The 72089-nt window shown below is 39.7% G+C and overlaps 1 pseudogene; it reads right to left on the reverse strand.

The window, feature by feature from the left end:
- Positions 1 to 32525: 32525 nt before the first annotated feature.
- LOC131280108 (E3 ubiquitin-protein ligase ZFP91 pseudogene) lies at positions 32526 to 37487 on the reverse strand (annotated as a pseudogene).
- Positions 37488 to 72089: the final 34602 nt, after the last annotated feature.

The raw sequence follows: 72089 nt of genomic DNA on the forward strand, positions 1-72089 counted from the left end.
CAGAGTTTTAAATTTTATTTCATGGAATGCAAAACCAACCTGAGGGCATAGTATAAAAAAAACCACTATATTTGTGCCTTAGTTTCCTAAGGCAGTGCTAATAAAGTACCATATGTTATATGGCTTAAAATGACTGAAATTTATTGCCTTGAGTTCAAGAGACTCAATGTTTGAAACGAACGTGTAGGCAGGGCCACACTTCCTCTGACTTTGTATGGAAGACTATGTCCCATGCTGTGTTAGTCAGCCAAAGGGGTGCTGATGCAAAATACCAGAAATGGGTTGCTTTTTATAAAGGGTGTTTATTTGGGGTAGGAGCTTATAGATACCACAAAGCATAGGTTACTTCCCTCACCAAAGTCTATTTCCACGTGTTGGAGCAAGATGGCTGCCAACAGCTGTGAGGGTTCAGGCTTCCTGGGTTCCTCCCTTCCAGGGTCTTGCTTCTCCCCAGGTTCAAGGTTCCTTTCTTCCCAGGGTTTGCTTCTCCCTGGGGCTGGCTTCTCTTTCCTCTGTGAGCTTACTTCCCAGGGCTCCAGCTTAAGGTTTCAGCATCAAACTCCAACATCAAAACTCCAACATCAAAAACCCTCATCTCTGTCCTTTGCCATGCCTTTTATCTGTGAGTCCCCATCCACCAAGAGGTGGGGAGGCAATACCCTAATGACGTGGTACAATCAAAGCCCTACTCATAACTTAATCATACCCAGGTACAGACCAGATTACAAGCATAAACCAATATCTATTTTTGGAATTCATAACCATATCAAACTGCTACACTCCACCCTCTGAATTCCAAAAACATTACAATATTCAAAAAAACCTTAAATCAGTAACAATGCAAGTACTAAATCATATCACAATCAATTTAAAGAAATACAGTTTGTCTTGGGGCAAAGTCCTGTCTGCTATAGATCTCTGAAACTTACAGAAAAATTTATCCATTTCCAGTACATAAATGGACAAAGGATAAACATTTTCATTACAAGAAGGAGAAATTGGGAGGGAAATATTAGTCACGGTTTCTCTACATTCAGTAGACCTGTAAGGAATCCTCTGTTCAATTTCAAAGTCTGGGAGTCATTCTTAAGAGGATTTCTTTTCTCAGGGCACCATTTCCACCTGCTTGCCCAATGGCCAATGTCTTGGTTCCACCCTCATCAAGCATCTGGGTGTTACCAAGCTCCAGACCTCTCCCTCCAACAGTGTTGGGGTGATTGCCACACTTTACCCGTTAAAGTCTTAAACCCCCTAGTACAGTGACACGAAGACAACATTCCCCCTAACCTTTGGCATACAGGTTCAATCCTCTCAGAGCAATGAGTTGACCACCTGGTCTTCCTTAACCTTTGGGGGACAGGTCCACCCCACTCAGACCTATGGGGGGCTGACCTCAGCCACCCTAATCCTTGGGAAATGTTCTTCACCCTCTCTGTACCCTGAGGCAGCAAAACTCTCCCAGAACATCAGACATGAACATATACCCTCTTCCAGTGCTGGGGCAAACTTACCCTCTCTGTACACATGCATGTGATTCCTCTCTTGGCCCAAGGTGATGTCCTAATTCCAGGTCTCACCTTCCATGGTTTTCCTCTTAAAACTGTTTCTCCTTTAATCTCTTCTTTCCATGTCCTTTTTATTCCAGGCTGACAGTAGTTTTGTTCATACAGCTCTCTCAAAAATGTTGTTGATTTAGCATGCAGGAAGCAGGGGTCTAAGCCATCAGACAGTAAGACTTTCCACAAGTCTTTCTGACATAATTCATCTTTAATCTTGATTTTCCAGTTCCAAGTTTAGTTAAATCCTCCAATGAGGTGCTTTCATCTGGGAGCTTAATTTCCAGAGGCTTGGAATTTGCAGATTCAGTTTCTGTTTTCTTTGTGCCCGACAGTTCAGTCCTTAGCATATCTCTCTCATCTAGCATTTTGCTATAAGCTGCAAGCAGAAGCCAAGCTGCATTCTCTGTGTTTACTTTGGAGATTTCTTCAGCTAAATGCCCAGGCTCACCATTTTCAAATTCTGCCTTCCATAAAACACCAAGCATTAATCTTGCTAAATTCTCTGCAACTTTAAAACATGGATTGCCTTTCCTCCAGTTTTCAATAATAGCTTCATCATTTACTTCTAAGGCATCATAAAAAGACTCTTTAGCATCCATATTGCCAACAGTCTCTGCAAAGCCCTGTAGGTCTTTTCTTCCAAGCATCTCACAATTCCTCCAAAAAATACCCCTTACCCATTTATAAAACTGTTTCAAAATTTTGGTAATTGCAAAAGCACTTCCCCACTCCTCGGTACCAAATTCTGTATTGGTCAGTCAAAGGGGTTCTGATGCAAAATACCAGAAATGGGTTGCTTTTATAAAAGGTATTTACTTGGGGTAGGAGCTTACAGATACCAGCCCATAAAGCATAAGTTACTTCCCTCACCAAAGTCTATTTTCACGTGTTGGAGCAAGATGGCTGCCAATGGCTGCAAGGTCTCAGGCTTCTTGGGTTCCTCCCTTCTACGGTCTTGCTTTTCTCCCGGTTCAAGGTTCCTTTCTTCCCAGGGCTTGCTTCTTCCTGGGGCTGGCTTCTCTTTCCTCTGTGAGCTAATCCCAGGGCTCCAGCTTAAGGCTTCAGCATCAAACTCTAACATCAAAAGTCCAACATCAGAAACCCTCATCTCTGTCCTTTACCATGCCTTTTATTTATTTATTTTAAATTTTTTTAAAGATTTATTTAGTTAGTTAGTTATCTCCCCTCCCCCTGCCCCAGTTATCTGTTCTCTGTGTCTATTTGCTGCGTGTTCCTTTTTGTCCACTTCTGTTGTTGTCAGTGGCATGGGAATCTATGTCTCTTTTTGTTGAGTCATCTTGCTATGTCAGTTCTCCTTGTGTGCGGTGCCATTCCTGGGCAGGCTGCACTTTCTTTCGCACTGGGTGGCTCTCCTTACAGGCGCACTCCTTGCGCATGGGGCTCCCCTACGAGGGGGACACCCCTGCATGGCAGGGCGTTCTTTGAGCGCATCAGCACTGCACATGGGCCAGCTGCACATGGGTCAAGGAGGTCTGGGGTTTGAACCGTGGACCTCCCATGTGGTAGATGTACGCCCTAACCACTGGGCCAAGTCCACTTCCCCATGCCTTTTATCTCTCTAATGATGTGGCCTAATCAAAGCCCTAATCATAAATCAATCATGCCCAGGTACAGACCAGATTACAAACATAAACCAATATCTATTTTTGGAATTCATAACCATATCAAACTGCTACACATGCCTTCTCCTAGCTTTTGGCTGTGACCTGCCAGCTTCCATGGCATTTTCTGCCTCCATCATCATGTGGAATTCTCACCAGTGTCTGTGCCTGTGCCCAGTTGTCCCCTTTCTAGAAGGACACCAGTCCTATTGGATTAAAGTCCACTCTAATCCAGTTTGGCTTCATCTTAACAATAAAATCTTCAAAGATGCTATTTCCAAATAAGGTAAGGATTTGGACATGTAATTTGAGGGGTCATAATTCAATCAGTCATCATTTGCTAGCATCCAACACCCTGAATTTGGGCTCAGGCTTCACCATTGCAAAACTTTACAAAAGTCATATACGCTCGTGGGCCTTGTATTGCTCATCTGTAATCTGGGTATTTTAGGAGCTGCTATAGACTTCACAATGTTTGGGCTATCGTTAACATGGATTACTTGGCAGTGTTCTAATCCCTTTCAGGCCTTTTCCAAATCACCTGGGAGTCCAATGTGGGCTGAAGCAAGGGGCATGGCTCACTCCATAGCTGTAAGAAGAGGGGAAGAGGTCTAGAAGCAAGGTAAAATCTGCCCTGGGCCATGGATAACAGGCCACCTCTTTTTGCATTTCGGAGTCACGTCCTGAGTTGATTTCTGTTCCCCTTGACATTGCCATTGCCAATGGCACAGATGGAGTTAATGGACCAAGAGGCAGCTCACAGAGGCATGGAGGTGACCGAGTTTATCCACAGCGTGGCTGGCTGTGAGGCGTCTGGCTTCCTCCTGAGATGGTGGCCCAGGATGGCCACCACAGCTGCACACTTCACAGGACGTTAGCTTTGAAGTCACATTTGAGGACATATAGCCCATCTTTCAAAACACCAAACTGTAGAGGCTGGCTCCACAGTTCCCCACATGTAAGCCCAGAGAGCACCTGCTACCATCCCCACTTGGGCAGCAGCTCTTCAACCGTCAATAGAGACCTGCAGGACCAGGTGTAAGTTTGACAGTAAGCATTGAATGAAAGTGTCCTTGTCTTAACCTTACTTGTTTGTCAGCTCCTTTCCTCTCATTCTGATTTTCACTCTCAGGCTTGTTGATTTCCTGTTATTTGAGGCACTACGTATAATCTTCTCTTGTCCTCTCCATCATTTTCAATGCTGAAAACTATAACAAATCCTCTCCTATACATTGCATGAGATAAGTCAAACATGGGGCACCTGAGGCATGGAGAGTTAAAGGAAATAACTCATAAATGCTCTGGAGATAAAACATATAGGCTAATATTCCTATTAAAATAATCAACGGAACACAGTTATGTATGTTAGAGCCCAGTTGTGGAGAAGTTTCCTTGACATGTGATTTATTATTGAGAGTTACTATCTCCTCTACTCTTCCTTCAAGAGCTGGTGATGAACAGCAGATTTAACTTAAAAATAAAATTGGCAAAGGCTACATTTTCGTAGTTAATAAATACATCTACAGCCCCACCATCATACAGGTGTCAAGAATTTGGGTATCATTATGGCATAGGCCAGCCCACTATGGTCTGTGGGCAAAATCTAATCTCAGATCTCCTCTTATAAAGTTTTATTGAAACAGCCATGTTCATTCATTTACACAGTGTTTGCAGCTGCTCTTGCTCTACAATGCAGTTGAGTAATTGCCCTGGAGACCATATGCTTCGGAAAACCAAACTATCCGGCCTAATATTGACAAAGTTTGTCGGCCCTGCATTATGGTGAAGAGACATCGTAGAACCTAAACCAGGGGTTCTTGAACCCCTGAGGCAGGCTAGTTGAGGGAATAAAAAGGCCAGTCTGGGGCCTGACAGAAAACCAGGGCTGTGAGACACGTGGCCGTGGGAACCATCCTGAGGGAAGGACCCCGCAAGATGGCTGCTGGAGAATGTCCTGAGCAGGATTTCATCTGGGATCAGGGAAATGCCCTGGGTATTCTCAAGGGTTTTGCCACTGAGCTTCTCGGGGGTAACTGTTGGGGGGGGGGGGGGGTAACCGATCAAATAGCAAACAGCTGCGACTCCTCCCCTGAACATAAACACGGGGCGGGGTGATGAATGGTTTGAAAAGCAAGTGCAGAGACTGTTGTCTTTTTTACCCTGTTAAGCCCTTTCTCTCCCTGGCTGGACTAGCAGGCAAGGAGACCTGGGGATTTGTAATCTGTATTGGGGACTTGTAGTCTGTAAATCAGCCTTTTTGACCCATTTTTCCCTTTTTTGCTCTCTGCCTAGACTAGCCTGCACATATACCTGGGACCTGTAATCTGTTATTCTCTCCACTTCTCTCATTTTCTTAAACTACTAGCTAACAAATCTGGCATGTTTTTTAATTCTTTTTTGGAACATAGCCAAAAACCTAGAGAAAACCCGGCAGCATAGGGAAGCCTTGTTGTCTGTGAGCTTGAATTGAAAATTCAAAAAAAAAAATTTATTCTTCTGGGGACGTGTTGGTGCAGGCATGGTATATTAATTAAATAACAAACAGTATAATGTGGACTTAATAAGGGGCCCATGGTTTTCACCTAAGTGGCAAAGGGGTCCGTGGAACAAAAATGGTTAAGAATTCCTGTTCTAAACTATGGCAGTGAACCCAATTGTGATCTGTTAATACAACTGTTTCCTGTTAATTGTCTTAGAAATAAAGGATCTCAGTGTGTTTATCTGAAAAAAACATGAGGATTTTTAAAATCTGATTTAACCATCTCTAAAGATACACAAAAAAAGCAAAAAAAAACTACCCAAAACCCATAAACCTCAGTCCTGAAACAGAAGAGAATCTTTGTTTATTCAGAAACCATTTCAAGGTCATCAGGATCAAGATAGATTATCACTCTCCTGCTAATCTAGAGGAAGAACCTTGTTTACACCAAAATGACCTTTGAAAGGGGTTCATCTGGATTTTGGAATTGTGGACCTGCAAATATGTATATCATTGGAGTGTAATTATTTGTTTATTTCTGTCTCATGCAACTTAGTTCCTCAAGAAGAGGAATCATATATTTTTTGTTTGTTTTTGGTTTTTATGTTATTCTCCGATGCCTCAACACCTAGCACAAGGTCTGACACTTTGTAAGTCTTCAGCTGATATTTTATTGAACTGAACAAGTAATATTTACTAAATGTAGCTCACACTGTTTATTGGCTAAACTCACATGCATTCTCAACCCCGTTATCACTTACTTGCTTCTGCTTCTAATCCAGAGGCTGAAAAAGCCAACTAGTCCTTTATCAACACCTCCTGCAGTAGGGTGGGCAAAGTGACAAAATTTCATTAATGTGACATAAGCAAATATCAATTAGGAAGTTTCTGGAAATGTTCTGCTTACCTGATAGAAGAGACAGAGATGCCAGTGTCCCTTTCTGTCTGCCTTTGCATTGAGCATGGCTGTGAGCCTGTTGCCAGGGAGGCTAACTTGTGAAAACATGAGACAATTAGCTCATGTTATGAATAATGGAGTAAAAAGATGACAGGAGTTTGGGACTTTAATGCAGCCCCTGCACTAGCCCCAGTTGAACAATATCTAGATTTCCAGCAACATTAGAAAAATAGATCTCTGTTTGTTTCACCCATCAATAGTTTGGATATCTGTTACTTGCAGCCAAAGCATACCTGTCTCAACCATCTTGGTGGCAAAATCATCAGCCAGGAAATCAACTAAGTTTATAATCCTCAAAAACTATTCCCATAAAAAATCTTGGGTTGGCAAATATCAAAGCTAAGTTGTCACAGCCAATCAGCCAGGGAAGTCTCATTCCTACAGTTCCTCCTTTGAAGGAATGTAAAGGAGAAAAAGAAATAATGGTTTTGTATGTCTACTACCTGGCAGACATGCTACTTGGTCATTTATTTTCTTATTAAATCTTCACAATGATATTTTAAGGTGGGTATCATTAGCTCATATTATAGATGAGGAACTTGAGTTCAGAAAGGTCAACAGATTTGTGTAAAGTCATATAGCCAGGAAGAAACACAGGTACAATTCAAAAGAAATTCTGTATGACTCTAAAATCCATATTGTTTCCAAAATAGTACTCTGCTTTTCAAAGTAATGAGCCTTTGTTTGCTCCTAGACTGTCTATATAGTATTAGAAAAGCAAGCTCAAATAAAACATTCTTTGTGAGAAAAATAACAATGGCCTCTCCAGAATTCAGATATCTGCTTCTCAATCCAAGACATACAATCTTCAAACGATGAACCTCCCAGCTTCAATGAATCTCATTAAATTGGGACATTATTATATTTGCGGGTTTTTAAAAAAAAGTTTGTTTTTTGTTTTGCTTTTCTTTTTTCTAATATTTCTCCCATCACCCAGTAACTCCTCAGGACAAGTCAAAAATCAATAGACATCTTATAATTCTAGCAGTAGAATGCCTCTATCATTGATATAAAGGCAGTGGCCACCAGAGGTTCTGAGGGATGGGAGAGGGAAGAATAGGTGCAATATGGGGACATTTTCAGGACGTTGGAATTGTCCCGCATGACACTGCAGTGGTGGATACAGGCCATTGTATATTTTGTCATAACCTACAAAACTGTGTGGGACAGAGTGTAGACTATAATGTAAACAGTGGTCCATAGTTAGTAGCAATGCGTCAATATGTGTTCATCAACTCTAATAAATGTACCACACTAATGTGGAATGTTGTTTATGTGGAAAAGTGTGGGAGGGGGAGGGAGTAGGGCAGATGGGAATCCCTTATATTTTTTATGTAACATTTATGTAATCTAAAGCTTCTTTAAAAATAAAAAATAATAATTTTTAAAAATCAGCCAAGCCTTGATACACAATATAGAATAAGGTATAAAAGACAGAAAACCATTTGTACCTTGTTTCCTTGACATATACAAAGAAAGTTATGCCTTGAGTCTTCAAATTCAGCAATGAGGCCCGCCCCATGAGATTGACAGATACGTCTTTTCTACTTCCCTGTTTTAGCCAACAGAACAGGGGGAGAGCGAGCAGAATCACAACATGTGTTCTCAACCCTGCTACACTCGTTTTTAAAAGGCCTGTTTGAATCCACCTTTCAAAGGGTGATTTAGAAAAAGAAAGCAAACCAAACAAAGCATTGTGGATATATTGACTAGTACAACCTTTCCCCAGAAGCAGTGAGCATTTTCCTGGTGTTTGTTTATTGTCACCTTTATCTCCTCACTTCAGCTTGTCAGTGAGTGGTGCACCAGGATTTATCTTGCTGGGGCGCAAGGCTTTAGTGGTGGTGTCATTCACTGACAGCCCTGGGTTCCCCTCAGCACCCAGGAGGAAATCTCTTTTAATTGTAAAATACAGCCTGGTTAACTCTCACGAAAATAAAGATGGTGGTGGGATGGCATAAAAAGATGTGTCTTTTCATTTTAAAAATGAAACCTAGCATTTGTGATGGAATGTCAGATATAGATATTTTTCCCAATGTCTGTTTTCCTCCCTTTAAATTTCTAAAGAAACACACAGTCACAAAAAGTGGTTAAATTGTAATTGACAAAGGGCAATGGAACAATCTTTAGCCTTCAAAAAGATAGTATGGGTCTGCTTGCTAGTAACTAACAAATCTAAGGTTTGCAAATGCTAGCTGTGGTTGTCTGAAGTCATATGTTACTTTAGAAAAACATGTACTTAAATCTAATCCACCCCTGTGGATCTGGTAAGTAGTATCTTTCCATGAGGTTACTTCAATTAAGGTGTGTCCCACCTCAATCAAGGTGGGCCTAAATCCTATTACTGGAGTCCTTTTTAAGAGAAAAAAAGGTAGACATAGAGAGAAAGCCACAGAAAGCTAGAAGCTGAAACAGAGAAGGAAGAGGCCCGAGATGCAGCCATGTGCCTTGCCATGTGACGAGTTAAAAGCCCAGGGGAGCCAGCAGCCAGCCCCAGAACAGCAGTCTAGAGGAGAAAGTGTCGCCTTCCTGATGCCTTGACTTGGATATTTTCTCAGCCTCAAAACTGTAAGCTAAGAAATTCCCATTGTTTAAGCCAAACCACTTCAAGGTATTTGCTTCAGCCGCCTAGGAAACTGAAACACCAGCTGCATTGAATGATAAGGGATAATAATTAAAACTCAACTGGATTTTCCTTACAATGGTAAAAATGCCTTCAAATGAGACTCTGGACTCCTACCTTTAACATGGTCAGGGAGGTACCATTGTTTCCCACATTTTATAAATAAAAGTGAAGCCACAGAAGTTTGTTCATTGGCTGTGGCTGCATCCCTAGCACCGGACAGAGCCAAGGACTTCAGCATCCAATTCTGGTGCTTTGTTTCAAATTTCTGCACTGCCTTGGTGATGGCAATTTTGCTGATGACAGTAGTGGCAGCAGTGGTAATGACAATTCATATATGAGGCACCTATACTATGTAGACAGTAGGGGCATACAGAAGGAATGAAGACAGCTCTGTCCCAGTTGATTATGGTCAGGTCGAAAGTATATGCATCCATATATATATATATATATATATATATATATATATTTAATAAAAACTAAAGCTCCTGATTATGATTCAGTCCAGTCCTACTTTTGAATACCTTTTTTGGCAAACTTGGTTTACTCTTGGAGCAGCCCATATTGATGGAAACCTCTCAGGATCAAAGAGTGCCCAAAGTGATCTTCCTTATATATCCTCTTTCAGCACCCATGTGCCCTCCACCAGGTTTTCCACCTCGACTCTACCTGATAATGTTTAGGGGCAGAGAACTCCTTTTTGGTTCAAGAAGCCTTGGTCAACTCTAAATGGAATATTGCTTTTAATTAGTATGGATCCTGCAGTCAGATTAACTGGGGTGAAATTGTGGCCCCGTCAATTACTAATTATGCTACTTGAGGAAAAATTACTTAACCTCTTTCTTCCTCAGTTTCCTCATTTGGGGCAATGGAGATAATAATAGTAGTTAACTTACAGTATTGTTTTGTGGGTTAGATGAAGAAATACATGAATAGAACTTAGAGCAGCCTGTTATATAATAAAGGTCCAGTAAAAGCTAAAATGCAGATAATCCTTACTATCATAACAATTGGCCAGCAGTAGTAGTAACAGCAGCAGCAATAGTAGTAATACTTGTAGCACCTCTATTACTATCATTCTGGTTATTGTCAGTCCTATTCTACTGGATTTACACAAAGCAAGTTTAATTGATCTTTCATTTGACAGATTTTCAGATATTTGATCCTAGAAGCCAGGTTTTCTTCTATTAGAGGTCAATACCTCCCCCCACTTCCAATCACCCTCTTAATGTCACATTCAAGATTAGTCTCAATGTGGAAATAAAAACACACCCTGGCTCCCAGCTCAGGATTTCTCCCTGCACACCTGGTTTCTTAAACTTTAAAAATTGCACCTTGCTAATATTTTTTTCAGATTATCAAATCACATTTCTTCCTGGGTGAGGTCTTTAATACTCCCCCAAAACACAATTAAAATGAACCTTTTTGTAGAGCTAGACCCCAAATTGGGTACTTTCTTCATATTATGAGACCTTTTCACTTTAACCTAAGAATATTCATTTCAAAGTTGGCCAAGGAAAGGAAAAAACTCTATTAAAGATCACCTGCCATATTTTCTATAATTTAGATAACTAGGAAAATTTACTTATTTTAATTTACTAATAATACCATTGCCATGTTAACACGAGCAAACGAACTGTTTTTTTTCCCTTGTGAACAAGGCAAATTGATGGCAATGCTGTCACAAAATCTGAGGATAAACAGGATATCTAATTATCCTTTCCACAGCCATAAATAAACAGAACATTTGGCAGTGATTGAAAAAAAGGAGGGGGCATTCCACTTTGCAGAGATAAATTTATAGCCCATCCCGAGCCATCTCCTGTGTACTGAGCTGCCTTCTGTGGGCAGCACGTGAGATGCTGCACAGATAAGATGCTTAGTGCATGTCAGCCTCCATGAGCCCAGGGGCTTGAGCTGTCTGATTCACTGCCATATGCCCAGGATCTAGAACAGTAAGTAGTTGGAACATGACAGGTGGGTCAGTGAATATGTTCAATCAATCAATCAATAGAATGTTAATTCCTTTATTCTCCCATAGAACTCTCTTCTTTTAGGTGTTCTATTTTTCCAGATCAATTTAATTCTTCAAGTGCTTTTTAGTTTTCTTCCTGTAGCCCTTTATAGAAACTTGCTCACAGAGTGTTCATTCACAATGAAGTAGAAAAAGAGGATAACAGCTTAAAGCATCGCCCGCTTATTTGATGATCCAATGATCATTTCTGGCACTGAGTCCAAAGATGAATGAGGCCTGTATTATTTTGCCACCCCTTATTTCTCTATGTATATTTTCTCTTCTCTGCTTTGCACAATTTATTTTAGTGAACCCAAAGTTACTTCAGCTCCTGTAATGTGTTATGCTCTCTCTCATCCCCAGGACTGTGGGCTCCCCTAGGCCTTCTCTTTGCCTCTCCTCCTCTCCTCCTCTCCCCTACTTTTAAAAGGATGTCTTCCCTGATAGCCCAAGATAGGTTTGATGCTTCTCTCCTGTACATTCAAGTTCACAGAGATAGTGTGTCCTCAAGGTCTCAAAGTCATCTGGAGGCAGAACTAGAATGACTGCTCAGTGTCATAACTGCCCATTGAGTGCTGATCTTTCTATACCACATTACTCCTTACCCATCAGAGCTCTATTTTTTTAAGGGTCAAATCCTTGTAACAAATGTTAAAGCTCTAATGGTAACAGAACTTCAAGCATCAGCCAACAGATAGAAACCACAGGTCTTTGCCAGGGCCCTCCTCTGAAAGGCCATCATTTATGGTTTTTGCCTGGATTCTATTTGTACTTGAATTTATTTCTGTGCATGTACTTAAACTATTAATTATTGAGAAACTGCTACATACTCTTTCCCGTTAAGTACTTTCTGTGCCTTAATGTACATGATTATCACAACCTCTTAGAAATTATTATTCTCATTTTATAGATGAGGAAACTGAGATTAAGCTAAGCAATTTACCCAACGTCTTTGATGAAGCAAATGCTTTCATCTGTTTTTTCCTTTCATTTATGTTAACATAAGTCTGAAATAGCCAAAACAAAACAGTGGCCTTCATGATTCCGTTGAATGATCACTCTCAGTGTAGGGGCTGAGCTTCATTGACCCCTTTGACTTTTTAAAGGGTGGTAAGCAAAAGGGAAGGCACAAGTAGGATTCTTTATTCAAATTTGCTCTAGGGCCCATTATAAGAAAACAAAGTGACCCTCCTACCTTGAAGCCATGAATTTGGCCATCCTTTAATACGATTCCCTTAATTTCCTTGTATATACACAGGAGAGGAAAGCATGTCTCAATATACAAAGTTAAAAGCCACTCAGCCTGGATATCAGCAGAAGCCCCTAACATTTTTGAAGACTAAATTCATGTTTCCTAAGAGCAAAGCTTGGAGGCATAGTAAATCCTCTAGAGAAGGATAACTAAGACCACACCCATATCTGGGGACAAAAAATGTTGCCAATCCTCAGATCATCTCTCTCTTGTTCTTAAGAGGATATGAGCACACTACCCCAGTGGTTTAAAAAGGTTATGATACATCTTCTCGAAACATCTTAGATTTTCCCAATGTGCTATCCAAGAATACCAATCTAACATTCAAACAGTACACACACACTTCTCTACCCTCACACACACCTACATGTCCTGCTTGCTTTAACTTTTATCTCCGCACCCATCCTGGAGCCAGGCACATGTCAGAAGCCTTAGTTCCAGTTCCCTGAGAGAAAGAAATTCTGAGATGAAGTTTTTTGGGGAGTGACCAATTATCTGAGGGTGAATGAAGGGAGTAGTACTGGGCTGAGGGAAGAGTTCAGCTGTGATGTAGTTGCAATAAAGTCTATTCTCCCAGGAGGTCTGCAGCAGGGAGTTGTCCTCCCTGCAGGCAGGTAGAGGTACTTTCACCCACCCTTGGTCAGCAATTGAGGGGTTGTCTGCTGGGAATGGGTGTGTCCTTGAACAAGCCTGCTCTTTTCAGCTGGACAATTTCCAAAGTGTCTTTCAGTTAAGAGCCATCAGCTGCCCTCCCTCCCGGCACCTGGGGTTGAGTGTCTCCATCCTGAAGGGAGGATATAGTTAGCAAATCACAGCACCCACGGAAGTATCAAGTATTTATGGTAGGAATGAGAAATGCCAGGATTGAAAAAGGAGTCAGAGCCAAGGCATTCAGTAGCAAGCTTTTCTAGTCATTTTGGAGGACCATTTTCATATTCCCTAGGCAAAACAAAACAAGAAAAAAAAGATGGGCCCTGAATTTTAGCCAGTAAAAAAAAAAAAAAAAAAAAAATCAAATGTGCCTTAAGCCATCATAAGATAATGTATGATTTTGCAAGCACTGCTGAAGAAGATTGTCCAAACAAGCAATGCACATTTAACCAAAGTTAGAATCCAAGAAGTTGAAAGAAAAACAAGATAATCTTTGTAAAGCCTTGGGGAAGGACACTCTTCTCTTTCACACTGATAGGAAACTGGAGATTGGCAATTTTTCTCCAGCCCTAGCATAGAAGCTGCCCACTTGGCCTGCTCCTCATTAAGTCTGAAAATCCCCACCGGGCTCTCTCCTGGGCTGGCCTCCTCATCATTTCCAGCTGGGACTACTTCAATCTCCTCACCAGCCTCCCTGCTTCCCATTGGACCTTACCTTCCTCATTCCCAAGCCATCCTTCACATTGTGGCCAGAGCGATCTATCATTCAAATCCAAATTTGTCCTTCCGCTACTTAAACCTTCTATTAATATGTCCCTAAAATATTTTGCACAGCAATCAAGACTTTAAAAGCAGCTCCTTTCTGCCTCCCCAACCTTATTCCCCACCTCCTCCAACTTTCTCACAGGCACACATCCACGCTTTATATTCCAGCAATCTAAATAGGCTCACTTATTCATTTAACAATTTTTAGTGTTCATAAGCATATCGTGCTTTCAGAGATATAGAAAGAGTGAGGTGCAGAAATATACAAAAATGTTTATAGGGCAGGAGCATCTTTTCTTCTGCCTGGAATGCCCTTTCCCTCTGAAAGAGGTAAATATTTATACATTTTGCAAAAACCAGCTCAGATAACACACTCTTAAGTATTTCTGTCTGCAAGTCTCATCCTCCTTACAGCCAACCAAAATAAGTAATTTTAATTTCTTCTCTTGGACCATTGTATCCCATGTGTATATACTTTATAGGGCAATATATAACATAGAAAAGAATATGTGTTATATTTACAGATATATGTATTTTTGTACTTATGTATTTCTATCTATATACTAAAACATTATAATAAAATAATTATGAATCCACCACTATTAATGGATCTACCTATATTTCCCTTTTCATCTCAAAGATTACTACCCTGATCTCTGAGTTTATAATTCCCTTCATTTTGTTTTTGTAGTTAAGCATATTTGCTTTTATTCTTGAGCAATATGTTACTTATTTTGTATTACTTTTGGGAATAAAAATTATAATATATTCACGTGATGTCTAATTAATCAGTGGTAAAAACGAATAAACTTTAATTACATACAACCTCGTGGGTAAATTTTAAAGACATAATGTTGAATGAAAAAAACAAGGAGTAGAAGACCATATAGAGCATGGTGCCATTTTTATTGCAATGTAATTTAATCGTTTTACATGTTTCTCTCCTCACTAGAGTATGAGTTCTTTGAGGGTAAATTCATTCCAAATTTGTCTATGTAATCTTTATATTTCCCTGCACCTAGCACGTTGTTAAGCACATCAGAGGTAGTCAATCCATATTAGTGGAATTGAATTGAACTCCTCAACCCATGTCCATTCTGTTTCTGATCCTCCCTTGGCTCCTGGGTCATCTGATATCTCCTCGATTGATTTGACTCCTGGTTTCAGTCCCCTTCCAAAGCTGAAGCTGCTCTATGTGATAAACTCCAACATTCCACCTTCATGCTTCCATCTGTCTGCCTTCAGATTGGTTTATTTATAGCTTTGATACTTCAGAATGAGAACCAGCAGACAGAGGGAATTCCTGACCACTCTGTCTTTAGAAAAGAATGCTCACCTCTCCGTTCTACTAATCTCGTAGGATGTATAAAACTAATATCATGAATAATTGCAATTCTGAAGAATTACATTGGTTCAGCAACAATGATCTGTGCAATGAAACCCTTCATTTGCTGCTTATTCATCACCTTAATTCCAGGAACAGTAACACAGATCTCTTTAAAAAGGGCACACTATGTATCACCTTTCCAAATAATTCATAGATTCCTAGAGCAGTTCCATAGCATTGGAAGCAACTATGAAGATTGTCAAGTCCAAAGAGTCCCTGAGGTATGTTTGGAAACTGTACGTATGCACAAAAAAATATGTTCTTAAAGTGAATCCATTCCTGTGAATGAGAACCCACTGCAAGTACGATTTTTTGATGAGGCTACTTCAGTTAAGGTGTGACCCCCACCCCCACCCCCCATTCAGGATGGGTCTTAATCTTCTGACTGGAGTTCTTTATAAATGGAACGAATACGGAGAGAGACAAAAAGCCAAGGAAGCAAGAAGTTGAAAGCAAAGAAATCCAGAAGAAAAGGAAGAGACACAGCAGAAGCTGCCATGTATCTTGCCATGTGGCAGAGGAGTCCAGGATCGCTGGCAGCCAGTCTTGATTTGGCATTTTTCTCAGCCTCAAATCTGTAAGCTAATAAATTCCCATTGTTAAGGCAACCCATTTCATGGCATCTGCTTTCAACAGCCCAGGAAACTAAAATGATAATCAAGTGTAAGAATCATTTCTCTAGCACTAACATCATGTAGTCACTCTGTCTTTGCATCGATATCTTTATTATTATTTGCAGCTATATATCTATGCCATGTTTGTGTCTGGCCCTATGCCTATTTCCAGATTTCTCAGCCTCGGTACTATTAACATTTTCATCCAAACAATTCTTTGATCTGGGATCTGTCCTTTGCTTTGGAGGATGTTTAGTAGCATTCCTGGCTGCTACCTACTAGAAGCCTCTAGCAAATCCCTAGGTGTGATAACCAAAAATGACCAGACATTGCCAGAGGTCCTCTAGGGAGCAAAATCATAAAACTGTATATACCCTTCTCCTTTGCTTGCTCCACTGAACCTCTAGTGGTCTAAGTCTCTACTTATATTGACATTCATATTTACATTGGATATGAGGACTAGTATTGATTTTCATCTATCCAGATGAAAATCAGGCTTTATATTATATGCCACCAGGCTTTATATTATGTGCTATCTCTTTTATTTTTTGTCTTTATTTATTTTTTTAATGTTACATTAAAAAAAATATGAGGTCCCCATATACCCCTCACCCCGCTCACCCCATTCCTCACTCCATAACAACATCCTCCTCCATCATCATGAGACATTCATTGCATTTGGTTAGTACATCTCTGAGCACCGCTGCACCTCATGGTCAATGGTCCACACCATAGCCCACACTCTCCCACAGTCCACCCAGTGAGCCATGGGAGGACATACAATGTCTGGTAACTGTCCCTGCAGCACCACCCAGGACAACTCCAACCCCCAAAAATGCCCCCAGATATACCTCTTCCTCCCATTCCCTACCCCCAGCAGCCACAATGGCCACTTTCTCCACACCAATGACACATTTTCTTCAATTACTAGTCATAGTAGTTCATGTATAGAATATCAGTAAGTCCACTCTAATCCATACGCTATTCCTCCATCCTGTGGACCTTAGAATGGTTGCGTCCACTCCACATTTATGTCAAGAGGGGGGTTAGATTCCACATGGATGCTGGATGCAATCCTCCTGCTTTCAGATGTAGGCACTCTTGGCTCCCTGGTGTGGTGGTTGACCTTTACCTCCATGTTAGCTGAGTGGGGTAAGTCCAATAAACCAGAGTGTAGGAGCTGAAGTCTGTTGAGGCTCAGGGCCTGGCTATCACATGGTCAGTCCAGAGATTCAGGTCCCCTGGGTATACACTAAACCCCAGCACCAAGTACAGATCCGTTAAAAGTAACGTGCTGTCTCTTTTAATCCTCACAATGATCCTGAGGATTAATTTTAGCACCCAAATACTCTGCAGTGTATGCTCATTTCCTTGCATCATATTACCTGAAAACTTCAAAAGGGGAGGATCCCTGTTGTTTCCATCTTTCACTTTCTACCTCCCATAGGGCTTAACATGTAGTAGTTGTACAATACTTTTTAAAACCAGTGAATTAAAAGAAACATTCTTTGGCTTATTACATGAGCTGTATGCTATCCCCACCCTGCACATGTCCCAGATTTGCATTAATTATGAATTGTCTACCTACTCCTTAGCACTGGTATATTTATATTAGGTATGTAAATTGGATATAATTGTATGGCTAAAGTGCATTATTTAATAATGTGTTCATATTTCTGTCTGTCTGTAAATTTGGCATCATAAACTTTCAGAATCAAAAGTTATTAAATTTCAATTCTGACTCCTTTTCTAAGAAGCTTTGTGGCATTCACTTTAAAAATGAAACATTTCTGTGGTCATTACAAAGGAAACAGAGACGAAAAGCACAATTCTGTCTATCTAGACATTCATCCTTTAGTAAGAGAGATGATCTCTGAAAAAAAGTTATTTCAAATACAGTGATAAGATATTAAAAGCATGTATAAAGCACAGGTGAATAATGAACTCTCTCAGGTAAGGTAGGGGAAACTTTCAGGAGAGGTGGAGGTAATAGCAGTTGATAAGGAATAGAAAGGGCCAAAGGAAAAGCATCTTCAACTTCATGAGCCCCAATTTCATTATTCGTAAATAGGAATAATAATTAAATCTGCTTTGTAAGATTGCTACCCATACTAAACTAGACAGAATTATAACATATTGGACAGATGGTAGACACATGACAAATATTGCCCACTTCCTTTTCCTTTAAAGGGCAAGGACAGTCTAAATAATTTTTTACACTTTACATATTACAAGGTTATAGTATTAGAGGTGATGAATTTCCATAGATTATAAGGTTAGTTGACTTCTCTTCTTCAGCTACCCAGAGAAAATCTTCACATTCTTTGTACAAAATAAATTCCCCAAGGAAGATGTGCAAGTTCTGCGTTTTATTTCAAAATGTTGTATGGATATTTTTTTTTTATCAGAAAAACAGGCATCCACCTCCCAAGCTTTCCATGACACTCTTCCTTTTCTCTTTAAAATAACAACAACAAAACAAAAACAAAAACCCTACACAACCTGAGTATACAAGAACAGAACAGAAAACGCTGAAAAGTGAAATCAAGTCCCGAGTGCATTACCCATCTCTCTGAGCCTCAGAGGAGGATTCTAAAGATTGGCTCTTCTGTTATTCAAACTGTTTTCACCCACTGCCCTCTGAGAGCCCCGGAGCTGCAGAGCTCAGATCACAGTCGGCATCTTTATCCCCGAATGTCCCTTGCCATCAAGATAAGTCTCTATTTCTCTTTGTAAAGTGACAGCAGAGATCTGGGAAGATGAAGAATCTCTCCCCACTGAGCTTCCAATGACTCATTTCTAAAGCACTTCCATAATTCTTGCTGTGGCCATGAGATTGTAAGTCTCATTAGCTCTGACCTTGATCTTTCTGAGCTCCCATGACACAGGAGAAACAAAGGTCAGCAGCTAAGTCTTTCATTCAACCAACATTACTGAGCACTTGCCAGGTGCCAGGCACCGTGCTAGACTGTAGGGACAGAAAGATGATTTATTCCCTCAAGAAATACCAAGATGAATACTCTGGTTTTATTAGTTTCAACAGTTATTCTCTTCTTTTTGGAAAGTGGTCACTATAGTGAAACATAATTATCACACATTATCTGTCTCTCTTAGGTATCATGATTTAGAATCCAGGGCAGTTTTATAATGTGGCTCCAGTCTTGATATATAGGAATATTATGAACTTATGTTCAGTATGGAATAACTTCTATCATTAGCAAAAGGGTCTGTCTACAGTTTATTGTATTTAACTTACATTAAAAAATAGCTGAAAATACCCATTTGAGGTGTGAATGTACCTTATATTTCATGATTAGTGGAGATTGTTTCCAACTGCCCTTGCAAATTATACTCTTCACATCTCAAGGGAAGTTTATTTTGCAGGGGTGTTTAATGGCTTCTGTCAGGTCTGCTCTGAATACACACTGATATAAACAAGCAGTTATATTCTTTATATCCATAGCACTGAAACATTGGTGAGTACAGCATGGTAACTGAGGGAAATTAAATGGATTGTTTGGCTAGAAGGGGCTCTGCTATTCAAAGTGGAAGATTCAAGAGAGGAGAGGAACGGACTTGAGTTTGATTTTATGATATCATCAGGTATCAGATATGAATTGGCAGGTGATAACCATTTGTGGCACTTGGAGTTTGGCCAGGCTGTAGATCTAGAAGATCCTAAGATAATGTCTGGAAAGCAGACAGCAGGGTACAGCCTGCAGGGAAGGGGCTGGGACCAAGATGAGGGCATGAGGCCCATGCCAGACCAGGTCTTAGGACCAAGATCCTTTCTGAGTGTGAAGTGGAAGGAGAACCAGAGGCCTTGACAAATGCCAACTGGCAGCAAGAATGCACCGGGGTGGAAAGACGGCTGCCGGGTCCCAGGGTTCCTCGAGCTCCTCCAGCTTGCTCTTCAGTGGGCACAGAAAGCATCTGGAATGGCATCCACTCACAAGGCCCAGCTGCATTGTTTCTATCGGAGAGAAACCCCTGCTTTGCTAACTGACCAGACTCTCAGTGGCTCAGAGAGTGGTCAGTGTGGGGTCGGGAGAGAGGATGTTGCTCATGGGGCAGGCCAGAGCTGGTACCTATCATCAGTGCTTTGTAGATGTGATGAGAGGCTCAGAAGAGTGCTGACCTGTTCTGAGTTTATGTAATACAGGAGAGGTGCATCCACTATTTTGAGTTTACTCCTCCTCCCATTATGCAATTTTGCCTCTCATTTTGTGCACATATACAGACAAATGTTACATGAATATACCTAGCTTGGTATTCAGCATATACTCCTTAAATGATGATATGGCAAATGAATATATGCTGAGAGCTTGAGTTTAGTCCAAGTGGAAATTAAGGTAGATATTCATTCATTCCTTCAATAACTATTTATGGAGTTCTGAGTATGTGCCAGTACTACTTCAGAGTTTGGGGATACAACAGGGAAGGTCTCTGTTCTCATGGAGTTTATATTCTTGTGAGGGGAGGAAGTAATAATCAGGGTTAAATTTGTTAAACAGGGTAATTTCAAATACTGTGCATGCTCTGTAGGCAATAAAATAGGGTGAAGGGATGAAGATGTCACTTTTATTTTTAATTATATTGCTGACTAAACGAAGATTTATGAAACATCCAGGGGACTAATTCTGCCATTTAGATATGATGGTATATTTGCCATTTATTTTCCTTTCCCTAATCTCATTCTCTAGTATGATGATTATATTGCCTTCTCTTTTTGTTGCCCCTAAGAAATGCCTCATTATTTTCCTAAAATATACCAATAACACTTAATTTTTATCAGCAATGGATTTGGAACTGTCCAAAACAAATGGGGGGAAGAAGCAGTGTAAGTTTTGGGATAGAGGCAGAGCCTTAGAGCACCGGGTTCTCTAATGATCATGTGCCTTATGTATAGTCAATGCTCAATTAAAGATTAATTTTCTTTTCCCTGCACCAGGAGAACAAGGAAAAACAGTATATTCTTCTTCTGGATATTTCCATGGCTCTTATCCTAGCACTAGGTACTATTAGGTTCCAAAGTATGTTGAGAGTTTAAGTGGATCATTGACCAGTTTACAGGTTTCTTGGTCAACTCCTTGCCCTCATTAGCTTAGGCCCAATATACCCAGGAATCATTAGGCGGTTATTGTGGGTAAAGCTGAAGAGCTTACTGGAAGCAGAATTTTGATTTAATAAAAAGGGAATCTTTTCAGAAATGTTCTAACTTCTGCTTCTGCTAATGCATGAAAAACAGACAAACTCAACCTTGAATTTTAGCCGAGGTACCCACATGGCTGTTACACATATCACTGAGCCGCAATGAGTTTGCAAAAAGTTATCTTTTTTGTAAATAAAGGGGACACTTGATTGTTTCGAGGTTTACACGTGCATGTATTTAGTATTTTTCATGCCCCTGTCACATAGTACAGACCCAATAAATATTTTCTTCTTCTGTAAAAAAACTCTGGCTTTAATTTCAAACAAGTCACAAACTGAAACCATAAAGATGAAAATAAAGAATATAAAATTTGAAAATGTGTAATTTACCGAAAGCACAAGAACCATTAATTGTCAACGATGGTTCTCATTAAACTAGCAGCATATGTTGCTATTATAAGGATGTTTGTCATGAGCTCCTGAGAGGTCTATTAACAATAAAATCCTATTATTCCAGATGTTTCACATCCATGTAATACAGCCACAATAATTAATTTCATATGGGTTAAATTCATAAATCTAGAAAACTAGAAAGATGTGTTTTTCACCACAGAAGGCATCTTATATTCTATTTATAATCAGACTGAAATGCTAAAGACTGTCATTAATTACAGGGAAATCCACTATCATTTTTCTTTATCTCTAGAATGGACTTTGAATTTTAAAATAATCCATTACCATTATAAAGGCAGCATCTGAACAAACAAAGAGAAGAAAAGGGTTGCAGTCACATCTGCTTCTGCCTCCAACACCAGTGGCTCCTCTTCAGATCTCTGTCCTCCTCCGCTCAGCTGCTGCTGCCACTACCCGGCGCGGCACTGGTAAGCCCCCACGCTCTGCTGGGAACCTGCTGGGGGCTTCCATGAGCAATGCCTTACCTTCATCAAATCCCTGCTGCTTACATATTCTCCCCATTTTGCAGATGACCATCCAAGCTCAATGACGTTGTGTAACTCCTCTAAGATTCACAGCTCCAAATTATTAGAGCTGGGATTTGGACTCAGATCTCTAACAAAATCTCGTCTCTTCCTCCATTACCCATCTGGCTTTCCATGGCAATAAAAAAAAAAAGCCTCCATTTTTCATGTGCCTGCCCCAAGGTAGCCAGAGATGGGGAAAAAGAGAAATGGAGACTCTCCAATATAGAGTCAGAAGGACAACTACTCAGTGCAGAAATTCCCTCCGTGGAAGACTTGACAAACTAAATTGTCTTCTCACATCCATTAAACCCTGCTTCACTTTTGCAATCTATGTATCTTGAAAAAAAAGTAAAAAAATTAAAAATGCAGGAAAAAGCAAAACAACACACACACACACATACAAACCCTGCCATGACTTCCCACTGCTCTCAGAATGAAAGTTGAACTCCTTTCCACGGCCTCCTCTATGACCTGTCTCCTGACAACTTGTCTACCCTCCCTCAGGCCTCTTTCCCCCTTGCTCATTATGTGCCCACCAGAAGGGCTTCCCTTCAAAGGAAGGAAACTTATCAGTTCTTTCCTGCCTCGTGCCTACTCTGAGGACATGGAGGCAGATGATCAGCAGGGTTGGGGGAAGAACACATCTGGGAGTTACAAGAGCAGGTAGCAAGAAGCAGTAGTGGCTCAACTGATACAGCATCTGCCTATCACATGGGAGAGTCCAGGGTTCGATACCCAGGGCCTCCTGACCCGTGTGGTAAGCTGGCCCACACGCAGAACTGCCATGCACAAATAGTGCCGTGCCACGCAGCTTACCACGTGGGGGTGTCCCACACACAAGGAGAGCTGCCCTGCACAAAAATAGTGCAACCCACCCAGGCATGATGCTGTGCACACAGAGAGCTGATGCGGCAAGATGATAAAACAAAAAGAGACGCAGTTTCCCCCTGCCATCAAGGGTGCAAGCAGACACAGAAGAACATACAGCGAGTGGACAGAGAGCAGACAACAGGGAGGTGGGGTGGGGGAGGAGGGGGAGAGAAAAAAAATCTTAAAAAAAAAAGAAGGTAGCGGCTACAGCCTCCACATTCAAATTCAAGAGAGCTCTGGACTGGAAGTCTACTGAGGCTTCTTGGACCCCACATTTGGAGTCACTGAAGACTATTAGCATGTCATGTGGGAAGCAACCATGCGACTACAAAACTTAAGGGTAATTTTGTTTGAAAATGCTACTGCAAAGGCCCAGGGAAGGCAAGAACATTATTCAAAACTTTGTATGTGATTTCCTCTTAACTTTACATGTGGGTTAGGTATCATTATTCCATGTTTACATAAAATGAAAACAGATTTGCTTAAAATAAAAATATCTTGTGCAAAGATGCAGTTTCTGAGCGGCAAGTTAGTATTTAAGTGCAGGTTTATTTGGTTCTATTTTACATGATATTTCTGCTCTGAAAGGATGACTCAATGCTATCAGGACTACTCAAAAAGGGCTATTTTAATTTTCTCATTAAAGACAGGATTGGCTCAAGACAGAGAAATAGAGCTAAAACATGATGGGAGTGCCAGCTTGCCCTGTGTCTAGAGAACAGAGCTCTGTGGACTGGGAGTCAAAAAAGCCCTGATAGAAAATTATTTTGCATAACACATCATTCATAAGATAAACTGGTGAAAAATACAGTTTGAGTCAAATTGTGTATCTCCACTAGCTTTAACTTACTATATATTAACAAAAGACATTTAATATAAAAGCTTTACCTATTTTCAGTTCTACTGTTTCAATTATTGAAAACAAACAGCACAATTTAATTATATCTTATAATCCAAGGATGATTTGCTGTGGATTTTCTAGGGTTTTATGCTAAGGAAATCTACTCTCTGTGGCATGTATGAGGATAAAGCATTCTAGAAAACTGTGGCATAGACAATATGTGGACTTTGGAATCAGGAGATCGAGGTAAATTCTCATCTCTTTTACTTGATGAGTGATCTCAGAACATTTTGGTATCTCCCTCTAATTTGACTCATCTGGATTATGGGTGATATCTTAATACTTATTTAAAGGAATATTGTTAAAATAAAATGAACTAACACACATTTAAATATTTCATCTCTTGATACTCTTCACCACCCCCTCCAGTTTCAGTTCATTCATTTAATAACCATTTATTGAATACCTACTATATGGCCAGAATTACTAAGATCTTGATACAGAATTAAATATAAAAATAACCATGATACTTGTGATCTTGTGGGAGAAGTGCGCTGTTGCAATCAAAGTTTAACCAAAACCTCTTGTATTCAAACACTACACCCCAGTTTTAGAGGATTTGTTTTTCATATTTGGCCAAAGACATTAGGGGAATTAGGATGGCTTGATGGAATTGAGAAGAAGTCAATTGTTTTGAATAAATAATAACTAGAAAGACATATTTAAACGAATATAAGTATGTGGGGCATCTTTTTCCAAAATAGAAAATTATAGTTGTATTTATATGCATGTCTTACTTTTGAATTTTCTGACATCAAACATTTTGTGCCTGAGACATGCTACTTATTTATTAATTCAGTAATTCACCCATCCAGGAAATATTTATTGGGTACCTTCTAGGAACTATAATGAAGAAGAAAATAAAATATATCCTCTAGAATTTAGGCAATTTCAGTCTTTTCAATAGGTAACTGTAATAAGGACTACCACTCCAGTAACTAATATTGTATGGGACAGCATCAGAGGGCAGTCAGCAATGCTTCTTGGTATGGTAGGAGTTGGGATTAGGATCTGTGCTCAGAAAATGTTGCATAGAGAAAATGATATCTCTTCTAAAATATCTAGAAGTTTAACAAATGGACAAATATTTCAGATAGAGGAATCTGTATGTACAAAACTCTAGAGCTCTAAGAGACCATGGTCTTTGAACTGAAAACAGTTCAGTATGAATTGAAAATAGTACAGTATTTAACAAGTGCTAGAATAAGTATAGGAGATGGAGGAGTGGGGAGGAGACAGGCAAGAAAGGATGGAGACGAGGGAGGTGGGCCTGGGGAAGAAATTTGAAAGGACCTATACAAAGACTTTTAGGGAGTTTGGGCTTTATCCTGAGGGCACTGAGACTCTATGGAAGGGTCTTACTCAAGTGAGTGAGACAATCATTTTTGAGCTTTAGAGAGGGTGTTCTGACATGCAGTACAGCAGAGATTACAAACAGGAGCACTGGAGACGGCTTTCAGTGGGCCAAGAGAAAGACAGTGAATTGGACGAGGGTGGAGATAAAGGAGATAGAAATAACTGATATATTCAACTTATATTCAGACAATATAAAATATGATGGAATAAAATTTAAAAATGAAAAATAAGTTTTGTATTGTTCTTTTTATTACTGTAAGATCTGTTATCTTTTATGTATATTGCCAATCTCTTCTGTATGTTCCCCCAGTGTCTTATCTTTTTCACTTTATTTTCCAAGAAGTTTAAGGTTACAGAAGAGTCACACAGAAAATATAGGGGATTCACTATATTTTTTTATTATTGTATTATTTTATTACTTTTGGCTTTATTCTGGTGGAGGTGTTGCAGAAGGGCTGCAACTGTGGCAGGGTACAATTACTGATATGGGGTATCAGTGGTGGGGGGATCTATGGAGAGGGGTACACCTGGAGCATGCCTCTATGGAATATAAATGTGTTCATGTGGTCATGGAGTGTTGTCTTGGTGGGTAGAAAACAACACTATAACCACCAGATCACTGAATTTCCATCCTAGGGAGTCCTGCTACATTCTTTAATAGAGTGGCAGGAATCTAGCACGTTGTAAAGGAGGGCAGGCCAATACCCCAGGCCCTGAATATAGATGCTTGTACTTATGAACCTTATTCATGCAACATTGAAACTTAGCCTAGCAATATATATTGCCTACGAGTTATCTTCTGAAAGCTTCCTTGTAGCTCAAATGTAGCTTCTCTCTAAAACAATCTCAGCGTATAAACTCACTACCTTCCCCATGCCCACCCCACCAGTGTGGGACATGATGCCCAGGGATGATCCTCCCTGGCACTGAGGGATTATTACCAAGCACCAACTAGTGATGCATTGGGAAAAAGACCTAGACCAAAAGGGAAGTAATTTAAATACAAATGAGTTTTCAAGACTGAGAGATTGCAATGTGAGTCAGGAGGTCATTCCAGAGGTTATGCTTATACACGTCTCAAGAGGATCTCACTGACTGACACAGAAAACAGTGCTTCAAGCAGGGGGCTCCTCAGGGGTCTAAAGCCATCTGGACATTATAGGCAGGCAGACAACACCAGGAAATTGGCACCCCATCAGCTGGTCTTACCTTGGAATATATGAGAACTTATCTCCTGAATTTTTTAGAGTTAGACTCATTTGTAATTTTCCTACAATATGGTTCTTCAGTGCCTTTTATTCAAACCTATAATTAGCACTTTATCCATTAAATATATGTCCCAGAAACTTAAATATTCTGGCTATTATTTTGTTGGTTGAGCCCTGAATCTCAGCAGAGTTGCAGCTCACACCTACTCTCCAATTTATTGAACTCACCCAGTACAACTAACAAAAGGATGATGATGGACAGCACCCAACCTCCCAAACAGAGTATCTACAACTGCAAGAAAGACAGTTCCACCCATCTGCCCCATGGGATCTAAGCTCTGACTCATCCAGAAGCAAACTGGGCATCACCATTCCCAAATCCTCAAGAATGAGGAATGAACAAACAGAAAAGGGGAACGCAACTATGGACCAAAGTAGACTTGTTATTCTAGCAATAGAAGAACTCGTAACACTGATATAGAGAGAGTGGTTACCAGAAGTTCTTAGGGGAGGGAGAGAGAGAAAAAAGTATAACTTGGGGCACTTTTGGGACACTGGAATTGTTCTGCATGATATCGCAATGACAGGTACAAGCCATTATGCATTTTGTTAAAACCTATAAAATTGTGTGGTGTAAAGCTTAAAGCATAATGTAAACTATAGACCACAGTTAGTAGCAGTGCTTCAATATGTGTTCATGAATTCTAACAAATGTACCCCACTAATGAAAGATGTTGTTAACGGGGAAAAGTGTATGAGGGAGAGTAAGAAGATGTATGGGAATCCCCTATATTTTCAATGTTACATTTATGTAATCTAATGCTTCTTTAAAAATAATTAATTTTATTTTTTTAAAAAAATTAATGGAATGATTGGGATGAAAGGAAAATAAGAAAAAAACAAGATTGACTTGATTTGCCCTGAGAAGCTTTGTCAGACAAGTACAGAAATGACCCACTCACTTCCCTGTACAGACACCGGGTTCTTGTGTATACAGATCAGCAGTTAGCATTCAAACCACACTGAAAGTATGGCTACATATTAATTTTAGATACGGTTTAGATACTGTCAAGGAGAGAAAAATGGAAGGATGTCTATTTTACAAGTAGCTATTTTACTAATTTTCAAAAGTCCCAAGAATAATAATTACTTCAGGTATTACTCAGGGATTAATGATATTTAAGCTAAGTGAACAAAGCTTATTTTTGCCAACATCATTCTACTAAATAAACAGGTTAAGTGCGTCCACATTTCTTCTATGTCTCTCCTTTGGGGAAATAAGTCTTCTAAGAATCTGTTCTTCTTGGGATATACTTCCTCTTAGAGGAGCTCTACTTGCTTTAACACACATAGAGAATACCAAAGGGGGAAAAGAAACACAATTTGCAGCCTTTATAATCATACCGAGTTCTTTTGTTTTTTGAGTTTTCTTAGCACAAAATAGCAAAAAAAGTATCAAACTTATACATAGTTAAAATTGAGGAATAAATATTGCTTTAAAGTACTGAAATAACATTACGAAGCTAGGAATTCAATCCTGACTCTCAATATGTGATTTTGCAGTCATGTTAATTGCTGAATAGTGTTCCTTTTGTCATACATGAGTGTGTGTGATGGAGTGTCCATCAGATGAAGCAAAGTGCATGAAAACATTTTAAAACAATAGTCCTCATATATAGTATTATTACTATCCATCATGAATACACATCAGAATCAGTCATTTGAAAGGCAAAGAATGTGAGCAAGAATTTGTATGTGAGTACAGAGGAATTTAAGTAAGAAGCATCAGTATTTCTTGCCTCGCTCAGGTTAGGAGAAATTCTGCGCTCTGTCTATGCACTTGATGCACAGGATCATCAGCTTGGGAAGAGCAGCAGAACAAAATTATAGAAAGCATCCGTTTTGGTGCAGAGTACTTCATTGCAAAAAGCAGTAGAAGCTATCTTAAGAAATGCCTTTTTGAATGTGTTTTAAATCCTCCTAAATTTCCTGCATATAAATGTTGAATACTTCCAAAATGTCAATCAATCTTGTTTTCCAGTTAACTTAGAATAAAATGATAATGAACTCGCATTTAGCCAGCGCCTCACAGAGTGAGAGTAATTAGACTTGGAAAAGACCTATTAGGAGATCCAATTTCATCACTCTACCCTAAGAGGACTATTCCTCCTGAGAGCTCCCCATTACTGTTTCTTGACTAGTTCTAAACATCTCAAGGGAAGGTCCATTTACTATGCTCTTGGAGGGCTGTTTAATTGAGGCTTAAGGAGAGGGACACTAGCCTGGAAGTTAGGCGGTATCGATTTAACTCCTGATTTTGTCATTTACTAGTTTGTGACTTTTGAGCTCAGCGCCTGGGCTCTCTGACCCTCAGTTTATGAACTGCTGTCAAGCTTCTTTAGATCACAAGATTGTGGTGAGACTCAAAAGAGAAAACACATGCAGATTGACTGATACGGAGTTTCCCAATAAATTTGAAGTCTCTCTTTTACCAACTTGCCTACTAGTCACTCCTCCTTTTGCATATTTTTGGCTCTTCTTTTCTTCTTTCAGTTTCTCCTTCTAACAACTGTAACAGCCATAGAATTCCCAACAGAACAGCTTCTTCCATTTTAAGAGTCCTGCAGACTCTAGTAAGACTATGATGATATGGGTACTGTCAATAATCAAATTTTCCTTTTTTACTCAGATTTATAGGATTTTCTCATTAGTTTCATCAGTCAAAGAAAATTACTGCCGTTCAAATTCCGTTGTACTTACTTTTCTCGGAAGATCCTGAATGCTGAGAGCGAGTGAAAGGGAAGGAGAAATTTCTAATCAAAAACAAAGGGAAAGCTCTGAGCCTGCAGACAATCCAAACATGCTAAATTGTTGCAAACCATCCTAAAACCCATAAGGAAGAAGAGGTGATGTAAGGCCCTGTTCCAAGTGGTTCTGCTGCGTGGCTTACTTTCCCTCACACACACCTTCTCCCTTCCTTTATGCAAACTGGGGGAAATTGGCAAGGGTCTTGTCCATCACCTAGGGCTACTGAGAGGGCAACAGACACCGCCAAGGAGAAAGACCTTGTGGAAGGTTAAGTGATACAAACGTTTGGATTATGTAAAGCAGTCTATCATTGCTCCACTAGATTGTAAATTACTTGAGAGTTAGTATGAAGTCTTTCTCCTGCTTGTTTTTCCTTCTCTCTTTACCCCATCTTGCCAGTGACAAAGCTTTACCTCTTGGGGAGAAGAATTTATGTGAAATTGAATTGGATTCCTACTTTTCCAAATTCAGCACTTGAAATAATTCTGTTAGCACACATGTTCAGGAGTCATTTTTCCACAAGTTTAGAATATTCTCCCCATTGTTAAGCCACTTCCTGATTTTCTTTATCTTTTTGAATTTCTTTTCATTCAGGCCAAATTATCCTAACACCTTTTCCAACACGAATAGCCAAAACCATTATTTATTTGCAATGAAAAGTGCCCTAAATAAATGGCTTATAAAACAAATGTGAGGAATAACTTTTGTTTACAAAGCTCTTGCTTTGTAATGATAGATGAACATAAAATACCCCAATAGTCCAGCCCCCCACTCTTCCACCTCAATCTCTGCGAAAATGACTCTAGCATTTCAAGCCTCTCATTTGGTGAGATTCGCAAAGAAGGTCTTAAACCAATACAATTATAAACAGGAGGAAAGTAGTGCAAAAACCAGAGAAAGAGAAGCTGGCTGATTTCCTCACGGTTTGCTAGCATAAAACATTGTGGCAAGCCTAATCCTTTTCAACACTTAATTCATAACGATGAATATATTCATGAGCATGCGATCTTGTTATTCTCAAATGAGTCAGTCAAGGTGACATGGTAATTTACTTTCAACAACATAAGTAATCAACATCACTTTGGTTGTTACTGTTTGATTTGACAACATTTCGACCCAGTTGTGGACCTCTTCCCCTTTGTTTCTTCCTTTGAGCAAACTAAACAATGTGCTTATTTGTGAAAATCCAAGGGCTGCGTAGCTACCCCACCCCCGTCTTTCTTTTGACAATTCATTAAATGACATACAACTCTAGTCCTCTGCATGGGATGTAGTTCTTTGGCAAATTTCACATGTATTGATTATATTTTTTAATTAGGAACACACATGGGCATTCTCCTTTGGGTGTTCTTTAATGAAGTTTACTGCCATTTATTGGAGAAATTGAGGTTTCATATATTGGTTCTGCTGTTTACTGGCCTGTAACGTCATCTCCCTGCACACTAGTTTTCAAATTGCAAAACTGGGGGAAAATATCAACCTCCTATGGATCTTCGGAGAATTAAGGGAGGGACTAGGGTATTGGACAGGCAAAAAGATATCAATTCAAATGCTTATCCTACTTAATAGTTGCACGGTTCTGGAAAAGGTCATTCACCTCTCTGAGCCTGTTTGCTCAAATCTGGTGGGGAACTAACAATACCGCTTCCCAGTTGGGAAGACTCAATGGGATGACAGAGAAGACACTTAAATGTTTTCTGATGTTATAAAAGTTATTTAAATACGAGGTAAAGAACAGTATTTAGAAAACATGGATTCCATTTCTTCAATAAGAGCTACTTCCTATCTTTGAATGGAAACCAGTATTCAAAGAAATGTTAAATTCAAAACAATATTCAATTATCTCTCTGGCCACGAGCAGTTTCATCATAGCAGAGGCAAAAGCAGAATGGAACCGTACATGAGATGCTGAATACGCAAAAGACAACAGAGAAACACAAAGTTATAAATGTGATACGATGTCATAAAATGAAAGCGATAAGGCTGCTGGTAATATTAATTCAACTAATATGTCCCGGGCTGACTCCTAAGGTTCATTGTCATTATGGTCTGAGTATAGATTACAAAACATTTGGCCCAAAATTCATTTCCTGCAGGCTCCATCCAAACATTCATGAAGATCCTATCTATTGAAGGAAGCTCTTGGACCACAGTTGTAAATATGTAAGCCTACCAGCTTTGTGCCTTGAACAGATTTGATGAGTAAAGTGATTCTAGAGCCATTCAATTTGTGACCCATGCAGAAAAGTAACTGGTTACAAAATTGCCAAATACATTTCAATTTAGATGAACTAAGACCCTGTAAAAATAAAAATGGCTAAAAAATCATGTAATTAATATAGCTCTCCGAAAGAGAGATATAATTACAGTAATCATAAATCGTTTTACTCTCAGAACTGTAAATAGAGAAAAAAGGGAAACTAACAAACCCCCTTTACCAGCTTTCTTCCTGGTGAGAAAATATTTTTTTTGACATGGGTAACTGTCACACGATTGTCAGTTGGGACAGAGTGAGGGAAGAAAAACCATTTTGTTTTCATTTCTGGGAAGATCATTTTTCAGGAATTGTCACTAATGTTCTTTGATAAGCATGAACTTTTCACACCTCTGATAGCTCCCAGGTGACCTCTGAGGAAAAGGGAATGATCATAACGAAACACCTTTAAACTTTTATGTAGCCTTTATTCTAAGCCTAAAATGAGATGTTTTAGGGACAAATTTTGACAAAGTCAGGTTTTGTTTTGTTTTTTTCCCCCTGCCTACTGTGGGGGTCTGGGAGGCAGAGATTCGGATACAACTGTTTTTTTTTCATGCTGACTCACTTTTCAATTCCATTGTTAAAAAAAAAAAACAGGATATTTAGGATATTTGAGTCAACCTAGCATTTATGCTTATCCAACTATAGAAATAGTTACTTAAAGACAGATGCTCCACATTTGGGGAGAACTTGATTTTTTAAAGCCACTTACAATTTTTTTGGCACTTTTCTCCAAACTATTTTCAGGTTGCTTACATTAATATGATAATTTGGATAATTGCATAATGATCCGGGGTTCTCTCCCAGTATTTACCTCATAACCAAAAACAGTGGTAAAAAGAATAATTTAGCACAGCAGAACTTTCAAATATAACAATATTTGAAATGTATTATTGTGCTAAAGCAGATGAGAAGATTCTTTCAGTTTTTATTTATTGATTCAACAGAAAGTTTGAAAGGGAAAGAGAAAACGGTCTTTGTCTCGCATGCAAAATAGTTTTTTTTTTTTATTTTTCTTCTTTACATATTTATTTTGGATATGTCTTACCTAGATTAAGAGAAAACAAGGATTTGAAAAGCAGAGTATCCCTTTTATTATATATATATATATATTTTTTTTACATAACCTTTTCAACCTAGTTTCAGTAACTACCTGTCTCTCCCATCAAAGGAGAAGGGTCCTGCACATTACAATAGGCAAAAAAGGCTTTTAGGAAATAAAATATTTTAAATTGATCCATTACAATTTTTCAGTTTTCTTTAGCACTACATTAGAAAGTGGGAAAAAGACAGAAGAAAATATGTATTTCAAGCAACCAGACTGTAATAACCTTAGTTGGTAACACACTCTTCAAAGCAGGTTCAAGTGCTCATGTGGATGCTTTTCCATACCTTAAAAATTTTGTTTACTCTTATTAATCACAGCCAGTGTTTATCCAAACCCTCTGAAGTATATTAAAGAGTTACAGTTAGAGAAAATAACCCTAGGCAAACACAAACTAGAGGAAAGCACATCTCTTAAAATATTGAGTATTTGTAACTTGACTACATTATCAGAATTTAGAACTGCCAATTCAAGATGGAGAACATGCATAGGAAGTTATTTAAAAGGAAACAGAATTAGACATATGAAATACAGATTTTTAAGATGAAAAGAGCTCCTTGGAAGGACAATGAAGTAAACAACATGGGAAGCAGAAAGGAAAACGAAGAGGGCTTAATATTAATAAAGTCGACTTATACTCTTTACTACACAAAAGGAAAAATAAAGCCCTTGAAAAATATTTTAAAATTGCAAACTGCTACAATAATTTACTGAAGCAAACTGCAGGCAAATGGTAGCTATGAAGAGGACCATAGGAGAAAAAACAGGAGTTTCCTAATTATTAGAAAGAAATAGTTCTTTTGGGAGGGGAGGGGAGGGGAGAATGGTATAGGGAAGAACAAATTTTACCTCTATCTCAGAAAGAAAACATTTTTTAAAAATGCAGTTTGTTTCTGTGATGACTTTGGTATCTGATGACTAACCCACTGCAAATGAAATTTATGGAGACAAAGGAGAAGAAAAGTGTGGGGTAGAGATGCTAGCTAGTGAATTGGTAACAATGTGGACTTATACTGGAGTAGAACAACTTTTAGTTGTAGACCCATCCAATCCATCCTGTAACATTTTCAAATCTATTCGACATACCAAACAAAGTCAATTCCAAAAGCATCCCTTCTATCCTCATTCCATTTTCTACCCCCATATTGGAGGGAAGGCAAATCTGCAACACTCTGAAAATAAAACAATGGTACATTTTAGACTATTCACTGTAGGTGTCTCACTCTCCATTCCCTGGCACCCCAAACAGTGTCAGGAGTAGGTGTAAAGTAAGCCTCTTTCAGAGATGACATTTTGTTACCCCTCTTTTTTGGAAAAAAAAAACAAAAACAAAAACAAAAAACAAATCAGAGAAAATTAATAATTTTTTAAAAATTTCAGTGTTTGTGAAAAATGAGCTGTTCCTTATATTGTACTCAGCAAAACTTCATTCTTTCCAATAGCCATCAAACATTTCTGACAACGAAGAATGAATAGGGCAAGGCTTCAATTCCAGCTTCTAAAGTATACAGAAGGATTGAAATTGCCCTTCTAATTCTCTAAAAATAAGCCAAAACAGATGAACTTATATAAAAACATTACCTGTCTCTCCCATGGACAGCAATAAGTGATCCACACCATGAAAATCCCCATCCCAAGGGAAGTGGCAATTCTCAGAATTTTAGATAAAAGTCAGAGCCATTATTATACAGATTATTAACTCTGTCTATTGAAGCCTTTCCTCTTCTGAAGTATTACTATTAAAAGGGAAACAGAACAGAGCTGTTTCCTTTGACCTAGAACGTTTGGTTGCAGACTTCTGTTTCTTCACTCATGGCAGTGTCTTTCACTAATAGGGATCTGGAATGAACCAATGATAAAGCAATAAAAAAAACAAAAGCAAAGCAAGGGTCAGAGAGTAATAGCGGGAGTATGTATAAGGAAATGGAGGGGACAAAAAAGAAAGATTCACAAGAGAAAATCTTCACCTGTAATTTAGACCCTTAACAACCCTCCTTATCCCCTCAAAAACTCTTAAATCTCAATGCTCTAAAAACCTCAAAGACCGCTGGTTACCATGAACCTCACATTCTTCTTTAAAAAGGCTTCCAAACAAGCGCTAGGATATTGTAGTGATTTTATTAGTGCTGAGGACCAGCTTTTTTAAAAAGGCCACTGGAAAGCTATGATTTTAGAGGCTGGCTGTGCTTCTTTAACCCTATGTCTTGCCTTCAAAAGTACTTCTTGTGGATAGGACCCCATATCAGAATAATCTAATTTCTCCCAGCCCCACAAAATATAGCAACGAAGACAAAAAAAAAAAAAAAAAAAAATCAGACTTTCCGTTAATAAATAAGGAATCTCAGTTCCACAACACAAAACACACATGTTCAAAGTGCAAATTTCTGCCATTAGCCTGGGACTTTTCTCGTCTCACTGGTACAGAGCTCTGTCTTACAGTAAGAGACCATGTAAAGGGCAGCCCCCTCTCTCTTGGGAGCCTGCTTCCAAGCAAGTGAGCACCATTGAGAGCCATATGAAGGTGAGGGGGACTGAGGTACTGGGGTCAAAGAGGAGGGAGGTGGTCCCCATGTATCCTTCCCTTCTGAAGCCCAATGGGGAATGGAGGAAAAGGGGGTGAGAGACGTGTGCTGTTTTAACAGCTCACACTATTAAGGGGCCCTAAAGTGCCAAGTCAAGCTGCCAGCCTCTGGAGATTAGAACTGTATATGATACTTCGAGGATAAGTGTGCTGTGGTGGGTAGAAGCAAGAACTATAGGGCAGCAGTAAAGGAGAAGGGACTTAGAGGATGGTTATGTACTATAAGAATTAGAAGCTGATCCAGAGTACATCAGAGTTATAGGTTGGCAAAGGGAATCTGTCGATTAGCAGGAAGTCTGCCTGGCTGGAAGTGAGTTTGAGAGCTTCTTCTCACATTAAGAGCTTCTTTTTTTTTGGTCCACCTTTCTGTTAAAGGAGGCATCATTTTTATACAGGGGACAACAGAGGGAGAATAGGGAATAGGTGTGTGTGTGTGTATGCGTGTGTGTGTACGCTGTATTCCACAATGGAAAGAGCAGGCCCTTCAGTTATTTTACTAGATTTTAAATGCTTTAAATTTTTTTTTTTTGTCCTTTTATCTTTTAAATACAAAGTCTGAGCTACCCCAGTGCCCAGTCTTTCTCCTACTAAGGTCCAGTAGAGTCTGAATCTTCAATGAGAACCTCTGTGGTAGCACCGAGGATATCCGAGTTCATGACCAGCCCTTCAGTGCCCCCACTGCTGCTGCTTCCCACAAAGATCTTCCCATCAGCCATCAGGCTCACCCGTTCTGTCCCACTGCAGTATGACTTTGACATCCCTTCAGCTTCAAGCAGTAGGCATTCTCCAGAGGTTGAGTTTCCCAAAGGTTCAGGAAGAAGAGGAAGACCCTGACCATCTGCAGGTTGTGTCAGGGACTCTGGGTTAGTGCCCAGGATATCTGTGCTGGTGATGAGGGCGCCTGCATTGGCAGCCAGAGCTTCTGCAATCAGCACCTCGGGGTGACTTTTTGCTTTGTGTGCCACTACACTGTCCTTCTTCTCAAATTTTTTGCCACAGATATTGCAAGAGAACTGGTAGAAGGAGTCTGCATCATGCTTCTTCATGTGCCAGTTAAGGGATGCCTTTTGTCGACAAGTAAATCCACAGATCTCACATTGCAATGGCTTCTCGCCAGTGTGAATCATCCGGTGCACTGCCAGATTGTGGGAACTCTTGAAGGCCCGAGCACAATATTCACAAATATAGTCCCTCTGATCTGTATGATGTTTGGCATGTCGCAGAAGTTGCTTCTGGAGCCTGAAGAGTCGTCCACAGGAGGGATGGGGGCATACGTATTTCTTCTTCAGCAAATGCTGGTATTTAATGTGGTGCTGCAGATAACGAGGGTGAGCAAGAACAGTTCCACATCCTTCCATTTCACAACGGACATACTGAATTGGAGGCTTTTTTCTCCTTCTGGGTAACCGTGGACTTTTGTCATCTTTTCGCCTTCTTCCTCTCTTCCTAGGTGGTTCCTCATCTTCCTTAATATCGTTCTCTTCTTCTTTCACCTCTACTTCTACTTCCACTTTAATTTCTTTCTTCTCTTTCTCTTCTTTCACCTTCCCCGATTTTCTTCGTGGCTTTGGGGTTTCCCTTTCTAAGTGGGGTTTGTAAGTCTCATCTCTTGGGTCATCTTTGAATGGTATTTCCTCTTCACTGATTAACATCTCCTCCTCCTCCTCTTCTTCTTCATCACTAATGCCACCTGGAGACTGACGCTCTTCTGCAATATCATAATCAAGCTGATCTGTATTTGGTTCTGACTTGCAGATGAGCTGCAACGAACCAGTCTTGGACCTAGAGCTTCGGGCGTTCTCTGTGTCACGATGGCGAGAGACAGACGTCCTGCTACTACTACGCCAGCCTCGGCTAGGTCTAGTTGCAGCAACAGAAACTTCCCGGGACTGGGCAGAATCGTTTTCTTCTTCTTTCTCTTCCTTGGGATCTTTATCAGTTGTTACTTTTTCTATGCATAAGACTCGCGGACTCTTCTTGCCCTGAGCTGGAGATGGGGGCTTCACGGCCTGGGATTGCTGCCCTGAGGCTTCGGGAGGCCTGGCGCTGGGGCTGCTCCTCCGCCGGCGGGGATACTCGGCCTTCCTCCGGCGGGACACAGCGGCGGCGGCGGCGGCCGCAGCGGCCCGTCCCCGGTCCCGACCTCCCCTCAGCACGCGGCTGCTAGTGGTCCCCGCAGGCCCCGCCGCGGCCGCCTCAGGAGGCCGTAGCTGAGGCTCCTCTGGAGCCGCCTTAGTTGCCGCGGCCTCTCCCCCTTCCTGGTCCTGCTGCTCTGGGGGTCTCGGCGGCTCTTCTGTCTCCCCCGGCATCGGGCTTGTCCGACCCCACCCCCTCGTCCCAGGCGGCGGAGGCGGCGGAGGCGGCGGCGGCGGCGGCCGCGGCGCTGCTCCCCCCGCCCCCCTCTGCAGTTTTGACAAGGTTACCATCTCGAGAGTATTTTTTTCCTAAACTCCTTTAGTGTATGAAATGCAGACCCATTAAATTACTCTGGAAATTCAACTTAGAAAATTATCCTTGAAAATCTTTCACTTTGGCATAGGAAGTAAAGCTGAAATTACTGAAGCTTTGGTGGAAGAAGAAAGAAAAGGCATGGAGGAAGTAAAATATGAGCCCATGTAATTTCTGGTGTGTGGGAAGGAATTTGGGCTGGGTGTGGGACTCCAAGACGCACACCTGTGGGTCTTGCATTTCCCCTTTCTGGGTTTTTGCCTGGACAGGTAGAATATCAAGGATAAGCCAAGGCTCTTACCCTTGATACCTAATTAAAATTCAAACAAGATCACTTTTTGCCTCCCTCCATCCTACCATACTACCACACCGGACAGTCACAGCCACTTGATGGTACCATGTGTTTGGGCAAACAAACACCCAATACGAATGTGTCCTCAGCCTTCCTTGGGACCTGGGCACAGTGCTGCTGATTTGAGGGCTGCAGGCCTGCCCTGAAGGCCAGCGGGGCAGCACCAGGAGAGCCGGAGGAGAAGCTGGGAGTAGTGTGCGCTGACCTGTGATCATGTCGATACCTCAAGCTCTGCTAAATGGAGGCGGGACAGCTGGAAGAGGTGGGCTTCTCAGAGTAGGTGGGGAGACAGGCATTCTGGGGCTAATACTATATTAAGGAAGAGTTCCCAGGAGAAACCAATAAGGGAGTATGGGGAGCAGGACAAGGGAAGGGAAGAAGTCAAGATTCACAGAGGGTGGCTTCATCCTCATTTCAAAAGGACAACTCTTTTTTTAAACCTTATTTTTAAAGAAGTTTTAGATAACAGAAAAGCTACGTTGAAAATATAGGAGATTCCCATATCTTCCATCCCTCCCCCTCTCACATTTTCCCCCATTAATAACATCTTTCATTAGCGTTGTACATTTGTTACAATTGAACTAAGTGTGGTCGATAGTTCACATTATGGTTTACACTTTGCACTGTACAATTTTATAGATTTTGACAAAATGTATAATGGCACATATCCATCATTGCCATATCATACAGAACAATTCCAATGCCCTAAAAATGCCTTATGTTCCAACTATTCTTCTCCCCCCCTCCCCTGAGAGTCTCTGTCAATTACTATATTTATATTAATGTTACAAATTCTTCCATTACTACAATAATAATGTCTACTTTGATCCATGGTTGTATTCCTCCTTCAAGTTTGTTCATTCTCAATCTTGAGGATTTTGAAATGGTGAGGCCCATTCTGCAGAGGATTGAGAGGGGTCTTAGATCCCATAGGGCAGATGGAAGGAGCTTATTTGCTTGCAGTTGTAGATACTCTGCTTCTTGGGACGGGGGTTGTCCATCATCATCCTTTTGTTAGTTGTCCTGGGCAAGTCCAAGGACCTGGAGAGGAGGCGTTGGCTGCAACTCTGCTGAGATTCAGGGCTCAAACGGCATGTGAACAGACTAGAGTTAAGTCTCTGAGACCTATTTAATGCGTATAGTGCTAATTACAGGTTCAGATAAAAAGGGGTGAAAAATCATGTGTAGGGAAATAATAAATGAGTCTAGCTCTGTTACCTTAGGGGAGTAGATTATCATATATTCCAAGGTAAGGTGCACAGATGGGGTGCTCATTTCCTGAGCTTGTCTGCCCTGCCTATGGTGTCCAGATGTCTCTAAAGCCCTTGGGAGCACACCCCTGTTGGAGGCACTGTTTACTGTGGCAGTCATTGAAATCCATCTGAGACATGCATAAACATAACCTCTGGAAGAGTTTGAAATCTTGTAGCTACAAAATTTCTTTTGTATTTAATTTTCCCCCTTTTGGTCAAGGTCTGTTTCCAAATGCATTGCTAGTTGGTGCTTGGTAACAATCCCTCGGTACCAGGGAGACTCATCCCTGGCAGTCATGCCTCACGTTTTGGGGAAGACAGCATGTTTATATGCTGGGTTTGGCTTAGAGATACCACATTTGTGTAACAAGGAGGATTTCAGGAGGTAACCCTTAGGCAATAGATGTTATTAGGCTGGTTTCAATTTTCAATAATAAGGTTCATAAGTATAAGCATTAATATTGCAGTCTTGGCTTATGGTCTGTTTTCTTTTATTAGGCACTGTCTATTTACTCTAGGGTGTCTTGCCACTCTCTTAGAGAGTACAGCAAGACTCCCCAGGATGGGAATTTAATATTTTGCTGGCTATTGTGTGGCTCCCCACTGACTGAGATAACACACTATGACCACGTGAACACATTCATATTCCATAGAGGCATGCCCCAGGTGCCCCCGTTTCCACCCCCGCCCCCACTACCTACCGATACCCTGCCCCACTCACCCTTCCCTGCCCTAGTTGTCAAAAGACCACTTTCACAATTGTATTCTCAACCACAGTCCTCTACCTCCAGAGTTCACCTGATTCTTCCTCCAGCCCTCCCCCCAGCTCTGTGAATAGCCCACCCTACTCCCCCAGCGTGGCTCACACTCACACTCCAGCTTCGTCAACCCCACTCACATCGCTGCACCACCATTACGCCTGTCAAGTGCCAAACCTCCTCCATCCACCTTATCATAGATTGTGCCCAGATTGAGTATTGGTCCACCACTCGCTACTTCCTTTCTATCTCCTGGCAGCCTATCTTTTAGACTTCATGTCTGAGTCTGCTCAATATCTATAGTTCATATGAGTGAGACCATGCAATATTTGTCCTTCAGTGAGTGGCTTTCTTCACTCAACATAAGGTCTTTGAGATCCATCCATGTTGTTACATGTGTCAATACTTCATTCCTTCTTACAGCTGAGTAATATTGCATCATATGTTATACATTTTATTTACCCAGTCATCCGTTAATAGACACTTGGGTTGCTGCCAACTTTGGCAATGTGAATAACGTCACGATGAATATTGGTCTGCATATTATCTGTTCATATCCCTGCTTTCAATTCTTCTGGGTAAATTCCTAGTAGTGGGATTGCCAGATCATATGGCAGTTCTACACTTAGCCTCCTGAGGAAATGCCGAACCTTCCTCCACAGTGGCTGTACCATTCTACGTTCCCACCAGGTGGAAGCATGTTTCTATTCCTCTCTGTATTAGTCAGCCAAATGGGTACTGATGCAAAATACCAGCAATCTGCTGGCTTTTATAAAGGGTATTTATTTGGGGTAGGAGCTTACAGATACCGACCATAAAGCATAAGTTACTTCCCTCAACAAAGTCTATTTCCACATGTTGGAGCAAGATGGCTGTCAATGTCTGCCAGGGTTCAGGCTTCCTGGGTTCCTCTCTTCCCCGGGTTTGCTTCTCTCTGGGCTCAAATCCTCTCGTTTCTCCACATGGTCAGCTGCAGACTATCAGGCAAATGGCTCTGTCTCTCTTCTTGGGGTTTCTGCCATGTCTAAGGAGCTGTCTCTATTCCTCTGTGTTCTTCTCCTAGCTCAAGTCCTCTCTTCCCGGAGCTTGTTTCTCTTTCCTCTGTGAGCTTACTTCTTGGAGCTCCAGCTCAAGACTTCAGCATCAAACTCCAAATCAAATCTCCAACATCAAAATTTCCAACTCTGTCCTTTGCCATGTCTTTTATCGGTGAGTCCCCACCTCTTTTTGTGATTCAACACCCTAATGATATGGCCCAATCAAAGCCCTAATCATAATTTAATCATGCCCAGGTATGGACCAGTTTACAAACATAATCCAATATCTATTTTTGGAATTCATAACTATATCAAACTGCTACACTCCCCATCCTCTCCAGCATTTATTTTCTCACAGAAAAACTCTTAAGTGTCATCCAGACCTGAAGCAAGAGATGGATTTTTTTTACCCCTACAAAAGCAATCTTTGGCTAAGGGCCACCCAGGCCATTCCTAGGTACTTCCTGTACCTGTCTGTTGGCATAGCAGTTCTAATAACCCAAGGACCGTGTTTAATGGAAGCTGCAGATGTGGGTCACAGTTTAGTCTATCCAAAGGGGAGATCAAGCAATGAGGTAAACATGTTCCAGATTTCAGTTGTAAAGGACATCAGGGCAATCAACCACCTCTCCAGAGGCCAGGAGGCTCTGTACCCAGTACCCAGATGCACATAAGCCCTACATCTTTCTGCTCAAGTTGTTTATGCCCTTCCCTGCTACCATTTTTTAGATAGAAATATACCCAGTTCCAGGTGATGAACCATAATGGTATTTCTGGGAAAGCCATTGCTTTCCCTGATACAAGAGACAGATGCCTACAGTCCCACCCCATCTACCTTCTTCCTTTTTTGAATATTTGTGCAGTCATCTTGTAATCATGAGCCCAAAGTCAAAAGAAATTCAGAAACACAGACCCTGGCATTATTTGGGGACTTAACAAAAGCCTACACATGTCAACCTCTGACTTCTTGTTAATATTTGTTTAATTCCATGATAATTGAAAATGTTTTATATTTGGAAACAAAAGTCTTCCTAAATTCAAACATATAGCTAGTATCTTAGGGATAAGACTAGTAGGTGAGGGGAGTAATTTGAAAGAAACAACATTTTTTTTTTCTAGAGAAAAATCCTTGGGAATTACCTGAAATCAATGTTGAATTTATCATATTAGTTTAATGTTAATCTGTATTAGAATTTTCTTTTTTGTTTTGCTTTTTTTTTCCCTAACAAATATTTGGTGGGGACTTGCAAGGGAAACTAGACCACATCTTGTATTAGTTTCCTTTTTCTGTGGTACCAAGTTATTACAGAATACATGGCTTTAAACCACGCAAGTTAATTTTCTTACAATTCTGGAGGTCAGAAACCTCAAGTAAGTTTTATGGGCTGAAATCAACATGTCTACCGAGCTGTGCTCCTTCTGGAGGCTCTAGGGACAATCTGTTCCCTTGCCTTTCCAATTCGAGAGGCTTACCACGTTCCCTGCCTCATGGCCCCTCTCTCCATTTTCAAAGCATAGCATCAGCCAATCTCTTAGATCTCCGCTTCTGTTGACTTATTTCCTTCCCTAACTTAGAATTTGCTACCTTCCTCTTTCCCTTATAAGAACCCTTGTGATTACATTTGACCGACCAGGATAATAAGAATAATCTCCCTCGCTCAAGATCCTTAATTTAATCACAGCTGTAAAGTCTATTTTGCCATGTAAATCAACCTACGCCAATGTACCAGGGATAAAGAGGGGGCATCTGTGAGGAACGATTCTGCTATCACATGCCTAGACACCATCTTCAAATAGTCATTTTTTTCTCTACACTAGTAGAAATTTGGATAAGCTATGTATTGCAATTCCACCATAGATATATTGCAATTTAATGAAATTTTGAATCAATTTAATGACTTTTTTTACATATTATTGGTGAAAATTCATAGTTGCCATGAATTTATTCCAAAGGTTTAAAGACATTTTAGTCCGATGAAATCACAGTCACATAAAGATTAAGTTCTAATTCTGTGCATAAATTGAAAACAGTGCATAATCAAAATTATTCTTGAAATAGTTTAATTTCTTTTGCTTTCCCTTGTATTTTGGTTACAATTCTTTTTTTCCTCTGGGGCAGAGGAATTTCAAATCTGGAAGAGTGATGGGGTAAATCAAGAGATTCTAGCCTCCCTTCTTTTGCATGCTTTTGGGTTTTCTGAGCTTTTGACATGAATTTGTGCAAGTTAAAAGTGGCTACCACGGGCATCAACTCTTACTTAAAGAACCTGGAATTTGCATACAGAACACATACAGAATGTGAATCCTAGCTCTGACACTGAGGATCTGTAAAATTTTGCCTAGTGGTGAATTTTATTTCTTTATCAGTTTACTGAGGAATAGTTTATATACCTTAAAATCCACCAATTTTGAGTGCACTTAAATTCACGGTTTTGTAACCACCACCACAATCCAATTTTGGAACATTTCCTTCATTCCAAAAAGACCCCACTTGTGCATTTGCAGTCACTGTGCTCCCACCCCCCAGCTTCGGGCAACTACTAATCTGCCTTCTGCCTCTGCATAAGTACAGACTAAATATTATGAATTCCCACAGGGGTCCCTTGAACTCTCAGACCCTCCCTCCTCAGCACTTCATAAAAGGCATCACGTAAAATCAGGCCTTTATTTCTTCACCTTAGTCACAGATTTAGTAAGGAACCACGTTCCCTGACCCAGTTCCTGGCTTGCATTCTGATTGCTCCCACTTAGCTCACATTGGATCTCACTATTTGTGCTTCTGGTTCATGCTAACTTAGACAGGAAACAGTAGAGCAGAGTGGTCAGGAGCGTGGGCTCTCGACCTACACTGCCTGCAATCAAACCCTGTGCAAATGAGCTCAATCTTTCTGTGCCTCAGTTTCTTCATCTATAAAATTGTGATAATATTGACACCTATTTCATTGATTGGTTACAAGGATTAAATGAATTAATACATGCAAAGTATTAGAACAGTGCCTAGCATGTAAAAATATTACACCATTCTTCTTCTTAGTGTGCCTCAGACCTAATGCCTGATGTTGTTTTCCTGGTCAAAAATGTTGCTTTCGTCCCCGTTGCTGATAGAATTATCTATACTGCCTCTGGCCATACTGAATAACCTATCAAATATCACCAGACCCCTGGGATTCTAGACAGCAATATCATATTTACTTCTTTACTGAAGAACTCAGGCTTTGAAATCAGTATCTTGGATCTCTACAAAGTTCTTTTTTTTTGTCTTTGGGCAATTAACTCAACTTCTCTTCAGGCTCAAGCTGACTTACAGGGTGATCATGACTATGCAAAGATGGTTAATTTAAAGTACCTACATAGCAGGTGAGCAAAACAAGTCACCCATTTCTACAATTAGCACCACACCAGCCCCACCACGACTACCACCACTTCCATGCAATTCCTAACGCAAGCAGCAGTCATGTAGTCTATGACCTGGTCCCATAGGCCTCCAGTCATACAGGACGATCAATACAGAAGGAATTCAGGCACTGAGGATGAAAGGATTAGATGACTAAAGGAATAAAGGTGGCAAATGACCAAAAATTATTTGCTGATCTAATTTGGCTGGCCCTGTGGGAGAAAAAATTCAAACAAACCTGGAGAAAAAAAAAATGGACCAGGGCACTAACGTTTAGATTTCTTAATGGCAGAAAGTGAAATGCAGACTTAAGTGATGAGAATATACTTTTTCTTTTTTTAAATTTGGGAAGTAAAGTAATGGTATACATACTTAGGGAAATAAACTTGAGAGTAAATGAAAAGATGAGTTTATGAGGGGAAGAAAAGGAATTGGATGCCGACACCAGTTAGAAGCTATTAGAGGAGTTAGGAAAGACTTGCAAACAAAAGGCTTCACTAGGTAGTTGGCTATGAAGATGGGAAGCAGGGAAATATATATCCCCATCCCAGCAATACTGCAGGGGGAACAAGACCTGTTCACTGAATGGGGGTTGGTGGCATAGAGAAACAAAAAGCAAACATGGCCATGGATGTTGAGTGTAAAACCAGGAAAACATAAACAAGAGAGTCAGAAAGAAGTGTTACTATGAGTACATAGATTATAAGTACATAGAGTAACTAGGTAAAAAAACACAGACTTTGGATCTGGTCATTATTAGGTAATAAGCTGCCTATATTCTCTGGGCTCCAAAATCTTTGGATGTCAAGGGGGGGTGGGGGTGGGTAACGATAGTTAAATGGCTAGGTAACTGTGGAAACTAAAGTAAAAAAAAAAAAATCAAATATAGCATCTGCTACAGACCTTGAAACAGAGCAGAAGCATGATAATTGGTAACTCTTCAACCTCATTATAGTCATAATTGTTACATAGTTTGTACTTAAGGTATACCCAAATGCAAATATTGAGCATAGATAGTAGTAAAGTGGGTTTTGGAAATCAGGAGACAGACGGGGGCTAGAATTGCAGATCTCCAGTCAATGTCAAAAAGCTGTGATAGTTGATGAGCCTCTACCTAATCACAATGGGAAGAAGTATAGCAGAGCAGTTGCGAGCCCAGTTCCGGAATCAGAGTCCTTGTTTAGATCCTTGGTTTCTCCATTCATTAACTTTGACTTTGGGCAAGTTATGTAGCCTCTCTGTGTCTGTTTCTTCACTAGGAAAATAGAATTAATGATAGATCCTAACTCATAGAATGGTTATATGAATTAAATACGATTATATCTGTAAATCCTTTAAAATAGTGCCTGTCCCTCATTAAGTGTTCACTAAGTGTTAGTTATTTATGGCAGTAATTGGTAGAGAAAACTTTGAGGAAGACTGACTTTACCATGCAACAGAAAAGAAAGGAATTTGGACAGGTGCAGAAAGAAACAACCCACAAAGTAGATCTGGACTGTGTCACAAAGGCCAGGAGAAGACTTACTCTTATGAAGGAGGGAGTGATGTTATCTGATTAAATGTGTCAGTGATGTCAAAGACTGATAATACACCATAAGACTCCTTTGGCAGGCTAAATTATGGTCCTTCAAGGATGTCCACCTCCTAATCCCTGGAACTTGTGACTATTGTTACTTTACATAGTGAAAGGACTTTGCAGATGTGATTGCATTAAAGTTCTTGAGATGGGAGGATTATCTGGGTGGGCCCATTGTAATCACAAAGATCCTTATATGACTGAGACAAGAAAGTCAAAGTCAGAGAAGAAGGTAATGTGACCGTGGAAGCAGAGAGAGGAAAGCTGATAGGATGTGGGTCCATGAGCCAAGGAATGTGGGTAGCCTTTAGAAGAGGGAGTGAGGAAGGTAGCAGATTAGAGCCTCCAAAAGGAACTGACACTTTTGACACTGTGACTTTAGCTCGGTGGGACTGATTTTACACTTTCTGACCTCCAGGTCTATAACAATAAATTTGGGTTGTTTTAAATTACTAAGTTTTTGGTTTTTTGTTACAGCAGCAACAGGAAACAGCTTTATTATGATATTACTGGCAATTTTTAAAAGAGTAGATTTGGAAAAATCGCGATTTCAAAAGCCAAGACATAAAGGGTTAAGAATGGAGTGGTTTGTGAGGAAATGAAGCAGAAAATTCAGAGATCACTAATGATGCCACTCCTTCGGAGCATGTATTTTAATTCAATGTTTTAATTTTTAAAATTTAACTCAATGACGTTTTAAGTACAATTCTTGTGTCCCACTGTTTGTAAAGTGCTAGATTGCAAACAGATATGAGGTGATTCTGCCCTCAAGAAGTTCTTAGTCTAGTAGGGGGTGGGGAGAATAAAGTGTACATCATAAAGCCACAAAAATTGTTCCGAAAAAGAAGGAAGAGAAAAGAAGAGATTCATTCTGTCTAAGGTAAGGAGAAGTTGGAGAGGACTTTACAAGACAGACAGGTTATAGTCTGTGACTTGACTATAGTCTGTAGAGTAGATATATCCCACAGAAAGATCTGAAAAGAGGGCATCACAGACAATCAAAACAAATGAGTTGTGGAAAGCACAGGAACATAGGGTACGTAAAAGGTACATGATAAAAGTAGGGTTATAAGCTTTGAATAGAATTGAGAATGTCCCAAACTTATAACTAAAATAGCTACTGCTCTCCTGCTCCATTGCTACTACCCTATTCCGAGAATCATTATTTCTTATATTAATAACATCCTTTCAAAACACTCTCTCTCTTTCTTGTTATGTCACACTCACGTTTGTCTCCAATTCTTTTCTCCTTCTCTTCCTTGAACACTCCTAATCTTTCTTTATGGCCTTTGTAGTTGCTACCGTCTTCTGCTTGGAATGCATAGCCTCCAAATGTCCACATGCCTTTATCTGTCCATCAGGCCTTCCTTTATCAGAGTGGCCTTTATTGATGACCCTAGACAAGTAGTCCCCTCAGACATTCCATCTCATACCACCCTGCTTTATTTTCATGCTGGTCCTCACCACTATCTGAAATTATCTTGTCCATATATTTACTTGAACCCAATACCTGCTGAAGTTAATGCTTCTTGAGAGTGCATGCTATCAGTCTTTTTTTCACTGTTCTTCTTCTAGTGCCTACAGCAATAAATGGGGCATGTTGGACTCTCAGGACATATTTACTGAATGAACTATGAAGGTCCTTGAATGCCGTGGAATATGTTGTATATGCTGCAGCTTCAGATCTTAGCTCAGTCAGTCCCTTAGTATTTGGGTTACCTTGAAAAAATCATAATTTCTTTGAGCCTCATATATGAAAAAAATATTAATTTTCCAAATTTATAAATTTGAGGCACTTCCATAAGAAACTTTTAGTTATAAAATGGCTTACCACCATATTTCTGCTCATTTAAAATTAAATTCTAAAATACAGTTTTCAGATCAAGGGAGATGTTGACACTCACTTTATTTGATATTGTCAGAAAATAATTTCATAATTACATTCAGTTCCAGGAAACATATTTAAAGAGAGTTCTATGTTACAGAGGATGACTGATCACTTGAAAAGCTCGCAGAGGAAGACAAAGAACAAAATAGTAGAAATCTTGAAACTATGCCATAAGAATTAAAATAAGAAACTGGATTTCTATCATAAAGTAAGAAAGATACAGAGGGCATGGGGATTACTGAGTACAGAGTGAAGGGAAGTGGATGTGGTTGATTTGGTTGTTGGATACTAGCAGTCTTCAAATGTTTGAACAGTTGTCCTCTGAAAGGATTCATGAACAGTACATGCAGTTTTAAAGTACTGTGTGCCACAGCTCCAGGGCACATATGTGTCAACATATTGCTAATTGCTGCATAAAATAGGACCAAATAAAGTTGAAGGGGGACTCAGGTGAGGTCTTGTCACTGGAAGCAAGTGGTCACCAAGTCAAGTATGTGATGGGAAACATAGTCTTGAGAATGTGGTAGAGGAAGTCATCCACCCCAAAGATCTGACAGTTCATAAGAAACCATAGCATGCAACTCCAGGACAGCAAACTGATTCTCTGGTCCCTGGACTCTAAGGCAACACCGATGGCAGTTCAACATGGAACCCAAAAATGCTAGAGCTTGGCAGCCTTGTTAGAATAATGGCAAAGCCCTCCCCAGCTCAATCTTGTAAGGGCCTGGAATACACAACTGTTTCTTTTTTAATCAGGGTCACTTTCTAGCCAAGCCTTGTAAGATCTGAAAATCAAAAGATTTAACATGAAGCAATCCATATCAAACCTTCCTGGAAGGAGGAAGGGTACAAGCAGACAGATGAGTGGATGCTTGGGTGGGAGGATGGTAGAATAGAAAGAAGAGCCAAGGACAAAACAACCCAGGTGAGAGTCAGGCATGGGAAATTACATGTAAGAAATAGGAAGAAACATAGCAGGCAGGTCTGTTAGGCAATGTTTAAATGACTGGCGTTTTAAATTGACATTGGGGAGGTGGCAATAGTGGAGTTGACATCTACAGTGTTCTTTCAGACTGAAGAAACGAGAAAAAGGAAAATAGGAAGATAAAAAAGATAACATTAACTCATATTTAGTGGATATAGGGGAAATAAGTTTTAGTGTCCACAGAAATAAGGAGACAGAAATTTGGATTATAAAACTTGCAAACTTCTATGATTTCCTGGTAAGTACAAAATATTCATTTATGCTATCACTACTACCACCAAATTGGCGAAGTAGACCTCGATTTTACTTTCATAACATCTTGTATTTATCTCTGGCATATTTTATTTCACATTTGTGAATAATTAAGCTATGTCTTCTCTCTATTATCCACTAGACTAGTAAATCTTTGTGGATTAGGGCTGATTTATTTGGCCCTGAATCTCTGAACCTAATCACAGGGCCTATAACAAACAATATTAATGGGTGCCTGTTGGCCTGAAATGAATCCCCCAATTCTCCCTGTTCCATTATTCAGATGCCTGAAATTATACTTTAGGAATTTAGGCTTTACATTTTTAGGTTTGAATGTTCATATCTGACAAAATACAAATTTACCTGGTAACCTGCACATATTAATTTTCATTTATAATAATAGCCTTTGTTTATCAAATGCCTACTACAGGCCAGGTAATCTCTTTATGTGTATTACATTGAATTCTTATGCATGTTTAGCAAAATATATAGCATTTTTCTAATTTGCAGTTAAGATAAAGAGGGATGTTGAGAAATTAAGCGACTCGTTCAATGCCACACATCTGTAAGAGGCAAATGAACTCAGCTCTGATTCCAAAGCCATGAGGTTTACAATAAGCCAAGATTAAAAATTTCTTTTAAAATATTAATTTTTCTAGAATTCAGATATTCAGAAAATTGCAAGTATAGTACATACAACTCCGATATCCACAAACCCGGATTCACCAACTCAAAAACTCATAACATTTCATCACGTTTGCTCCATGGGGTTGATTTTCCCTCCCCTCCCTTCCTGTCCTCTCCCCTCTCTCTATATGTGCATATGCATGTCCATACACAGGCATACCTCGTTTTATTGTGCCTCACTTTATTGCATTTCACAGATACCGTGTTTCTTACAAATTGAAGGTTTGTGACAACCCAGCATTAAGCAAGTTTACTGCACCATTTTTTCAACAGCATGTACTCACTTTGTGTGTCTCTGTCACACTGTGGTAATTCCGTCAATATTTCAAACCTCATTATTATTGTATCTGTTATGGTGATGAGTGATCTTGGATGTTACTATTCTAATTGTTTTGGGTGCCATGAACCATGCCCATCTAGGACAGTGAGCTTAATCAAGAACTGTGTATATTCTGACTGCTCTACCCACCAGCTTTTCTGTGTCTCCCTGTCTCTCTCTCCGCGACCCGCCCCCACCATCCCCTTCGCTCCCTATTCCCTGAGTCACAATAGTGTAATTAGACCAAAGAAGAATGCTACAAAGGCCTCTAGGTATGCAAGTGAAAGGAAGAGTCTCACATCTCTCACTTTACATTAAAAACTAGAAATGAGTAAGCTTAATGCGGAGGGCATGCGGAAAGTCCAGATAGACCAGTAAGTCCAGATAGACCAGTAAACACACAAATCATAAGAAAGCACAACAGCCTTGTTGCTAATATGCAGAAGGTTTTAGTGGTCCGGATAGAAGATGAAATCAGCCACCACCTTCCATTAAGCCAGGAGTTCTGAACCTCTTGTGTTCTACAGACCCCTTTGCCAGTCCGGTGAAAACCATGGACCCCTTACTAAGTCCACACTACACTGTGTATTAGTTAATAAATATATCACACCCACACCCACACGTCCCCACAAGAATGTTTTTTTAACCACCACCATGGAAAACTGGGATTAGCAATTTATACCAAACCCCATTATCTATTACAATCTCTCCCTAGAGCTAACTAACAGCATCGAAGAAACTAGCTGTGCCTTAGAAGTCCTGAGACAGCAAACAGGCTCTGCAAAATTACAGTGCTCTAAACATGCTAACAGCAGCACGGGGGGAACATCCCTATTTTTCAAGGAAAAATGCTGCTTCTATCTAAATCACTCCAGAATAGCCCTAGACAGATTAGAAACATACAAGGTGGAAGCCCACCAACTTTGGGAGGATGCAGTCTCTGAAGGTACCTGGTCCACTCACTCTCAGGTTGTAGTATGTCATAGCTGGCCCCCTTTTTGGGCCCACCTACCACTATTTTCTTTGTCCTTTTAGTGGGGCCATGTATCTTCAAAATTCTAAGTTTATTTCTTCCAAAATCAATACCTTCCAGAACAAGAGATTAGTCACCCAGGGATTTTACCAGTTCCAACCACAGTGTCAGACCCGTCTTCCCTCTGACTCAGTAGAATAACCGGAGGGGTTTATGCCCTGTCAGTCAGGGACTACTGCCCTAAGCAGGAAGTAACTACAGAAGAATGATCATAGTCCTTTAGCACCCCCTTAAGAATGGGGAGTGAACTCTCTGAGGGGGGAGCTGAGGCAGGTTAGCCAGGGAAACGAGGAGAAGACAGCCACGACATGGCTGACAGACAACATGGCTGACAGACAATATGGCCGACAGACAGCATGGCTACGAGACCTTGCTGAGACCTTGAGTTTAACCTTGAGGTCCCAGTTTATCTTTTCAGAATCTCCCCTTGGCCCCAGGTATTCCACACTTGCTTCACTATTCACCCCCACCATTGGCAGAGTAACCAGTAACAGCTGGGGCCCCTCCCCTTAACATTAGCAAGGGGGAGGAATAATTAACAGTTTAAAAGGTAACCACACATGGCAGAGTTTGCTCTCCCTGCCTAGAAGAGCCTGCAACAAATCTCCGTGTGTATTTCTATCCTTCTCTCCCATTTGTCAGCAAGCTCTGTTCTTTCCCCTATTTCCCAATACATTCTTTGTACTGACCTAACTAAAAATAATAATAATAATAATGATGATTATCTGGATTTCAATTCAAGCTCACTGACCCCTTGTTAGTAACCCCTGCCTTAAGCCAAAGCCTAATCCAGAGCAAGGCCCCAACTGCCTTCAATTCTGTGAAGGCTCAGAGGGGTGTAGTAGCTGCAGAAAAAAGTTTGAAGCTAGCAGAGGTTTGTTCATGAGGTTTAAGGAAAGTAGCCATCTCCATAACATTAAAAAAGTGCAAGGTGAAACAGCAAGTACTTATGCAGAAAACGCAGCAAGTTTTCCAGAAGGTCTAGCTAAGATAATCGGTGAAGGTGGCTACTCGAAACAACAGACTTTCAATGTCGATGAAACAGCCTTCTATTGGAAGAAGATTCCATATAGGACCTTCATAGCTAGAGAGGAGAAGTCAATTCCTGGCTTTCAGAGCCCCAAGGGACAGGCTGACTCTCTTGTTAGGGGCTAATGCAGCTAGTGGCTTTAAGTTGAAGCTGGTGCTTATTTACTGTTCCCGAAAAGTCCTAGAGCCCTGAAGAATTAAGTTAAACCTACTCTGCCTGTGCGCTATAAACAGAACAGCAAAGGTTGGGCCACAGCACATCTGTTTACAACATGGTTTACTGAATATTTTAAGCCCACTCTTGAGGCCTACTGTTCAGGAAAAAAACGATTCCTTTCAAAATATCACTGCCCATTGACAATGTGCCTGGTCACCCAAGAGCTTTGATGGAGATATACAATAAGAGGAATGTTGTATCTTAATTTTTTCAGACATCATGCTATTGCACACTTAATAGACAATAGACTAATATAAACACAGCTTCTATAAGCGCTGAGAAACAGAACAATTCATGTTACTCATTTTATTGTAGCAGTCTGGAATCAAACCTGCAATATCTCCATGGTATGCATATATAGGGAAATGCATATATAGGGAAGTGGACCTCGCCCAGTGGTTGGGGCGTCCGTCTACCACATGGGAGGTCTGTGGTTCAAACCCCAGGCTTCCCTGACCCGTGTGGAACTGGCCCACGTGAAGTGCTGATGCACGCAAGGAGTGCCGCGCCACGCAGGGGTGTCCGCCGGGTAGGGGAGCCCCACGTGCAAGGAGTGCGTCCCATACGGAGAGCCGCCCAGCGTGAAAGAAAGTGCAGCCCGCCCAGGAATGGCACCGCACACACGGAGAGCTGACAGAACAAGACGACGCAACAAAAAGAAACACAGATTCCCGGTGCCGCTGATAAGGATAGAAGTGGTCACAGAAGAACACACAGCGAATGGACACAGAGAGCAGACAACTGGGGGTGGGGGGAAGAGAAATTTAAAAAAAAAAATCTAATAAATAAATAAATAAATGAAAAGAAATGCATATATATATGTATGTATATAAACACACACAGAGTTATTAGTTTATTTCTGAACCACTAAAAGTGAGCCTCCCAAAACCTAGAATAAAATCCCCCATCTCACCTAGAATAAAATCTAAAGTCCTTACTATGGCCACAAGGTTCTACAAGAACTGGTGACAGACTGCCGCTCTAATCATAAATTTGCTCTTGCCTTTGCTAAATCCACTCCAGCCACACTGGCATCCTTGCTGTTCCTCCCACCACAGGGCCTTTGCACTTGCTGTTCAGCCCCCCTGGAATATTCTTGCCCTAAATGACTACAGGAATCACACCTACATTTTCAGGTTATAAATACCAGTTCCTCAAGGAGGCCTTTCCTGACCACTTCAGCTAAAATAAAAGTCCACTCTTTTCTTTATATCATTTGTCACTTCCTGACCTTAGGTTTTAGATCTACTGTCTATTTGTTGTCACTGAAAATGTGTGCTCAACTAGAGCAAGGCATTGCGTCTCTAGGATACACTGTATTCCCAGGGCTAGGACTAGAGTTGGGTCCCTTTAAATATTGGTTGAATTGAAATAGGAGTGAAGGAATGGATACATGAATTAATGATTTTAGTGTATTGATGGCTTTATAGCCCACATTAAATTGTGAAAACTTCTAGGTTATCTATGTGTTTCATCTTTTTATTACTCTAGGGCCTGCTATAGAACCTAGCATATGAATATGTATTGGAGGAGTGAGATGATGAATAAATAAATGTGTGAAAAAAACAATAGCAGGTGGGCCAGACCTACAGGATTAGAATATTGATTCTTATTCCAGTGTTCTTTCTGGTATTCTCTACAACTGAATTACTTACCTTTTAACTCTTCACCTTCACTATTTCTAAGTTAGAACAAAATTTATATAAACCTTGATTTGCTATTGAAAATCATTGCTGGTTTAAACTTTTCTTTCCTGCAAGTCTATCCAATGTCTCTCTATGTAAGCTAAAAATAAATTCTTAGTTTGAAAACAGTTTGAAAAATAGCAATAGTAGCTTGAAACGCTTATTAAAAGCTTAAAAGTGGCTTTATTTAAGTGCCTTTTAAATACACAATAAAAATAACCTCTGCAGGCATTTGGTTTTTGGTAATGATTAATGAAGACTCCAAAACAAATACCTGTGAGCTCAGATTACCTTAACATTTTAGTTTGTTTCCAGTGTGTATTTGAAATGTGATACAAGAGGGGGAGAGTAGTCCCAGAAGCCTGGAAATCAATTTTGGATTCTTGATCAGATGCTGTGTTCCCTTTTTGGGAAAATTGCCCGATGCCTTTTTATTTGTCACTACAAGAGATACACTCTTATTCCACTTCATCTGTGTTCAGCTCCCATTTTTTTCCCTGCATGTGAGACTTTGGGCCAGTTTTTCTCTGAGCCTCCATTTCCCCATATATAGAATGATGAGAGTTATCACCTACTCTAAATATTTATAATGAGGATAAAATGAGATGCTGTATACAAACTGTAAATGCTGTATTCCTGTTAATTCTGTAACCTCTCTTTCCCAAGCACACAGTAGAATGGGGAGGGTAATAAACGTTTCTAGATACAGTATGTACAAGAAATGGGCATGGGTTTCTAAGAGTCATACTCTTAAGAATTCTCAGTTCAGTGTAAAACTGATAAGGAAATAAAATGGAAGACAAGAATAGCAAACTCAAACTCCCTCTGCGACACCCAGCCCACCTGCCATCCTCCAACCCCACATACTGTCTATCTAGTTAATAAGGGTGTTAGTTGCTGAAACTGGACCTCTAAGGGGCATTTGTCTTGTGAGTCTTCTACAGATTATGAGGGAACCAGTCCTGCCAATTTTATTCCAGAAATGTTTCTGTGATCCACCCCCTCTCCCAAAAGCCACACTACGTCTTCCATATTTCAGCATTAGCTTTCACCATGACCTCTAAGCTGGCCTTCATTCTAAACTTAGCTCCTCCAACCCATTTGCTTTGCAACTGTCGATGTTTATCAAAACCCGACTGGGCTGCACCCTGCAGCCATAGATTCTCACTGACTGCAGGATAAATATTATTAATGATAATAAGCCCTTTACCATAGCATCTCAGATCATTCAAAATCTGGTCCAAACCTTCCTCTCCGGCAATATCTCCCACCGGACCGCTGCAATTAACATATCTGTACTCCAGTTGCAGCCCATTCCTCTGAACCTGCCGTGTGCTCTTGTGTAGCCTTCACCTCCATCTTTGCTTATGTTACACTCTGACCAGTGTATCCTTCTGATATTCCATCACATCACTCTGCTTCATTTGCTTCAGCGCCATGTGATATTTTCCTGCTTATATTTTATGCATATATTATCCCTTTCTGCCTTAATATAAACCCCATAAGAACAGTGATGTTGTTTTGTTCAGTTATACATTTTGGTATCTATAAAATTACCTGGAAAATATTATGTGTTTCAAATTTTGAACTTAATGAATGAATGCTCCCTCTTACTAATTACCTTTACTTTCTCCTATCAGGTAACTAATATCAATCTTTTAATTCTCACTGTAAAAAACTTCAGAAAGATGTGGCAGAAATTATTGGGGCTCACCAGTATCCATGCCCTCTTCCTCCAGGACACATCTAAATCACACATTCCAGGCTCCCTTGCAGGAAAGCATAGTCACGTGACCCTATTGTGGCCAGGATGATGTGAACAGAAATGATGCTGACTACTTCTAGGGCTGGCTTGATCCATATAGATTTTCCATGCATAACCTTTGCTCTTCTCTGACTGTTCAACCTGTGGGTGCATGGAGAGAACTCTCAGGGTCTGAATAAGTTTGGAGACACACGATAGAAGCAGCCAGGGCTTCCAGTTGACTGGCAGCACAGCCCTAGCCCCCCCACCCAGATCCCACATTGGCCTGGGATTTGAATCATCCATGGTCATTGCACTATGTTATTGAAATTTGGGGGCTAAATACATTTATTATGGGGGTTAGCCTACCCTGATTAACACAAAGAGTTTTGTGAGAGTATGTGACCCCCACTGAGCTATTAGCTTCCCAAGCATAAAGGTTATGATTAATTCACATTTGCATCCTCAGTTTAATCACTGATACATAGGGTTTGCTGAAAATGAATGAATGCAATGATTTACTTTCCCAAGTTCTCTCAAAAATCTTATTTACTCACAACTGATGCCAAAATTCTCTTGTCTTTTAATTGTTTTTCCTTAACCAAATTGACATTGAAAAGGAGATTACTAGTATCCATGTGATATAATGGGAAAATAAATGGCAGGATGTAAAAACAGAGACACACATTCTCAAAAACTGGCTCTATCTCCAAGTGCTGACTAGCAATTCATCTGGAAAAAGACCTTGACCAAAAAGGGGAAATATTAAATGCTAATGAGTTTTTATGGCTAAGAGATTTCAAAGTGAGTCGGGAGGTCATTCCAGAGATTACACTTGTGCACGTCTCAGCAGGATCTCACTGACTGCCACAGTAAACAGTGCCTCAAACAGCGGGGCTCCTGAGGGCTCTGGGGACATCCAGACACTATAGGCAGGGCAGGCAAGCTCAGGAATTCAGCACCCTGTCAGTGGGCCTTACTTTGGAATATATGCTCCCCAATGTAACAGACGTAGGCTCATCTGTAATTTCCCTACATTTGACTCTTCTGCCCTTTTTATATGAAACTATAATTAGCACTTTACTTGTTAATTGTATGTCCCAGAGAATTAAATATTCGATTTATTCATATGCTGGTTAAGCCCTGAATCTCAGCAGAGTTGCAACATCTACTCTCCAGTTCATTGGACTCACCCAGGACAACCAACAAAAGGATGATGATGGACAATGCCCATCCCCCATACCAGAGCATATCTACAACTGCAAGCAAGACAGTTCCATCCATCTGTCCCATGGGATTTAAGCCCCCTCTCAATCAGAAGCAGAGTGGGCATCACCATCCCCAAATCCTCAAGACTGAGGAATGAATGATGGACTAAAGTAGACATTATTATTCTATTATAGACTTCTTATTATCCAGGCAATGGAAGAACTTGTATCATTGATATAAAGGCAGTGACCACCAGAGGTTCTGAGGGGAGGGTGAGGGAAGAATATGTGTAATATGGGGGCATTTTTGAGACTTTGGAACTGTCCTGCATGATACTACAATGACAGATACAGGCCTTATATATTTTGTCAAAACCTATAAGATTGTATGGTACAGAAAGTAAAGCATAATGTAGACTTTAGACCATGATTAACAGAAATGCTTCAATATGTGTTCATCAATTGTAACAAATGTATCACACCAATGAAGGAAGTTGTTAATGTAGGAAACTATGGAAGGGGGAGGGAATGAGGCATATGGGGATCCCCTGTGTATATATATATATACAGGGGATTCCCATATATATATTTTTTTCTTTTTTAAGATGTATTTTATTTATTTATTCCCTTCCCATTGTGGTCATTGTCTGCTCTGTGTCCATTTGCTGTGTCTGCTCGTCTTCTCTTAAGGAGGTACTGGAAACTGAACCTGGGACCTCCCATGTAGAAGAGAGGTGCTCAATTACCTGAGCCACCTGAGCTCCCTGGTTTGTTATGTCTTTGTTTTTCCTCTTTGTTTCTCTTTAGTTGTGTCATCTTGCTGCATCAGCTCACTGTGTCTGCACCATACCAGCTCTCCTATTGCAACAGGCACTGGGAACCAAACCCAGGACCTCTCATGTGGTAGGTGGAAACCCAATCTCTTGAGCCACATCTACTTGCCAATTCGCTATATTTTTGAGATAACAGTTATGTAATCTAAAGCTTCTTTAAAAATAAAATAATAATAATAAAAACTGGCTCTATCACTTACTAACTTTGTAATCTTGAATGAGTTACTTTACCTCTGCAAGTTTCAAATTCTTCATGTGTAGAGGGAGATAAAATAACTAGTATGAAGATGAGAGATAACTTATATAAATCATACAACAGTCTCTGCCAAATAGACTCTGCCAAGAAATATTTGTAATGACTATTTTCATCATTCCAGTGCCAAAATCTGTACTTTCCATGGAAATTGTGGAACAAAGCAGAGCAGGCTTTCAGGTAGAACCCTTGAGAAAACAGTTAATACCTAAACAATTTCTTACTTGGGAGTGAAGCTGAACTAACTCTGAGATTCCATTCATGGTCTAAGTCTTGTGTGGACTCTGGTGGCCTATGCCTGGGTCAAAGGTAGCCGATGGTAGCTCAGAAGCAGTGCAGAGATCCAAGGGCTTTGTCCAGGGCTTAGGCTATTTGTTAGCAGCAATGATTGAGCCAGCCACTGCAAATATGACAGACAGTGAACCAGCAGCTTAAGAACTGAGCAATAACAGCAAATTCCCCAATTGTTCTTCAAAATTCTGTGGCATTGCCTTTATTATTTGCAAGTGGATATTCTGCAGGAAGCTAACAGAAAACTCAGCCCTTGGTGATGAGATTTCAAGCTGGAATAGTCTCCAGAGAGATTTATTTAGAACAAGTCTTTGAATCATTTAAAAGCAAACCAGGCAAATCCTCATTTATTTCCCCCCCAGGAAATCACCCCACTTCTTAGGAGAAGATTGGACAATATACAACAACCAATATTGATTTACTGCAGATGTTATCAAATCCTCTGTCTTTTCTCATAATGATATTAGAAGATAAAGATACACTCTACTAGAAGTCTTCAAAGGAAACAGAAAAAATATAATCAATAATTTCAACCTGGGATAGAAAATTACAGCTGATATGAAATTGACTTCAATATACTATTAGAATCTATATCTTAGTCCTCAGCGAAGTCTGGGGATTTGTACTTACCCTGGAACATGAGGCTTTAATTTTAAGACAAACGCAGAGAACTGGACCAAACAATAACTATAATAACAATAATAACTCCATCATCACCTGCATGTTGTAGATAAATTCTTAGGTTGAAAGGCACTTTTACAGATATACATAGTTTACTTCCCCAGGAGGAATACTGCTAGGCAACATGGGAATGATGAGAAGAAAAGAAACATCATGACTTTCATAGAACTGAAGGTGAGGAATCTAAAGGGATAGGAGAGGGTAATGTCCGCTTTGTTTTCTACTTAGGAGGAGCTTCATTCTCGGAGAGCTGAGTATTGTGAGAGCGGAATCCAGAATAAAGGAAGGTAGAGGGATTTCTAATGCTCTGCCAACGCCAAACCTTTTGTGGATCAGGATAAAAGTGCAAAGAATCGGATTTGGGAAGGTTATACTTGATCTGACCCTACTTCTAGAACCATAGGTTTCAGAGGATTGAAGTTCTGAGAAATAAAACTGTATTATTACCCTCATTTTACTGATGAGAAACCTGAAGATCAAGAAATTAATAATTTCATTAAGAATTTAAAAGGAAAAGTGACAAATTAGGAGTAAAAGACCAGTTAGGAGGTCTGTTCCACCTTGTTCTACAAGTAAAGTCCTTAATCTCGGGAAGCCGGGGTAGTATACATGTACTAAGTCTTATCTCCCACAGTACAAACCAATAAATAATGTCAAAAATTTATATCTCAAAAATTAGCAATATAATTTTCTGATTCGGGATGTGGAATTAGTGACCACAAGACCTAATAAGGAAAATTATTAATACAGTTGGTCCTTTTCTAAGCAATAAGCCTGGATATGGAGGGTTTTAAAAATTTATTTAAATTTCAAAATTAAAAAATACGTGAATAAAAATATAGAACTATACAGCATAAAGACAAAACACTAACGTAAATTACGGGCTCTAGTTAATAATAATGTATCAATATTTGTTCATCAGTTGTTACAGAAGCACCTTAGTAAAGCCAGATGTTAATAACCGAAAAAGTTGTGTGGGGGTGAGGAGGTATATGGGAACTGAACTTCCTGTACAGTTTTTTTCTCATAATCTAAAACTGTTCTAAAAAGCCAAGTCTGTTAACAGAGAAAAATGATTTATTTATTATTATTTAACAATAAACCTTCGATCACAATGTATTAGAAAGAACCCTGTGGATGTTATCCTTTGCTAGATCCACAGCCAACCATGTTGACTCTAGGAACATTACTTAAGCGCTCCAAAATTTTCATTTTTTAACATTTATACAATAGGTTGAATATTTTCTTTAGCTATATAGTAGGTATCACATTTTTTACCCTCCCTATATTATGGTGTAGAACTTTATTGTAAGAAATTGTCTATGGGGCATGAGTAATTCCTCTGTTAGCATTATAAGGCAGTTGAGATATAAATGGTCCCACTAATATATTTACCATGATTTTGAGATCATGTGGTACAAATAGAAAATGGCTGATAATCAAGATAAAGATCAGAATTGAAAGGCATTTTGTATGTTAACTTCAAAGGGCACTAGAACGGAAGGATAATATATTCAGTGTCTCAGCTACCCATGAAAATTGTGACCTATGGTTCTTCCAATTTCTCTTAAGAGCAAAAGATACATACATCTCAATGAATTTTTACCACAAGAATTTGTGATGAAGACTATGCCCAACGCATATGGGATACTATGGAGAAAATAACGTCAGTATATAGCTCCTTTGAATTCATTTCCCAAGATTAAAATACTGGTTGTATGACCCTGCATAAAGGGCTGCTTGGAAAGAGGAGATCAATTCGCTGCAGAAGTTCTATGTGACCTTAGAGAATAATAGCTTGACCTTCAGTGACAGGCAGAGTTTTATATTAACTTCAGTTAAAAATAATACCTTATACATTTACAGATATAATACTCTATCACACTAATGGTGCTAAGGGAAGTCATGGAATTACTAAAACCTTTATTTTTTTGAGTAACTGATGAAAGAGACACTTTGTCATGATACGGCACTGACATTTTAAAATTTCCAACATTGTCTTTGCCATAAAGTAACAGCCCTTGGAGTGATGAGTTGAAATATATGCACCTGAACAAATGCACACCATGTACGGCTGGGCCCAAGCTTCTCCCTCCATGTCTGCCCCCGGTTTGGATGCTTCCAATTTATCTTCCATTACATTGGCAGAGGCATCCATCTTAAATAAATATCCGATCATGTATCTACCTCTTCAATCCTTTAGCTGGGTTCAGGAAGCTCAGAGCGTGATTTTTTCAAATGATGTAAGAAATTACACAAGGTCTGCCATGACCTAGCTCTTCAGTAACTGTCCAGACTAACATTTTGTAAGCATTATTTTAATGGACCAGGCCCCGTGCGGAGCTCTTTATGTGAATTATACCATTAAAACTCAAACCAGTCTTATCTGTGAGGTATTAGTAGTACCCATGTTTTGTATGTGAGGAAACCTAAGTTCACAGACAGCAATTTTATCAGTCATACCATTGCTAAGTGGTGAAGCTAGGCTCCCAGATCTCTGTCTGCACACTGTAGTGACAGTCTTCTTGGGAAGCCACTCCCGCTCACATGGTATGGTTTCACAGCTCTGATCTGTTGTAGTATTCTGCTCCACTGATGAGTTGCCGCCTGTGTACTGGGAACACCAAGGCATTGACTTCTAAATTGACCTGCAGTAATTGAGTATTTTGATTCTAGGACAAAACCACCAAATCACTCTCTCTTTTTTTTTTTTGGTAGTTAAAAAAAGAACATTTGGAAAATGGGGTAAAATGATGACAGAACAGGGGCCTTAAGAAGGATTAAAATAAGCAATGGAAAATTAAACTGGATCTTTGTACCACTCTTCTGCATTCTCTAGGCTGGAGGAAACTGAGGCACAAGGCTTGTACTTTGGGCCGTGTCACTGGAACCACGGGGCGAGACAGGAGGCAAGGATTAAGAGCTCAGGATCGAAATCTCAGAAATCTCACTGGATTTTTGGATGAAGACCAGTCATGAGTAAGAGGTGTGGTGACACTTAGTAAAATAATGTTATAAACATTTCGTTTAAATTTAAGGAGGGAGAGAGCAGGAGATCCTGAAAATTTTCTTTCCAGTAGCTAGTAAGGGATGGTATATTAGTATCTCTTTGGCCATCTTGATTATTACTCAGACCTAAAAATGCCATTGCTATGGTCTTCATTCAGTGTGTTGTTGTTATTAATTTACTTCACCATAGAAAAATTATTCATATATTACAGTTTCGTTCTCTTTTTGCTATAAATTCCCCCAGGGTGGAGGTTATAAGGCAGGAGTTCTTAACCAGTTTTGTTCCACGGACCCCTTTGCCAGTCAGGTGAAACCATGAACTCTTTCTCAGAACATAGCAGCAGATAGTTTTATGACACTCAACATTGGAGGTCAGAGAAAATAGAGATACTAAGTTGATTTCTTTTAATTCAAGCTCAGGGATCCCCTGGTTTAAGAACCCTGTTTAAAGGGATGGAAGTATTAAGATTTGGGGTGAGGAGTCTGCTTTACTTCTTGTACCCTAAAGAGATCACATTTTTAAACTACTGTCTTTGCTTATGCTACTGCCTAAACTTGGACATGGACTTTTCTCTTCCCTGATTCCTGCTTGTCCTTGCAGTTTAACTGAGCTGGTCTCTTTCCTTCCATCCTATGACACCCCCAGGCTGGATCAGGTTCTCCACCCCTGAGCTCCTGTACACCTTACATTTACATCTGGGATGGTGGTATGCATTGAATTATATCCTTCTAAAATACAGGTTGAAGTACTAACCCCTGGTCCTCTGAATATGACCTTTGGTTGAGTCTTTGGGTATGGTATTAGGTGAGATGAGGCCAGACTGGATTAGAGTGAGCTCTAATCCAATATAAGTGATGTCCTATAAGAAGCAGTGAATGGGACACAGACAGAAAGACACTGGAGAGAAGACCGAGCAAAGATGGGGGAGGCGAAGTGATGCATCTATGAGCCAAGGAATGCCAAGGATTGCCAGTGAACACTAGAAACCAGGCGAGAGGCATGGAAGGGATCTTCCCTAGAGATAGTGGATGGAACCTGTCTCTGTTGACACCCTAACTGTGCAAGGTTTGTGATATGTGGTTATAGCAGCCTAGGAAAACAAGAAAGCTGCCATTTCCACATTGGACATAACTTGTGTCTCTTCCAGTGACCATGCCTTATTCAGTGAGAGTCAGTGTGATATAATAATAAAGAATGTTGATTCCGGAGTCAGTCCAGCTAGGTTCAAATCCTGTCCCTACCTTTTACTACATGAGAGACCTTGTGCAAATCACCCATTTCCCCAGTGTCTTAGTTTTCTTATCCATGAAATAAGAATAATCAAAATATTTCATAGATCAGTGTGTTAATTTTTAGTAAAGAGCTAAGAGAGGTGGCTGGCACATTGAAGCTTCTCAGCATTAACAGAACTAATTCATTTGACTACCTGTGACAGAGGACCCTGAGTATCCTGCCAGACTTGATTTCTTTGAATCTCATTTTCTCCACTGAAAACATAAATTGAGAGTCTATGGTTTCTAAAAGAGTGGGGAATCCTTTTGTTCAAGGAATGAATGAACTATACAGTACTTTAGCTGGACCTCTCAGAGCCCTTACCACCTTGTAATCTTGTTTTCTGGTATTCCTGTTTACATCTTCCTTGAGCAAGTGTCATCCATATGTTCATTTGTATCTCACCTTTCTTAGTGCCTAAAACAATGCCTGGTGCATAACGAAAACTCAATAAATGCTTGTTAAGTGAAAATACATAAAGAAATCTGCAAGAACAGAAAAAAAATCAGTTTAAGTCTGATACTATGAAAGAGTTAACTTGAGCTGTCCTTCTTCAAATTGAGGGCTGTGACCATAACCACTGCTAAGTCCACACAAGTAAGAAACCTTGTAATTGTAAAATATAACTTCATAAACTTCTCTTACAACTCCAGATACTATAAAAATCAAAATATATTCCCATCCTCTAAAATCTTAATTTAACAGAACAGTTAAGTATTCAGCGAGTATTTATAGACTTCCTTGCCTTATGGTAGAGATTTGGTGGTAAATATTCAGGATTAGACATTTGCTCTCAAGGAACTTGCAAGTGTTTGATACCATTCTTCTCCCTTAACCACACTTTAAATATATTTTTATGATCCATCAAAACAGCCCTGTTCTAATGCTAAAGGATTTTCTGCTTGCCTGTATGCAATATATTTCACAATACATCCCACTAAGAGATTACATATTTCTTCTTGCAGTTGAATAAATAACAGAAAATTTATATTTAATAAGATATTTGAAAAAATGTACTGATATGCTTAGGCATAAAATTAAAAGTATTTAAAGCCACTAAAACTTCCAATTAGGTCTAATATTTTCTTACTCCATTTATCAAATCGGGGAACTCATTTCATGAAATAAAAGTTTCCCTTTTAATAATAATGACCATTTATTTGTGTAAATTAGTTTTGAGACCTGTGAAGTACTTCTAAAGACCACTTAGTCTTAGCCAGAGAAACAGTTAAGTCCTTTTTTCTAAGCCCTTTCTCTCCCTCTCTCTTTCTGTCTTTGGATTCTATTTTTCCTTAGATCCTTGCTTTCCTCACTTGCTTTTCCACAAATAACTTTGCTAATTGATGAAACCATCTTTGGGCCAAAGTGGCAACAACATTTACACCCAAGTCTTCTGACTTCTCAATGACTTTGCAAATTGCTGTTCCATCTGTAAACACCCTGGTTTGCTGCCTTGGAAAACTACTCCTGAGACAAAGCTGTAAAGATCCATTCTAGAGACTTCACTGATACCTACACACCAAGGTTGAGCTATTTCCTTCTCTTCACCTCCCAACATTATGATGCCATTTCAAGTACTGTATAAATCTTCTCAAGCATTATCTTATTTAATCTACAAAATAGTCCTAAGAAATATGTCAACTAATAACATATCCAAAGACCCTACTTCACTAGTTGATGGCTGAATGAATGGTGACAAGAAAGATGAGTTAACTGGCTCAAGTTAATTTTTGTGGAGGAGCTCGGATTCAAATCCAGGGCTTCATGTTCTCAAACCCTGATTTCATAGCTGCTCAGCTACGTAAAATGTTCTAAGAGAAAATGAGCACAGTGTTCTTCACCTATCTATTACACAATCATTTTGCAACTAGCTGGTGAGAGCCTTAAGAACATGGACCTATCATTGTATTTGTAGTGTTAGGAACCTCATAGTGCTTCATATGCATTTGATGGATGGATTATTGGATTGGTCCATGGAGAGACATGGATGAAAGGAAGAATAGGTGGCTAGGAGGAAGAACAGATAACTGAATGAATGACCAAAAGAATGGAAAGATCTTATACACACCGGCTGGCGTGTGCTCTGGCATGGACTAGGATTGACTTCTTGGGTCTCCTTCCCCAGCTCCTGCCTTGGCTTGTTCCGCCTATGCTACAACCCACGAATGTTAACATGTCCTGATTGTTTTCCAGCTCCTCTTGTTAATACATAATCAATCATTTTCAGTTCTGGAACTACTTATAGAAAACATTGCTGACATTTGAGTAGTGCTTTAATTCCAAAGTCATTTCCCATTTGCTACATGTAACCATCTTGTGAGGTTGTCACCATTATCCCAAGTTTTCTCATCAGGAAATTGATTTTTAGAGTAATAGAATAACCGTCCATACTCAAAATGGTAAAGGGAGAAAATTTAATCATTTAACACAGAGAAAATGTTACATATTATGTTGCCTAACTACACTGTGGACCACCAGAAGGTAGGCCCTTTGCTTTATTTATTTCTGTGAAGTGTGCTATTTCCCCCAAAGTAGGCTTATTTCCCACAGAATAAGTGTGCAATAAATGTTTGCTAAATGAATAAATGACTCAAACAAAAATTAATGTATGGTGAATCAGTAAATCAATCATTCAATTTATCAATGCTTGAGGGCAGAACTGGCGACATTAATTTAATATTAATACATTTCTCACTATTACTAAAAGGGAACTAACATTTATTACTCAAAAATATAACTCTATGACCCATACTATGGTAGACACCTGTGTATACTCTTCATATACTCTTCATAATAGCCTGTAACATGTACAGTCAGAGGCAGTGAGGTTTAGTGCCATGCTCAAAGCCAATCATATATGAAGTGGTAGATCTCAGACTCAAACCAAGTTTTTCTGACTCTTCACTGCCTGCTCTTATCTTTGTCTATAGATTATAAAATACCTTTCAAGAGATGTAAATTTTATGATCTTTAAACCAACAATGCCCACTTTCCTAATGATATCGAGGTTTACTGGTCAGAGACATGGCTGGAGTTACCAATCCCTTCCTAAGAAAATCACTTAAAACTAAAAAAACAGCTGAATCTTCAATTCTATATAACGCGCGTCATCAGATTGGTCTCAGTTGCCTTCTAGGGAGCTGTGGTGAAATAGAGCCAAGTGCTTCCCCTAAATAACTCAGTGCCATTTATCGTACATTCCTTGCCTCCCACCTCCTTCACTATACATAGAAAGATAATCATGTATTTATGTGGGGCCTTTTATAGCTCTACATATTTTTCAAAGGGTGATTCATTTTGGAGAGGCTTTCTTGTGATTACAGAGTTGGCATGTTCTCCAAAGGTAAAAACTGCAGCTGGAGTGTGTACTTTTCCCCAGGACAACTCAACACACTTGCTTTATCTCTGGCTGAGTTCTCATTAGTTTTATAATATTTAAATTAAATTCTACAGTACCTACTAGAGAATGAAGCATCATGCTAAATTCAGAGGATTAGAGAGATTAAAAAAAAAAAAACCTAGCAGATTCTGCCTTAAATGTAATAATTTGGATATTTAAAGGAAGTGTCATGGTTCTAAATCATTTATCTCACAAGTCTCATTAACTCACTATTCATAAGAAAATTTTTAAGTCATTCACACTATCAAACTAGATGTGAAATAGGATAGTTGCAGTAAAGTAATTCCAAAAGTGAGAAATCAGAAATCTTTACAGAAAGGAAAATACAAGGACCAATTGCTTATGGTAAGTTAATTGCTGTAGTTGAGCATCTATGTTAGAAAGCACTTTTTGGCAACAAAGTTCAAGAGGAAAGGCCCATGGTAATTGATAGTTCCGCTGAAAAAATAAAACAAGAACATGAACAAAAAGATGACTTCTTCCTATGCTCTAGAAGAACTAGGAGGAGTTTATTCTGGGCAGAGCAAAAATGCAGTGGAGGGTCAGGGGCTCTGGAATCAGGGAGATTTGGCTGGGGTCTTGGTTTTACCTTTCTCTATGCTTAAATAGAGCATAGAGAGGCTATTTAACCCTTCTAAGGCTTACCTTATCAGGAAAATAACTTGTACTTGATATTTAATGAATTCAAAAGAATAAACTTAATACATTTGTAAGAATAATAAAAAGATCAATCCTTGTAAACTGAGAGACAGTTAACAATCACTCAGGAAACCGTCTTTCCTCCCACTCTCAGAAATAATGTCTCCCAAATGTTAGAGCAGCCATTCCCTATGGCATGTTGTGGTTTTCTCTTATATCAGCATATCCATAAAAATGATAGCATTTAATTGTGCATGTTTTTGAAATTCATATATGCATGCAGTCATTTTGAATACATTTTTTTGCGTATTGATTTTTTCACCTAACTTTATGTTTGCACTTCATCCCTTTGGATGCATTTGGCTGGAGTTCAATGATTTTCATTACTATAGAGTATTTTGCAATATAACGGTAACACAATTTATTTCAACATTTTACTGCAATAAACATATTTATTCTCCAGTTTTGTCTTCTTTTGCTATTACAAACAATGCTTCTCTGAGCATTCTATTTTATTTATTTATTTATTTATTGAGGTACCAGGGCCGGGGATTGAACCTGGACCTCATATGCTGGAAGCCAGTTCTCAACCACTGAGCCACATCAGTTCCCCTGAGTTGGTTTTTAGGAGGGACCAGGAACCAAACTTGGGATGTCCCGTGTGGGAAACACTGGAACCACACGGCTCCCTGAGCATTTGTATCTATGTCTTCTGAAACACATGTGTGGGAGGGGAGTGTCTGTAGGGTAAATTCTTAGGGGTGCTTTTACCGGGTCAAAGATCTATAGATCTGTCTTCCTCAATCTGGAATGAGGGACATCAGGTGCTCAACATTGGATTAATCACAATCCCTGACTCAAGAAACTCTCATAAAAATAGTGCATGCAAGCATCCACATTTTTTACCTTCCTAGTTAATGCCAAATTGTTTCCAGAATTGTAATGACTATTTATATTTCCACCAGCAGTTGCTGTTGCTCCCCATTCTTATCAACATTTAATATTGTTGGGTATTTTAATTTCTCCAAGTCTGGTGAGTGAGTTATAATATTCTCATTGTTATTGTAATGTGAATCAACCTGATTGCTAATGAAGTCAAGCATATTTTCATATGTTTATTGCCTGCTCAGATATCTTAACCTCATCTTTAATACTCAAAGAGTAAAATATTTCATACATGCTTGTAGAAAGGATAAAATTAGTAGATACTTGCACTGCTCAATGCTGCATATTTTTTTTAAAGATTTATTTATTTATTTAATTCCCCCCTCCCCCGGTTGTCTGTTCTCTGTGTCTATTTACTGCGTCTAGTTTCTTTGTCCGCTTCTGTTGTCGTCAGCGGCACGGGTAGTGTGGGCTGTGCCATTCCTGGGCAGGCTGCATTTTCTCTCACGCTGGGTGGCTCTCCTTACGGGGCGCACTCCTTGCGCGTGGGGCTTCCCTATGCGGGGAACACCCCTGTGTGGCGCGGCACTCCTTGCGCACATCAGCACTACGCATGGGCCAGCTCCACACGGGTCAAGGAGGCCTGGGGTTTGAACCGCAGACCTCCCATATGGTAGACGGACGCCCTAACCACTGGGCCAAGTCCGTTTCCCTCAATGCTGCCTATTAAATATGTAGCTATTTAACATAATTCCATAACCTCCCTTAGCCCTCACCCTTCTCACAATTAAGAAATACTTGATAAAAATGAGGGACATTTTTCTCTGTTTTTTAAAATACAAAAATATATATTCAAATAAATGTTATTTAAGTGCAATTGCACACACTCATATTTACCCAATTCAGTGAAGACATCTCTGTAAGAAATTGAAGTTAAATGGCCCTCTTATATTCATGTTTTGCATTTCAATTTAACAAAAAGCAAGAGCTTAAGAATAAATTTTTAAAAATTTGGTAAATGAAGAAGGTATTCCAAAAAGAAGTATCAGAAAGTATAAGGGGTTTGCTTATTTGTTTGTTTAGCAGTCCTCATTCAGGCAGGCTCTGAGCCAAGAATCACAATGGTAAGCAAGAGTTAAGTATGGTGAAAATCGAATTTTATGTAACCTTAAAACAATAACAAGTAGTTATACAGTTATAAACTCATGTTTTAGCATCAAAAATTACCACTGTTGTACAAATTTGTAGATTCTGTGAGCAAAGCAACAACTTCTTTTTAGAATGGTTAATATACACAAAGTAAGCTTCCAGGAAATCAGCAGGGACTCTTTTGTCACTTCCCAAAGCTTTGGAGGGATTCCAAATGCAATTTAGCCACTTTTAAGGACATGAAACTGAATCTTAAAAGTGGAGATAATAATACATTCTTTGAAGGATTATTTTTAAGATTAGATGTTATGTCTATAAAGTGACCGGAAGATAGTAGCCACTCAATAATATTTAGTAAAAATTTATCCACAATACTTTATTAATTCAATAAATATCAGTTGAGGGTCTAACATGTACTGGGCACTGTACAAGGCACTGGAATATATGTAGGCAATGAGAAAAATAATAAACGGAAGCCACCTTACTCAAGTTATTTAGCACTTTCCTTTAAATCTTTACAATGGTTTTTGAATATTGGCATAAAGCTTTAGTAATCATAAAATACGCATTAACAAAACAGAACTTTCTTAATTGCTTTTCACTGTACATTTTGGGCTGGTCTTTGTTGCAGGGGGGCTGACCTGTGCACGTTTAGCAGTAGCCCTGACTTCTATCCACTCAATGCCAATGGCACAACCCTCCCCCCGCTCCGTGGTGATAGCCAAAAAACATCTCTGATAATACAAAATGTTCCCTAGAGGGAAAAATTACCCAGAGTTGAGTATCACTAGGTTAGAAGAATTAATGAATTTGAAAGAGCAGTTGCCTGGGAGTAAGGAGACTTAGGATTGAAGCCTGGGTTTGTCCGCTCACTAATTTTTACATTATTTAAACGGATAAAATTTAGAGAAAATAGCAAGAAGCCGAAGAACCATTCCACCTGGATTCACCAGAAATTAAGCAAGATCTGGGTTTCAAGCACCAGAGAAAACTACTTATAAAAGGTGAAAATCCCAGCTCCCAGCTCTAACATCTATATAGGTCATGGTCGATTAACATAAATACTAGACATCATATGCTGTTGGTGAGCTAACTTGCTACGTCCCTCTCTAACACGCAGTTTCCACATATGTAAAAGGAGGGATGATATCTCGCTCAGCTAGATTGGGTTGAATAACCAGCTGAGGATTTCCACTAGTGTGTACATTTAATTATTTGTTATCCTTTGACATAAAATATTATAATAATCGTTTGTTTGTAACCATTGTATCCCAAGTTCCAACTCGGTATCTTGACATACAGAGGTAAGTAATAAACATTTGTCAAGTAAATTACTTCTGTAAATATATATTTTCAAGTTTGTTAATACTGGCTGGCATGTCTTCCTTCCTTCCTTCCTCCCTTCCTTCTCTCCTTCCCTCCTTCCTGCCTCCTTCCCTCCCTCCTGCCTCCTTCCCTCCCTCCTTCCCTCTTCCTTCTTCCTTCCTTCTTTCTTTTCTACCCTTTCTTTTTCTTGTCTTTTTAATTGAATCTATTACAAATTTAATCAGAAGTCATAACAACTGACAGAATATGTAAACAGTCACAATTTCTCATGATTTAGGGGCTTCCATACTTAACAAAGTCCTACAGGTGCTTGCCAGTGACTAGAATTCATTTAATAGGAGACAGACTTTCATCTGTATCTCAGGAAGCTTATTCAAATGAAAATGTCTCTGGGAGAGAAAACACTCAGTTTGCTCATTTGAAAATTGTACTTAATTATATTTACTTCACAGGATTGTTATGCCAATAAAATGAAAACTTCCTAAGCTAACATCTCTACAAAAATACAAGGTATTTATTTTGCTTAAATTTATAATGAGGTACAAGTGACTTATACTGAATCCTTTTGCAATAACTAATTTGGCCCAGGATCTCATGGAATCAACCCCCAGCCTCTCACTGAGAACAAAAACCCTATTCTTGGCAGGTGGACATTAAATTACTGTTATCAAGGATCCTTATGTCAGGTTGAGGTGAAAATCCCAGGTCCATGAATGGAGCAGCAGGGAGAAACTAGTGGTATCCAAAGACCAACTCTGACTTCTCATTGTTGTTCTAAGCTTTGCGATACAGTAAAAATCTAGAAAGAGCCAGACTTCCTAAACTGTGTAACGATATAAACTCCACATAAACTCAGGGGACAAAGAGAGAGCTTGAAACTGGGAGTCAGACAACTTGGTTAGAAACACAGCCTTCCTTGTCAGCTACAAGCTATGTGATTCTGAACAGACAATATGTTTCTCTGAATCTCACTTTCCTCATCTGTACAATGGGTGTGACCATAATGAAGCTAATGTAAATGAAAATTCAAAGTGACCAAAAAGTTGGAGAAGAAATCACATTATAGAAAACAAATGAATAAAGGTATAAATACTTGGAAGTATTCTGATTTGAGGTCTCCTATTTCATCTGTTGGCTTGTTTTGTTTTGAGAAAGAGCAACTAAGACTGACTAAATTTGAATGCATCTATTTGAAAAAGAGAGAGGAAAAAGAAAAAATTTCAGCCTGGTGCCAAGTCTTATGGTTTATCAAGGAGCTTGGGGAAGGGAGAACTTCTCTTCCAGGAAAGAAAAAAAATGATTGATTTTCCTAAAAATAGTTTTACCTATCTTGAGATAATTACA

Source organism: Dasypus novemcinctus, chromosome 10 (assembly GCF_030445035.2).
Source record: "Dasypus novemcinctus isolate mDasNov1 chromosome 10, mDasNov1.1.hap2, whole genome shotgun sequence".
Lineage (NCBI taxonomy): Eukaryota > Metazoa > Chordata > Mammalia > Cingulata > Dasypodidae > Dasypus > Dasypus novemcinctus.